This window comes from Hemicordylus capensis, chromosome 3 (assembly GCF_027244095.1).
Source record: "Hemicordylus capensis ecotype Gifberg chromosome 3, rHemCap1.1.pri, whole genome shotgun sequence".
NCBI classification, from domain to species: domain Eukaryota; kingdom Metazoa; phylum Chordata; class Lepidosauria; order Squamata; family Cordylidae; genus Hemicordylus; species Hemicordylus capensis.
In genome coordinates, this window is record NC_069659.1 from 228,833,550 (window position 1) to 228,900,294 (window position 66,745).

The 66,745-nt window shown below is 44.2% G+C and overlaps 1 long non-coding RNA gene across 1 annotated transcript; it reads left to right on the top strand.

Moving 5' to 3' along the window:
* Positions 1-33,585: 33,585 nt before the first annotated feature.
* LOC128351033 (uncharacterized) lies at positions 33,586-53,459 on the top strand. The gene is made up of 2 exons (XR_008319562.1): positions 33,586-33,635; positions 52,984-53,459. It is a non-coding gene; the product is annotated as an uncharacterized LOC128351033 (long non-coding RNA).
* Positions 53,460-66,745: the final 13,286 nt, after the last annotated feature.

Consider the following 66,745-nt stretch of genomic DNA (forward strand, 5'->3'; position numbering starts at 1 on the left):
CAGCTGGGGGCAAACCTAGGCCAGGAGGCCAAAAAGGCATACCACACCATAACTGAGACAACTGACCCGCCCAAGGAGGATAGGACTCAGACTCACCTGCTGGACCCACATCTGAATCCAAGGTGTTATGTTGGGAAGACCTCTCCATAGGAGTGGTTTCGACAATCGCAACTTCTTCACCTGGCCCCTTCTCCAACGCATCAGGCCTGGCCTCAACAGACAGCAAGAGCTGCAGCTGACTGTTAGCCTGGCTACTAGATTTAGAACTAGGGGTGTGCACGGAACCATCCAGCCCGGTTCGATTCGAGGCCAGACCGGCCTCAGACTGAACTGGGCCAGTTCGGTCCTGCCCCCCATCGAACTCCGCCAGGTCCGGTCCCGGACCGATCTGTGAACTTAAGAAAAAAAAAATTAAAAAGTTAATGAAATACTGTTTTAAAATATTTTAAAATTTTTAAATTGTTGCAATATTTTAAACTTTTTCTTTTTGTTTTAACTAATGTTTTACTTTTTCTGTTTTTATTTTGTTGTAAACTGCCCAGAGATGTAAGTTTGGGGCAGTATAAAAATATGTTAAATAAATAAAATAAATAAATAAAAGCAAAAGAGAAAACACCCACCCCAGGCGGACAGTTCAGCAGTCTGAACCACCTGCATCATCTTCTCCTAAAGATGAGAGCCAGATGATTATGGCTCATATCCTGTCCCCTTTAGATGCATTGGAAGCACAGAAAAAAGACAAAGGTGGTGAGACTTCGGGTGCTAGACCTACATGAGGTTCTAAATAGGGATGTGCGGAGCAGTCCGGCGGTTCAGGGATTCGTGGTTGAACTCAACCACCACCATCCCCAGTTCCTTCGGACTGGAACCGGACCGCCAGGTCCAGTCCGGCAGGTCTGCGAACTTTTTTTTAAAAAAAATTTAAAGTTAATGAAGTACCTTTAGCCCCTTTGGGGGGCTTGCTGAGGCCACGGAGGGAGGGGTCCACGCGGGTTCCCTCTCCCCCCACCTGCCTTCCTCATTACCACCACAGCCGGGTAAATAAAGCCTTTTTGGCCCTTTCGGGCCTCCATAAGAGCGAACGGCTGCCATTTTGGCGGTCACCGTGCATGCACAAAGGCTGCCAAAATGGCAGCTGTGCACTCTTACAGAGGCCCAAAAGGGCTGAAAAGGCTTTACTTACCTGCCCACGGTGGTGATGAGGAACGCCGGCAGGGGGAGAGGGGAGAGGGAACCCGTGCAGACACACACACCCCCGTGGCCAGAACAGGCAGATCAAAATTTTCTCTCTAGTTTCAACCCCGCGCAATAAGTACCTCCATCATATCTGGATTCAGTTTCAGTTTGTTATCTCTCATCCAGCCCATTACTGACTCCAGGCAGGCAATTAGGGAGGTTATGCCTTCTCCTGATGATGCTGACATGGAGAAATAGATTTTGGTGTCATTAGCATACTGAGAGCACCCTGCACCAAATCTCCTGATGATCTCTCCCAGCGGTTTCATTTAGATGTTAAGCAACATTGGAGACAATATGAAACCCTGAGGGACACCATACAAAAATTCAGATTTTGAAGAAAAGCAGTCTCCAAGGGACACCATCTGGAACCTGCCTGAGAGGTAGGAGCAGAACCACTGCAAAGCAGTGCCTCCCATTCCCAACCCCCTTCGACACTCCAGAAGGATACTATGGTTGATAGTATCGAAAGCCGCTGAGAGGTCCAAAAGGAACAACAATTCCCAGTTGGAGATCATCTGATAATTCCCAGTTGGAGATCATCCATCAGGCCAACCAAGGCAGTCTCTACCTCATAGCCAGCCTGAAAGCCAGTTTGAAATGGGTTAAAATAATCAGTTTCCTCCAAGACTGTCTGGAGCTGGGAAACCACCACCCTCTCAATTACCTTGCCCAGCCACAGAAGGTTGGAGACAGGCCTGTAATTGCTCAGCTCTGAGGGTTGCAAGGTAGACTTCTTGAGAAGCGGTCTAATAATTGCCTCCTTAACACCAGGAGGCATCCTGCCTTCCCTCAGAGATGTATTTATAATCTCTACCAGGCCCTCTACAACAACCGCCCCCCCCCCGCCAGATAGTATTAACCATGTCGAGCAAGGGTCAAGAGAATAGGTGGTAGGCCGCACAGTTCCAATCAGCTTGTCCACATCCTCAGGAGTCACAAACTGGAACTGATCCAACCTAATCACACAAGAGGAGTTGCTGGACACCTCCAAATCAGACACTGCAGTAATTGTGGAGATGAAGTCTAAGTTGGCCAGAATACGAGAACTTTCCCCCACAAAGAATTTGTTAAACACATCACAGCGGGTAATCGGTGGTTCCAGATTCTGATTCAAGGGAGGAGGGGCACATACTAGCCCTTCCACAACCCTGAACAATTCTGCGGGATGTGAACTTGCGGATGCAATAAGGGCAGAAAAGAATTGCTTCTTTGCCACACATATTGCCTAAGGATAGGTCTTCAAATGAGCTCTATGTTGGAATCTGTCGGATTCAAGCTGAGTCTTTATCCACTTTTGCTCCAGTTGTCTACATTGCCGCTTCAGCCCCCATAGTTCTTCCATATACCAAAGGGGCAGTTTTGAAGTGGGTCAGAAAGGATGCTTAGAAGCAATCATGTAATAATTAATTAATAATATTAAATAATAATAATAATAATAATGATGATGATGATGATGATGTCTACTGCCCCGATGAGTTTGCTGTTACAATTCTCTTTTGCCTTTCCCCGTCCCTTCTTTGGGGCCATAATTAACTATTTATTCAGTTATGAATACTCACAAATGCATGTATGTATATACACCTGAACAACCGACTTTTATCTATTTGTTGTTCTGTTATTACCTTATTTTATCAATATTTCTATTACTAAATTAACCCAAAATATTTTTGTTATTCAAGTCTATATATATAATATAAATTGGCCTTTTATGCTTTAACAAAGAAAAGGCTATTTTATTTTAAACCACCACTTCTATTAATTACCAGGGAATTAATTCATTCCTATCTACTTAACTCAATCCAGATCAATTATTTTACTTACATTAATTCATTTTACTTACTTCAATTTATCAATTCATTTACTCCTTCCTATTTATCGATTATATTCTCCCTCCAAGTTATTTATTCATTCATTCATTCATTCAATCAATTTAGCATATTTTATACTACCCAAAACATTTGTCTCTTTATCGATCCATTCACTCCCTCCAATTCATCACTCCATTCACTCCCCATCAACTCTTATGTCTAGAAATTACTACTAAGCAAAAAAGCAAAAAAGTTAAATGAAACAAAAAGCCCAGATGAGACCGTCCCAATCTCTCAAACGCTGCCCAAGCCCGGTCAGATGACAGAAATGCTGGTTATTGGAATTATGGAAATGGCATCTTCCAGCAGGCAAGCGGTAAATGCTTGCATGACTTGCCCTCAGATGCTCAGACTTCCCAGCAGTAAAGCTCACCTCTGTTACTCTTCTTCTCCACAGTGACCGTTCGCTTGCCTCCACGCAGAGCAACAAAGAGGAAAGTGATGGAGCAGGCTGCTTATGCAGGCACTCCTCAATTCTGATTGGTCCATTGGACCTAAACCAGACCGGGCCAGTTCAGTGTGGGACCCCCTCGAAATCCTTCCCTGGTTCAGTTTGGTCCAGGGGTGTTTGCAAATAAATAAATAAATAAATACACACACACAAACACACATTTCAACCCCTGCAAGGGGGAGGTCTCTGAGGCAGTGATGGGGGGGGGTCCATGGAGGTCCCCTTCTCCCCTCTGGCCTCCCTTCCTTCCAAAACTGGCCCATTCAGCCATTCTTTGGCCTGTTCGGGCCTTCCTACCTGGACATTTTGGAGGCCTGTACATGGCCTGTGAAGAGTGGATGAACAGGCCAATTTTGGAAGGAAGGGTGGCCAGCAGGGAAGGGGTAACTTTTGTTGACCCCCCCACACACACACACACACCACCTTGGAGAACCTTTCCCGAGGGTTTTTTTTTTTTAAATTTAAAAACAAAACAAAACAAAAACAAATGCTCGTGAATCCCCCAAATATATGTGGGGCTTGGTTGGTCCGGGGTTGGACCAAACAGGAGATTGTTCGGTTCAGCCCCGAACTGTTGAACCTGTTTGCACATCTCTAGCTCCAGTTGACCATAAGTAATACTTTTTGACATGGTAACATGTCACAGAGTTATTATAGTACCTTGTTTTCATTTGGTGAATATTTAGTGTAAATGTACCCTCTAATAGTGAGAAATGATATTTAAAATGTGGGTAGTAACCATGATATGTTGATTGCCACCTCTCAGCCTGCGAGGCTGCATTTCAACAAAATATTCATCATCTAAAACTGGTGTAGTAAACAAGTCTCTGTAGGGGAAGAATGGCAGTTCAGCCCCCAAACAGCAAAGCAAAACCAGTTTGGTGAGAAAGCAGCAAAGCAAGAAGCCTTGAGATGGTTCCTTGGTATTGAAGAACTACAAGGATTTATTTAAAGAAAAAGTTACAAACAAATGTGAAAAAGCCTACAGCTTAATTTCAGCTGTAGCTCATGGCTGAAGAGAGAGCCTAAAACAAACAGCCATCTCTGGAGAGACAAAATGGTGACTAACAGTGGAAGAGCAAAGAGGGGAGGAGTCCAGCACTTTTATCCATGACCCTAAACCCCACCACAGGGGTCACTATGAGACACTGAGGCTGAGAGCTGATGCTACCAGAGTCCTAGCTCCAACAATCTCATGGTGATTTGATCATATTAAAAAAGAAGAAGAAAACTACCCTTGAGGGAGCAGATTGAAAACCATGCAAAGATTTTCATAAATGTGTGCATAACTATATATTGGTTTTGAAACAAGCAAGTTGTTTACTCCAATTACTGTTTGAGAGAGGCTTTTGGAGAATTTTACAATGTTCAAGTTAAATATGCTCTACAAGTGCAGAGATGAACTTGATTTATTTGAGAAAATCTGGTCACGCTCTCTTGAAATCTCTGGATTGAACAACTTCCTGAACCTGACACTGTCAAGGCAGGGGGTGACAATGAAATAGACAGGGGTGATGGAGTAGGTGGATGAGATGGTTGGTTTGTAGAAACCTATGGTATGAAAATGGCAAAGTATACATACATAAAATGCTAGAAATCCTCATGGAGCCTAGTCAGATTTTATAATTATTTCCTTCTTTCCTTGAATCAGTTTCCTTCCCCAGCTGCTTTTAAGTGAAATGAAAAGCAGTGGCAGGTCTGATTATGCATTTCTTTCATCTCTTATAGTTTGGTCCTTCATTTCCTATGGCTGATACACATGTACGATAAGAGCAAAAATAGCCCAGTAAAGACAAAACGGATGCATTATCATCTGCAACCATCATTTAAAAACTAAACCCTTCCCTCCTGCCTCCCACCATCACTCTCTACTGCTTTGCTACTTTTGCTGGCATTTGACTAAGAATATGTCATACAAAATGAGGAAGAGGTGGGGAAAGAGGACAGGTGTAGGGAAGTTCCTAATCTAGCATCCTAATAGGATAGCTGAAGTTGCTGAAAGATAATAACAGCCCTGCTGGATCAGGCCCAAGGCCTATCTAATCCAGCATCCTGTTTTACACAGTGGCCCACCAGATGCCTCTGAGAAGCCCAGATGCCTCAGAGGTATGCCCTCTCTCTTGCTATTGCTCCCCTGCAACTAGTATTCAGAGGTATCCTGCCTCTGAGGCTGGAAGTGGCCTATAGCCACCAGACTAGCAGCCACTGATAGACCTGTCCTCCATGAATATGTCTAAGCTCCCTTTAAAGCCATCCAAGCTGGTGACCATCACCACAGCCTGTGGCAGAGAATCCTAAAAATTAATTATGTGCTTGTGAAAAAGTAGTTTCTTTTGTTGGTCAGTTTGGATTCAAAAACTAACCTAGAAGCAATTTCAATGCATTTCAAGCTGGAAGTAATAGAACAGGAAAAATTTCAGGGCTAGGTGAGAAATTACTTTAATATTTTGAGGGCAGTGACTTACTTCTATTTGGTGGAGATAACCACAGTCTCCCCCCCCCCTTACAGTGTATGATGTGCCTGTGTAGCTGGCAGCAGAAGTGGTGTTGGAAGTGCTAGGCCTCTTCCGGGTGGCTGGCTCCATCTGTCAGTGGCTAGCTGAAAGGCTGGCTCCATCTGGCAGTGGAGCTTTTTGTTCCCCAAGTATCTCTGAAACGATGTTGCATCATTCCAAGGGGACTTATGTATAACAAACAGTTACTGGAGAGAGCTACTTCCAGGAAGGGATCTAGTGCTTCCAGTGTTGCTTCTCCTTCCACCTGCCCAAGCACGGCATGAACTGGAAAAGAAGTATACATGGGTGCAGCATAACATAGTTTCCAAAAAAACGGGCGGCGGGTAGGGGTGTGCACGGAACCGCACAGCTGCAGTCCGGCACTGTGGAGGGGGTTCCTTTAAGGGCGGGGATGGTTTACTTACCCCTCCTGCCGCTTTGCCCCCTCCAGCGCCCGTAGTTACTGTAGAAATTGGGGCGGCAAGATACCTCCCCGCCGCCCCTTCTGCCTCTCCTCATTGCAAAAGGCTACGACAAGCCTTCTGCACACGCACATGCGGCGCGCAAGCTTCACGTCTACCTGCCGGGACGAGGCCGGGTAGACTGGGCCTCCGGCGATCGGAGGCCCGGTCTACCTGTCGCGTCGGGGAGATGTGAAGCTCGCGTGCCGCGTCCACGTGCGCAGAAGGCTGTCGCAGCCTTTTGCAATGAGGAGGAGGCAGAAGGGGCGGCGGGGAGGTATCCTGCCGCCCCAATTTCTATAGTAACTACGGGCGCTGGAGGGGGCAAAGCGGCGGGAGGGGTAAGTAAACCCTCCCCGCCCTTAAAGGAACCCCCTCCACCCGGACTGGACCGGCCAGGTCCAAACTGGTCCGGACAGTCCGGAGGCCTTTACAATGGCCTCCGGACCGGTCCGGACCCATCACTAGCGGGGGGCGGGGGGGGGGGAGACACCTGCCAGCATCAGTAATCAGCAGTAAGCTGCAGCTCACAAAACAATAATTTTGCATGCCCATCTTCTGAAAATCCCAGAAGGGTATCCCATTTTTACCACCTCACCATGGGGCCCATTTGAATTGGCTTGATCACAATAGAAGGCCATTTCAGACAATTTAAACTATTTAAACCACGCAGTTGTAGCCCAGTTTGGATGAAACCATGCGATTTTACAGGGCCAGGTACATCACACTGTGAGGCCAGGACCATGGTGGTGTGGTCTTGCTTCTCCACATGTGATGGGCGCTGCTGCATAATTCATCTGAACCAACCTATAGTGTAATTTCAAGGGGGCTTTGGAGGGGAAAAGGTAGCCCCCACACTTTTGAAAGTGGCCCCTGTTTCTCCAATGAAATATCGGTGGCAAAAATGAGAGGAATATTTTGACTCCACCCTACTTCGATTGACCTCCCCCCCCCTCCTTTGTTTTCTTTCTTAAACAAAAAAATTATCATACTCAGGAAGTCTGCATATCTCCATTTGTACATTTGGGGTGGGGGAGTAGCTTTGGAAGGATTAGTCTTTTAGTATCCAGAAAAGCTCTTCTCGGCCAATTTGAAAGGTGGGCTAATGCCTAAACACATAGAAAAATAAGAAGAAGAAAAATTCAGGAAAAAGAAGGAACATTTGGTTGTGGAAGTTAGATTTCTAAAATGCCCATGTAAATGAAGCTGAAATTCCTCATATGCCTTCAGATTATTTTTAAAGTTATTTTTCCTCTCTCCCTTCTTCTTCTTCATGCTGCTGGGTAGTCCCTTTTAAGGTTTTTCTCATTAGATTCTTTGGTTCAAGTTAAGTCAAGGTACTCTGGTGTAGCCCTCTATCCTCAATGGCATTGCTGTTGGTTCTTAAGTTTTACTGAGTATAAATGAGGTGTTAGATAGAGGTGTGCGGGGACTGTTTTCTGCGGTTTGGTCTGAATTCAGACCAAACCGCATGTCTGCGAACAGCTAGGCTGGTTGGTTTGACGACTCCAAGTGGTTCATGATAGAACTGCTTGAACTGGCCCAGTTCACAGTCTAACCAGTTCTGCACACCCCTAGTTTTACATTCCAGCTTAACTGATGTATAAAATTTCCAAACCATGTGAGCAACAAAGCCCAAAACACTGAGATAAAGATCTATATACTTCAAACTGGGTTGCAAGAGAATGGCACAGAAAAGATTCTGGATAGTTTTTAAAACATTCAGGAATAGTAATGACAAATGCTTGCGCATGGAGAGGGAGGGCCAAGATCTTTGTTAAGTAAACATGATGGGTGCTTATTTTATATACTGAGGATAGAAAAATTCAGAATACTGAGGAGGTGTTCTGAATGCAGAAGTGCTTCCCCTTGGATTCGTAGACAGTGTTCTTTTGTCTGCATATAAATCATTTTGTGATATCTTGTGTGAGAAGTTTACATTTTATATATTTTCTTATGTAATAACTAAACACTCTCAGCTCAGGATGGTCAAGTCTACCTTATTTTAAGCACTTTGCTGGGACTGTGGCAGATTATACACCTTAACACTTTTCAGTTTTATCTACTATCTTTTGGAGCCTGTGCACCCAGTGCTCAGAATGCTATTGTGTCATATCAAATGGAAAGGATATTGGTTGACATTATGAGGAAAATAACTCAAAGTAGTCCCATTGAAGTCAAAAGGACAAGATTGCCTAACTTGTCTTTTTAATTGTAATGGAACTATTGTGGGTAATTTCCCTCACCATGTCAGCCAGTGTTTAGCAGATGCTTTTATCAATGAGTATTAGTGGCTAGTGGCTGCTAGGTACTAGGCAAACCCTACCAGTTTGGTTGGGCGCTGGAGAAAGAGTTTTGGCAGCTTGACTGGTACAAGAAAGCAGAAGTCTGAGTTTTGCAGATGGCTGGCAAGAAGCATATGTTTTTGTGAGGTGGAGTTGTTAATGTGTGCTGTTTGCTTTTGGCTATGATTGCCAGGTGCAGATGATGAAAAAAGTTGATATCTATCTCAAAAAAGGGGGGAAATAAAGGATGCTTTTTACCAAAAAAAAGTCCCCAAGAAGTCTCCACTTTGCACAGAATTTGCATATGTTTATTGATATTCTATATGCATATTTTGATTAAAATTGGATAATTTTATCTAAATTTAGATAATTTTAGCTGAAGATCAGGTGAGCTTATGTCTGTTCAGTCTGCGGTCTAGGTGCAGAGTTCTCGAGACCCCTGCTTCCTAACTGTGAATTCCTCCCCTGGTTGGGTTTACAACATGCAGTCTACCTCCTCATGGGGTCATCCATCCTGCTCTCCCCAGCCAAGCCAGCAACTTCACCTCTTGGCTTGAGGCAGGGCAGCCAGCTAGCTACCAAGCCAGCTTCTTTCTATGCTAGTGCAGTGGTGCATGTACAGTCTCCCACTCGCTTGCTATTCTTGTGACTACAAACATTTTTATACAGCTTTTCAACAGAGGTTTCGCAGTGGTTTTAAAAGAAAAATAAATAATAAGATGCTCTCCTGTCCCGAAAGGGCTCACCGTCTAAAAAGAAATGCAGGGTAACACCAGTATCAGCCACTGAAGGGAATCTGTGTTGGGATTGGATAGGTCCAGTTCCTCTCCCCATGACAAACAGAGGAGATCCACAACAATTAGACATAACTGCTAACTGAGTAGAGTTAGTTGGCTAATTGCTAGCATCTCACTGCCGTCACCACATGAAGGAAGCAATCTATCCTATCTATCCGTGCTCCTGGGTCATGAGGCTCTGCAACCTGCCGCTGAAGCAGAACCTCCCCTCTGGCTTCCCCATTGGATGGATGGTCAGTAGGAAGGGGAAGGAGGCCGAGGAAGAGAAGCTGCTCATGAGAGCAAGGTGTTCTCAGCAAACAAAATCTCCCTGCTGCTCCCCAGCACTTTGAACGCCACAACACATGCAAGAAAAAGTTGTCTGGTCCCCAAAATAGTCTCTATTCCTCTTAATTAAAAAAAATGTCATTTGGTCCCCCAAACAGTGGCATGTCCTCTATAAAAGCCCCTAGTTGGCAACCCGACTTGTGGGGAAACGAATGCTGCTTTAAAAACTAGCACTGAGGGCTGATGCATTTCTGCTTGGTCAACCTGTAAATAAAATAGTACCACAACAACCCCTCACCAGAAAACCATGGCTGTAGTAGTTGCTCCTGAATGTTGCTAGCACTTAGGGGAAGAGTAAGAATGCTAATTGGGATTTTTTTGAGTCAGGTGTTGATTCCTGGGACAATTTCATAAACAGGTTATTGTCAAAGTATATTTTGAGAAAGGTGCAAGCTGAATAACTGCATGCCATTTTCTCAGGCCTCAACTTCCCATCTGCAATATGGGGATAATAACAGTTATTTACGTAATGGAGTTGTTGTAAGATTTACAACAAGATAAGTCATGTGCCATTCAAATGCAAAGTATTATTTATGAAAAGATAACTTCTAGGGCAGCCCAGCATGGGTTAGGTCGCTCGTGTGCAGCACCAGGATTGCGGCTGATCCCAGTACTACCCGCCCACCTAATGCTACTTTAAACCCCAGCCTTTAGCCAGGGTTAAGGGCCCAAGCATGCCCTTAACCCTGGTGCCAGGGTCATATGGGTACTTGGACTGTGTGCAGCTTGAGCACACACAGAGTAAGGCGCTATTGGTGCCTGTCTACAGGGATTCCCCCAATGTACCATGCTTGTTGTGCATTGCATTGTGGGATATCTGTAGGCTGGGATGCATTGTCCCGGCCTCCAGAGGTCCGCACTGCTCCAAGCAGTGTGGATTGTGTGGGAGCACATTCCACACAGCCCACCAGCATCAGAGGATCATCTGGGGAGAAGGTAGGTTCACTGCAGCCTTTTCCTCATCCCACCCATCCCACTCCATCCCAGCAGTTGTGTGCATAGATTAATATTTTTGTAATGAGTTGAGGCATGGAAATCCATGCAGGAATTTGCCCTGACGCTGTACACCATCACTTTAAGATGCAAACCCAGAAGGAGAAAATTTCCTTGTTATTTCACCAATCTAAGTTTGCCTGCCCTAAGCCTTTCCAGTGAGTTGTAAGTAATAAATAGTTGTGATATTAGAAGAAGTGCAGCATGTGCTGTGTCTAATACCCACCAAGGGGGGGAAGCACTCTCTGAATGGATTTCAATCTATTTTTTGTAGTTGTTAGGTAGGTAGCAGATGGAGCCCAATTTTTTAAAGTTCAGGGATATATAAAAAAAAATAGGTGTTTCAATAAAAATAATTTGCTCTATCAACCACTGTGATTTTATAAGACTCGTTAAGTCCACCCACAATTGTCATTTTCCTTCCAAGCTAGAAAGATGCAACTATTTATGGATTTCCTTCTAAAGAAGTCTATTAACTCTCATATTATTTGATTGCCCCCACTTTTGCATCTTCCCTACCATATCCTACTGTTGGGCCTTCCTGCTGGCTGTGGGCAGGCCCCAGTACTCACCCAGATGCGGGGCCAAGAAGACGGAGGCAATACAGTCCCCGGGTACAGGCAAAGTCAGCTGGGGCCCTATGCAGTTGCCAGGGAGAGCCAGGACACCCAGGATCCCACGGACCCGTGGATGGGCCAGCATGGCCCAACAGGTTGCTTGCCTCCTGGTGGCAAAGAGGAGAAGGCAGGGCCTCAACAGCTGGCAAGACAGGCAACAGCTGAAAGAGGGAGGATTCAGGCAGCTACATTGGAGAGGGCAGAGTCAGGAGAGGGTGGTGGGATTGCCCTGATTGCAGGGCTTTATTTAAGGCTTGGATGGCCAGGGATGAGGAGGACTGGAGAGATGGGAGTGAATTGGACCTAGGGTCTCCTGGTGAGGAGCAGTCTTAACCCACTCCCTGACAGCTGGTAGAGGAATAGGGTGACAATTAACCCCCCTCCCCCACGCACTTCTGAGACCACTTCCACAGCCTAAGAACAGGATCAGAGGAAGGGAGATGGTTGGATACTAGGATCCCAAGCCAGTGTGTGACACCTACTCCTTGTTTCAAAGCAAGCTGCCTATGTGTTAGGTTTCAGAGTCTCTATAACAGTTCTCATTTGAACATTAGCAATATGAGACTTAAAAATTTGCACAGACATAATATTATTTAGTTAAGAAGCAATTTAGAAAACACTTAGCAAATGAAAAGAAAGCCCAACTGCTGAGCCTCCTTTAAAATTAAACAATAGCTTTCTAGTGCATGCTTCATATATGCAAAACTTGCACCCACAAATTAGACTAGTTGAAAATAAGCTGATAAGCATGCAAACAAAGCAGCTATCCAGAACCTCAGAATAAACCACCAATTTTCTGTAGGTTTCTATTGACCAGAAATGATTGCAATGTTGCAATGACTATTTGGAGTCTCTTTCTCCAATTGGGTTGAGTCATAGATCTTTGGTAGAGTACATGCACTAATGTGCAAGACTGTAGGTTCTGTCCCCAGTAACTTTAGTTAAGGATCTCAGGTAGGAGGACTAGAAATAACACCTTCCTTAGACCCCAAAGAACGTCTGATGGTCAGACTAGAGAGTATTGACCTCTATGGACCAATAAATACACTAATTAAAACACTAATAAAATACCTTCATATACAGAAGGAAATCACAGTGCTCTTTGTTGGTTAGACTCTTCCAGACTGCAATAAACTGTGGGTTTTCCTGTAAGTAGTCAGTGTGATCTGACTCTCTCACAGGCTTTCGCTCTCCTTCTTCAATGTTCTTATTCTCTGGCCACATATCAAGCAGGAAGCTTGCACGATTTTGGCAGCGCCACCTGCTGGCCAGCTCTTGCACTCATTGATTAACCCACAGTTGCCACAAAAGTAGTATGAAAAAGAATGGGTTAATATGTTTCTCATGAGAGGATTTCAATACCTTTGATTAGATTATTTAAGGGATGATTGGAACTGTTACTACCTGAGCTTATTCTGCCCGACTCCCAGAAGCCTCCCTGTTTACAGTTGCATCTCCAGGCTTGGAAATTGCACTTTTGATATGCTCAGGAGCTGCACCACAATTTGAGCTCCCAATTTATGTTATACATGGGGCCAAGCTGCTTAGTTGGCAGTGGACTGGTTGCCCCTAGATTTGGACTGCAAGTAACACAAATTGCAAAGGGGATTAGCTTCACAACCCCTCTCTCTATATGAGGGGCTCGTCTAAGCAGACTCCAGAACTAGCTATTGTGAGTTATCGGGCATCCGAGGTCATTTTGGACTTAGGATGAACTCTAAAACTCCCCTTATCCTCTTGCAAGAAAGATAACACCTGTTGCTAATAAAGCAATTAGGCTAGAAAGGGAAAACAGATAAGACAAGTGCAGCAGCAGCCTCCATCACAAAAAGAGATGAGTCAGTGATGTAACTCTGGAAATGTGCCTATCGAAACTTTTGATAGAATTATTGGGAAGCCCTTCCCAGCACAGGATATTCTTTAATGCATCTGCAGACTCTGATTTTCATCTCAATCAGCCTTGCATATAAGAGGCTATTCACACACCGTCCTACCCAGGAAGGACAATCAGACCCAATGCATTCCATGCCGGCCCATCCAGGCTCTTCTACTCAACAAAGTATAACAAAAGAAATATGCCTCCAAGGCACGTTTTGGGATATAGGTATCCCTAACTCTATGACCCCGTGTCTATCACTGGAGACTCCAACTGCAGAACACCACAACAAGTGTGTTCCCTCGTGCCTCTCATTTTGGATTCCACTGTAACAAGGACTTCAGCAAGACCATCTCCATGCTCCCTCAGTATGCTAAACTTGGGATCCTGTTGAGCATTCCCTGTGCTCTCTTGCTACCTCAAAAGGGCCTGAAATCACTACCTAGATTGGCCCGTGTGGCCTTCCAGCCAGTGTCCCTAGGAGGAGTGGGGAGCTGGGTCCACCAAGACACCTACCTTGTAAGCATCCATCCTTTCACTGACCTCTGCAACCCTCCTGCCTTCCACCTTTCTGTCCCTGAAGGATGTGAGTCTCCTACTGCTTGAAGCCCCATTGCCTAGAGACAGGTACAGTATAGTGGTTGTCCAGCTCTCAGGACCCCAATCTATCCCTTCGATTCAAACTTAACCCTTTCCCCTCTCTTAGCATCTCTCTCTTGCCCGCTTGGGAATTTACATATAATCTGAAACTTTAAGCTAAATGTTCCTTACAATAGTCTATTTTTAAACATATTTGCATTTCTCTTACGATGGGACTGACTAGCAAATTAGTTTTATTCCTTTTATTATTTTTCTTCCAATAAACTCTTTTTTGTTAATTAAAATCTATCTCTGAAACTGGTTTTCTTGAGTTCAGATGCTTGCACAAATTAAAACTGCTTGGAACTGTCTCCCCTTTTGAGCTAAATTCCCCACATTCGCCCAAACTGGAGGTGATGCCCAAACACCCTCGAGGCAGTTCCATCAACAGAACCAGTAGTGTAGGGAGGGCACAGACAGCCCATGTTTGTGCCATCTGCCCCCCAACGGGGCAGAGACCAGGGGTGCCATCACCTGATGCCCGTTGCAGTGAATGTGGTGGCCCCAACAGCAGCTAGGCATGGGTTCTTGGAACCCATGCACACAATTGCATCTCCGCCCCAATTGGGACATTGGTTTTCCTTGCCCACATTTGGAATTCTATGGGCTTTAACCTGGGTGGAGAGGTTTTGAATGGTGAAAGCATTCTGGCTTGGAGCAGCATCCTATTTAGAAATACCTAAATGAGGTAGTATTTCCTATACATTATCTATATATATATTTCTCCTGGGTGTGCCCAGGAGAAATGCGTCCCGGCAGCCCAGCTGATTGGCTGGGCTGCGGGGGCGCCTGATTGGTCCTGGCGCACCCAGGAGAACGGCGGCGGCCATGGCCGGGGAGCCAGGTGGGCCCGGCCGCGGAGTCGAGGCGGCGGGCCTGGCAGGGCCCGGCCGTGGAGGCGAGGCGGCGGGCCTGGCCGGGCCCGGCGGCACTCCTCGACCCGGCCGCGGCGACGGGCCCGGCGGCGGCAGCAGCACTCTCCGGCCCGGCCGCGGCAGCACCCTCGGGCCCAGCCGCGGCGGCGGCGGCACCCTCTGGCCCGGCCGCGGCGGCACTCTCGGGCCCGGCGGCGGCGGCGGCACTCTCGGGCCTGGAGGCGGCACTCTCGGGCCTGGCCGTGGAGGTAAGGCGGCGGGCCCGGCCGCAGCGCAGGCGGCGGTGGGCCCGGCCGCACTAGAGGCACAGATGCGCTGTGCCCGGGCCCACTAGTTATGTATATTGTGTGGATTTTCTGAGTGGTTGGATCACCCACACATTCATACGTCCTTCTGTGCTTACATGCCAGAAACCTTTTTAATTCTTTCTGAGCCAATAGAAAGGAGCAGAGGCAAAGTGTAGGGATGTGCACGAACTGCCAGGCGGCCGGTTCGGTGGCGGGGGAGGGATTACCTTTAAGGAGCAGGGTGTGTGCTCTTACCCCTGCTGCAGGGGCGTAACTATAATAGGGCAAGGGGAGACAGTTGTCTGTGGGCCCACTGCCTTGGGGAAGCCCCCAGAGGAAAGTCACATGACTGACTCCTCCAGCCACGCACCCACCCAGGCTTCCTTCCGTTGTATTCATCCTCCGAAACTGATGTGAGCGTTAAGACCTGGAGCTACCAGAACAGCAAGTCTTTCTCTAGTACCATTAAATGACTTGCATCGTCCACAATTTACAAAACCTTTTAAAAAATAATTTAGGATGATGTTCTATTGTGGCACATAGGTAGGCGTGTGTGTGTGTGTGTGTGTGTGTGTGTGTGTGTGTGTAAATAAATAAATAAATAAATGATTTTACTATGCTTTTTGTTACCACTCTTCAGCCTTCTTTAAGATTTCTTTACTTCATGAGCTGAGCTTCAGTGCAGGGGGGGGGGGCATTTTAAAATCTTGTCTCTCGGCCCACTCCAACCTTGCTACACCTCTGCCCTGCTGGCGCTGACTGCACAATTGCTGTCGCGGGGCAGCAGTATACCCTCTTGCCTCCCCGGACAGTGTGAGACTGGAAGTGGCCGGTGCACATACACAAATCTCGCATGCGCACTGGCCACTTCCGGTCTGCCGCTGACCAGGGTGGCAAGAGGATATGCTGCCACCCTGCACCAGCGATTGTTCAGACAGCACCGACAGGAAAATGTGGCGGGGGGGTGGGTAAGAGCACTCTCCCTGATCCTTAAAGGTAACAACCCCCTGTTGAACTGGCCAGACCAGTCCAGAGGTCTGGAAGAGGTACCTCCAGTGACTGTTGCAGGTGTCTGTCTTATTTCTTTTTAGATTGTGAGCCCCTTGAAGACAGGGTTCCATCTTATTCGTTTGTTATTTCTCTGTGTAAACTGCCCTGAGCCATTTTTTGGAAGGGTGGTATAGAAATCGAATGAATGAATGATTGAAACCAGTTCATGCACATCCCTAGCTGAGTGTTCATGTTTCCACCAGTTCAGAATATACTTTTAAACACGTGCTTAGTATATCTGTGATTGTTTATACCCACTTGGAAAACTGATTCTGATGAACAGACCAATGTGGACAGAGTGCATTCTTCCAATTATGTGTTTAGAATCCTACTGTACAGATGCAGGCCTATGGCTCCTCTCTCTCTGTGGTTCCCAGGCTTCCTCCTGTGTTGTATTTTCTGCTTCAAACACAGCACCTTCCCATAGATACAAGTACATAAAATGATAGAGTCATGCAAAGCAATCAGCTGTTGAGATGCAATTCTTTTCCAAGGCAAAATTGAGAGCTTTGGTTCCTTTGTCTTCTATGGAGATATGCTGACTTGCCTGCTAGCATGAAGTACACAGATTAAATTGGCAATTTTGGAGATCTCAGGGTGCATCCCAGGTGTGTGTGTGTGTGTGTGTGTGTGTGTGTGTGTGTGTGTGTGTGTGTGAAAGGGTTTGCAGTTTGCAAGCATTCTTCCAAATACCAATTTCTTATCTCTGAGACTCTAGTGTTTCCCATCTCTATGAGGTTTCACTGTCCATGCTTTTCATGCTTTTCAATTGGAGCATTGTACTGCATTTTCTGGGAAAGTAATGCATTTTTGTGGGGTTTGGGATTTATTTAGGAAGATAGGAAGCTGCCATATACTGAGTCAGTCCATAGGTCCATCTAGCTCAGTATTGTCTAAACAGACTGCCAGTGGCTTCTCCAAGCTTGCAGGCAGGAATCTCTCTCAGCCCTATTTTGGAGATGCCAGGAGGGAATTTGGAATCTAGATGCTCTTCCCAGTGTAGCTCCATCCCCTGAGGGGAATATCTTACTGTGTAAGATATTACACTGTAAGATATTGTAAGTACACTGTAAGATATTACAGATATGTACACTGTAAGATATTACAGAATATCTCCATCCCCTGAGGGGAATATCTTACAGTGCTCACACATCAAGGCTCACATTGATATGCAACCAGGGCGGACCCTGCTTAGCTAAGGGGACAAGTCATGCTTGCTACCACCTCTCCTCACCAGAGAGCTGGGCAAAAACTAGAAAGATGTTTCTGTCTTTTGTATGTTGGTCTGGGAGTTTCATATCAGTGAGTGAGTGATGTCCGAGCAGCTTCAGATAGATAGATTCGATAGATAATAGTGAGCAATATAGTGAGCCCCAAACTGGTGGAAACTCTTTTATAGGAAACGATCCTCACAGGTGTGTTAAAATGGGGGTCGCTCCTAACACATGCATGCAGCCCTTTTTATATCTGAAGTGAGTTACAGCATATGATGGAAAACAGAATTTGTTATTTGTTTATTATAATTGAGGCTTTCAGGAGTTCAGTGATCAGACTGATGGGCACACATATAACATAGATGCGGTTAAGTCACTTTCAAAGTTCATATTGTATTGAACTAATAAAACAGTCTGTTAAATAATTGCTACTTCTATTTCAAGGGTTTTAATAGCTAAGTAATGAAAGGCCAGAGGAGTTTAGATGCAGAAGTGCATTTAAGAGGCCTAACTTTAGCTGCTAATTACTAGAGCTGGATGAATGTCTTCAGATACAATAGAAGCCAACCTTCACCTGCACTCCAGCTGAACTCATTTTGGTAGCTTGACAAAAGTGTAGGTCTTTTTTTTTCCCCCCCCCACTGGCACATTTTATGTGGCCCTGCAGTTCTTTGAACTTGAAACAAATGGCACTTAAATGGGGAAGAAACACATTAAGTTTGCACAGTTAAATACTTGAAAGTCAGTAAATGTGAAAGATAAGGACAACCCTGGTTGGCTTTCTTGCACACATAATGGGGTCTTTAATTAGGTGGTTTTGCCCTATATCTTCAATAATGTAATTTCATACAGCATAATTTTTCTAAAACCTTTACTGCTATCCTGCCCTCCAACTATGCTCTTATAAAAATAACCTGTGCTCATATAAGTACCTATAATTTAGGACCTTACAAGTGTAGAAGGCAAAAGCAAGTGAATGGGAATATTATCTTTAAAAAAAACAACAACAACCCAACAACCACCACTGGGCTCAGGCCTCTGGTGTACCTTGGTATTTTGAAACTAACATGAATAAACTTAAGAAATACATGTTTCTGACTAAAACAGATACCTCTTTGTCGAAGTAATTCATTTTCAAAACCTGTTTGTGTTATATTTCTAGAAAGTGATTTATACATTATTCCATTTTGTCCAAAGGGTTAGGGTGAGCCACAGTGAGGCTCTCCACACGAGCAGTGTGGAGAGCCAGATGGGGTTTGTGGGGAGAGCGGGCTTGGCTCGCTCTCCCCACACACGAGCACTCCACCCTCCCTGGGTGCCCGGATTGGCTGCCCACATAATAACCAGCTCTGTCACGGAGCCGCTTGGGGTGGCGGGGATTGGGGGCCGCCTGGCCCCCAGAAGTCCCAGGATGTCCTGCGCAAATGCATGGGTCATTCTGGGGAGATCCCCATGCCGGGAGGTGTTTTGGAGCCTTCTGGTCAGGGGTATCCTCATGAATTGCTGCAGCATGGAGCCGTGCCATGGTGACTCATGATCAGGGAAATGGGTTTAGTGGAGCGCTTGCTCCGCTAACCTCGTTTAACGGGGGGTATTTAGTGAGGTTTTCTGCCAGGAGCCACGCAGCTCCCATTGTAGCACACAACCACTGGAAAGCCAGCTAGGCTTAGCCCACTTGCCAGCGGTCATGAGAATGAGAATAGCTGTGATGCATTTTTATCCCCTTGCATGATTTCATATATTTTAACAATTTGCCACACTTTGTTCCTCCATTACAGAAGACAAAAGGAGCTGAAGTTAAAGAACACTGTCTGAAACTTTCCCCATCTGCACTCAGTCCCATCAGAATGCCCATATGCTGTCTAAAGCTCTCATCATTCCTCTGGCAGCACTCATTGTATCAGAAATGAGCAGAAATCTAGTGGGAGTGATTCTAAATCATCAGCGACTTGGCATTTGGATTGCATTTTTTTTTCAGTTCACTGATCTTTTTTGTTATATATATATATATATATATATATATATATATATATATATAGGCAGAAGGTAGGTGTGTGTGTGTGTGTGTGTGTGTGTGTGTGTGTGTGTGTGTGTGTGTAGGCAGCAATATATTAAGAAACTGTTTCTCCAAATGTAATTTTCAGGAGGTCTATTTTTTGAACTGTAAAAGTTATTGTAATACAAAAGACATTGGCCACATTTGGCCATAACATGAAACCGGAGTTAAATGGGGCAGAGGTTTGGACTCCTGCTAAATGGGCAAAGAGGTACCCTCAAAAAGTGGTTATTCTCTTTATTTAGCAGGGGAAGAGCAACTGGTCCTATCCATCCCCAGCACAGTATCCCTCCAGTGGCTGCTGCTGGGGTCTATCTTTTGTTTCTTTTTAGACTGGGAGCCCATTGGGCAAATGGATCCATCTTATATATTTATTATTCCTCTATGTAAACCACTTTGGATATATATATATATATATGCTGGGCAGGGTTTCAATGGGCATTTCAAACCAGGGATTCTTGAATGGCTAAGGTCTATTTTTCCCACAGTGATGTCAGGGAAGGGGACCCCAGCCCTTTCCCTTTGGGGATACCTGTGCAGTCCCTAGGCTTACTCACGAGAAGGGCCAGGCAGCAGGAACAGCATTGCCAACACTGAGAGGGGAGATTCGTCCTCTGTGATAATGATGGATGCTAATCCTGAGCAGATCACTCACTCATGAGAGTGTAAGGCCTTGGGGACACCCCGGCACAACTCATGAGAAGAACCATCTGTGCGGGCAGGGGACCCAAATCATTATTAATGTGCATTGACATCCTCTTCTCCCACAGAGTGCTCTCTCGTGAGAATGTCAGGCCATGGGAGCTGGATGGCAGATACCACCCAGCCAGGTTGCTCTATATAGGAAAGCCAGAGATGGGTACCCTGACAACTGTTCTCCGTGTCTTAGCAACTGCCACAAAAATGCCATTAAAGTGTGCCCTCTGCCAGCTCATTTGTTCATTTGGACATGTCCACCGTTGCTTTTGCCCCCAAAACAGTGACCCCTCTCTCCCAGAGTCGCTGGAAATCAGGGCTCCCCTCTTCCATGATTTACCACATATAGGGCAATGCTGATCCAAACCCAGGAATTATGAATGAGAGCAAAGGTCCATCCCCGCACCTGGTGTTGGGCCTGTCCACACACACAGAGAGGCTCTGACACACTGGGCATCAAAATCTCCTTTGGGTCTGTGCAAGGCATCCCAGGGGAGGAGGGGGTTGCACTGCAAAAGTTATATTGTTAACCAGAGAGAGTGAGGGCCCCACGCAAGTGGGGGGCCCTTTGTTGGATTAGCTCAACTCTTGAGTGTGCAGTCCAATGGAAGACTGCGGGAGTTTCACTCTAAGGTCATTCCCAGTAGACTGGCCCTCTCATGAGAGTGCAAGTCTGCTGGCAGCAAGCTGCCAGGGGAGAAGGAGTGTGGTTTGGTCTGCATGGACTGCTTTCCTGGGGTGAGCTCTCGCAAGAACATCCTTGGTTACAGTGGGCCAGACCCCAGGATCCTTTGCCCTCCCTCATATACACATCCCCCTTCTAGGAAGTCATCATGCTCCCTTCCCTTTCCTGATTAACAGGAAAATAGTGCCCCCCCCAAAAAAAATTATGCTTGTGCTGAACTATTTTGTTTCGGGACTTTTAGGAGGGTGGCGGTGCTATCACTGTCAGATGAAGTGCTGACATGCCATGGCATTTAAATGCCTTTTCCATGCCGAGGGTGGGCAGACCATTCTGAAAAGGCATAATCATGCTCGGCATGCCCCTTTTAAGATCGTGGCCAATACCAGCCACTCTAGTGACATGCTGATACCTTGCCCACAGTCTGGCGATGTGAGCCCTACGGAGCTTACTGGGATGAGGCCTCAGCAGACCAGGAAGAGGGAGGGGCTCCTCTGTCCTGGTACTGGAGTTTGCCAGACCACGTTTGGACGAATGTCTGCGATGTGATTCATAGTTTGAAAAAACACCCGTGGGTGCTCCGACCTCCAGTTTCTAATTACATGTGAATGCAACCACCATGTCAAAAATCCCTGCTCTGCCTCCTGCCACCCCAGTGCTCATGTGGACACGAGAGTAGCAGAGGCACAGAGAGCAGCAGGATCGTCTGCAGTGAGGCAGGTGGGAGCCTGTCTCTTCACCAGCCCTTCGCAGCAATAACTTTAATGGTCATGTGCACGACCTTGATGTGATCCCTGGCCTATGATTCAAAATAGCAAAGAAACATCTTCTGGAAGGTCGGGAGCAGCTACTCTTGGGTTTACTTGGTTGCATGTTGCATTCTTTGTGCCCTTGATTATATTACAGTAAAATCTAGTGCATGAAGACAATCCTTGTCATACAAGTTTTGTACTATAGGTTGTAACGAACATAGGAAAATTCACAGTGCATAACTTCATTGTGGTTAACAGAGATACACAAAAAGAAAGAAAGAAAGACAAAATGAAAGACTGCCAAAGACTGTACAAAACACCTAGTCAGACAAAGCCCTGCATTGGAGCTCCTATGGCTTGCAGGGATTGGGTAGAGACCTGGTTGACTAGGAAGGTAAAAGAAGTATGGACAGAGCTCTTGGTCTGCTCCCCTTCAACCATTCCTGGGCAGCAGGACTCCACTGATTGGGGGAAAGGGGAGAAGATGGACATTCATCTTTCAGCATGCTGCAGAGGAAGCATCTGTTGCCCAACACCAACACCCAGTCAACCTCTCCTTTGGACCATGGCTTACTGGGCGAAGAGAGACAGCGGCAGTAGACACGTCTGGGAGTGAGGCATGGAACATTTACAATGGTACTGCTCTGAGAGGGGCACTCACCACTATTCACCATCATCTAGGAAGCCAGGATCTAGCAGAGGTGCTTACCAGGTGGTGGTGGACAGTAGCAGCAGGTGCTTCTGGGCTCAGCCAGTCAAGTGGGTCCTTCAATGGACATGGACCCTTGGCTTGTACCTGACCTGGCCTGTTTCTGGTAGGGTAATGCTTGCTACCATTTGGAAAGCTGAAAATAAAATACCACAGGGTTAGGAAAGGGGCAGATAGTAACAGCAGGAAGTGTAATTTGACTGAATACAAGGAAGATCAAGAACTCAAAGAAAAATGTTAAAAGAAGTAATACAGTTTGTGAGGCAGTACTGTTTGCAAAACCTAATCAAATATAAGTGTGCATGGGGCTTGCAGAATCAATGCAAGCCAAAAGCATTACAGAGAGAGGACAAAAAGGAAGAATACATGGTTTACATTCCTGTCATGAATGCTAGAATGGAAGCAGAAAAAGCATTGTAATAGAAGAAGACCTCTGTAAACAGAACAGAACACTTTTGTCATGAATTCTGGCAATTCCACCACAGCATTTATGTTTTCAGGCAGCTGAGGAATTTCTTATTGTTTCAAAATTAAATTATGGAAATCCCATTTATCACTAGATAATAGGCTGTTTCTGTCCATTCTGCCTTTTTGCTACTCTAATAGTAAAATAGTAAAAGAGAAAGTTGTTACCAAATTGGCCTCCAAAATGGTGCTGCGCTGGGGGAAATGCCCGAACAGGCCAAAGAACAGCTGAACAGGCTGGTTTTGAAAGGAAGAGAGGTTGGTGGGGGGAGGGGGAACCTCCCCGGACCCCCCCCCCCGCCTTGGAGAGTAAGTTTAATATTTTTTAAAAAAATTGCGTGTGCGAACCGCCGTTCAGTCCAGTGTCAAGCTGAACCGGAGGTTGTTCAGCTCAACCCTGAGCCTTCAAACTGAACTGGTTCAACTTCAAACTGGTTCAGTTCCATGGGAGATTCCAGGGTACACATTATGTATTAAGATTATGCCCCTGTGGATCTGGTAACGTTGAAACAACTGCTCATATTTTCCTGTATTGTGATTATTACAGGGACATAAGATGCCAATTAATTGCCTCACTTTTGATCAATTTTCCGGGTTGTGGGGATGATTTTTATGTAAACTATTTGCTTACTAACCTTAACCCGGATGTCATCCATATTGTGACTAAATATTGCTATATAGTATGCCAAATGCGTATTAATGTAGTCTGATTTTATAAGATTATCTTATTCTTTCTATTGGTTTTATTATTTGTTGCATCCCTGGTCTATGACCGAAATAAAGTTTTACTTACTTACTTACTTACTTACTGGCTCAGTTTCGAACCCATTTGTACATCCCTAACGGCCTATGAACAAATTTTCAGGGCACTGCTCTAGGGTTGGCACTGAAACTTGACAAAAGTGAAAACTGAAGTTAATTTCAGTGCTCCCCTCCTAGGGTAAACATCTGACACCTCTCTAGCACAGACCAGGGATGTTTTGGTCCTCACCTCAATGGAATTTAGCTGAAGAAAATTGGGCTATACAATACCCATATTTACCTGAACAGAAGACGACAGTCCCCTTAAAAACAGAGGTTATATACAGCTTATACCTCTATTTACCCAAATGGAACAGGACTCTGAATTTATTATGATCTCCCAATTTTTAACATCAAAGAACTTTGAAAAAACCTAGTCTTGGATTCAGTAAATACACTATTTCAGAACCTTTAGTCATTATCAGATTATCTGAATTGTCCTAAATTGTGGCATGGTTCAGATTCTTAAATCATTTTATTTTTCCCTACAGGCTTCTTGGGCATGGAATGTTTTGCTGCAACTGTGTTAATTCATTAAGCATATTTGTGTATAAAGATTCTGTCTGTGAGGAAATGAGATATCTTTCCAGCCTTGCAGGCTATGGTTCTGTTCTTTGAACTATACATTAGAAACAATGCTATACATCTCTCTCAACAGCCCATTTTTTAAACATTTAATGTGTGTGACTTATTACTTTAATAATAATCTGCTTTCATAATTCATGGGTATGAAAACTTCCTCTAACTGCTCTTGCTGTTTAGAACTACCTTGTCAGGTGGATATAGGATATTTGAACAAGATGTGCCGTTTCACATTTGCATGGTCAAGCGCATAGCAGGAAAAGAATGGTTCATTCAGTTCCTCGTGTATAATGAAATTTAAGTTATTTCATTATAATATAATATAAATTTATAATAGAATAGAATATAATTTTAAATTATATTAAGTTATTAAGGTAATTTAAGTTATTCTCGCTTATAGGTAAAGGGACTAGTTTAAAAATAATAATCTCCCATCAGAAGCAAAACATTAGTCAAAAATACCCAGCTAGGCAATTTGATTAATGTGCTGGGTTGAATGAACCTGAGCCTACATTTATGGTCTTCAGTGGTGCTTTTCCTGGGGTGCAGTGGCTAAATTCAGAGCAGCTCTTCAGGGCAGATTTGCATTCTGCTGCCCTAAGTAGGAAGCATGTGGGTTTGAGGGCCGAACAGCACATTATGTTCAGAATCTCATTGGCTGTGATGTGCTTAATTTTTAAGAATGTAAGAACAGCCCTGCTGGATCAGGCCCCAGGCCTATATAGTCCAGCATCCTATTTCACAAAGTGGCCCACCAGAAGCCTCTGAGAAGCCCCCAGGCAAGCGGTAAAGGAATGCCCTCTCCCCTGCAACTGGTATTTTAGAGGCCTCTTGCCTGTGAAGCTGGAGGTGGCCTATAGCCACCAGTCTAGTAATCTTTGATAGATCTGTCCTCCATGAATTTGTCTAAGCCCCTTTTAAAGCCATCCAAACTAGTGGCCATCACCACATCCCATGGCAGATAATTCCATAGATTAATTATGTGCTGTGTGAAAAAGTACTTTTTGCTGGTCCCAAATTTCCTGAGTTTCAGTTTTATGGGATGACCCCTGGTTTTAATGTTGTGAGAGAGGGAGAAGAATTTCCCTCTGCCCACTTTCTCTACTCCATGCATAATTTTATATACCTCTGTCTCCACGTAGTTGCCTCTTTTCCAAACTAGAAAGACCCAATTGCTGAAGCCTTGCCACACAAGGAAGGTGCTCCAGGCCCCTGGTCATCTTGGTTGCCCTCTTCTGCACCTTTTCCAGTTCTACAAGGTTCTTCTTGAGATATAGTGACCAGAATTGTATGCACTACTCCAAATGTGGCTACACCACAGATTTGTATAAAGGAATTATAATATCCACATTTTTATTTTCAACCCCCTTCCTAATGATCCCTATCACTGAATTTGCCTTCTTCACAGCTGCCACACACTGAGTTGACACTTTCAATGAGCTGTCCACCACGACCCCAAGATCCCTCTCCTGGTCAATCACTGACAGCTCAGACATCATCAAAGTATATGTGAAGTTGGGGGTGGGGTTGCCCCAATATGCATCACCTTGCACTTGCTAACATTGAACTGCATTTGCCATTTTGTCGCACACTCACCCAGTTTGGAGAGATCCTTTTAGAGCTCCTCGCAATCTCTTTTGGATTTCACTAAACGAATTAGTTTGGTATCATCTGCAAATTTGGCCACCTCGCTGCTTACCCCAACTTCTAGATCATTTATGAACAAGTTAAAGAGCACTGGTCCCAGGGCAGATCCCTGGGGGACCCCACTTCCTACTTCCTTCCATTTAGAGAACTGTCCATTTATACCTAACCTCTGTTTCCTGTCCTTCAACTAGTTACCAATTCACACATGAACCTGACTCCTTAGCCCATGGCTGCTAAGTTTACTTAAGAGTCTTTCTAGTCCAGCATCCTGTAATCTACTATTAAAATACAATAAAACCATAAAACAACAAAAACAGCAGCTCAGACACAGCACAGTGAAAAGCAGGTAGCTCAGCACCACTCCCATTGCTGCGTGTGTCTAGAACATCAGTTCAGTGCTTTGGAATAGTGCCGCAACATAAGATTGCACAAGCACAGTTAGGCAATGAGATGTCCATTATTTCCACTGGTTGTTGCGCTGAGCAATTGTGCTTACCCAGTTTTAAGCTGAAGTGGAACTGGGCTGTTCTGCAAGCACGCAGGTGGTAATTTAGAAACATGCAGCAGTAGGGGTGATGCGGAACTGCCTGCAATTTGCTGCATGTATGTAAGTCAACATATACTGTTATATATACATATAATGATCAGTGAGACCCGTTTTGGGGCAGGGAGTGGGAAGAGCGGGCTAAGCCCGCTCTCCCCACTCATGAGCGGGCGGGGACCCCTGGGCGGCCGGATCGGCCACCCACACAATGGTCGGCTCCGTGACGGAGCCGGCAGGGGTGGGGGGAGCGGGGGCCGTGTGGCCCCCATAAGCCCCAGTGTGCTCTGCGCGAGTGCGCAGGGCATACTGGGGAGACCCCTGGAGCCGGGAGGCAGCTTTTCACCTCCTGGCCGGGGGTCTACTTGTGAGTAAGCACGGCGCGAAGGTGCAGCACGGCTACTCATGGTCCTAAAAAGCAGGTTTGCTGGAGTGCTCGCTCCGCAAACCTGCTTTTTAGCAGGGGTTCTCGAGCGGGTTACCCGCTCAAGAACCACCAGGCTCGGCTGCGAGCCCGGTGGTTCTTACGGTCAACAAAAATTGAGCTAGCCTCTGCTAGCCCGATTTTTGTTGATTGTGAGAATCGCCCCTATGACTGATTACATAACCCTAAACAGGGTTGCGGAACACCCAGCCAGGGTAGGAGAGTCATGCATGTTACTGATCAGTGGTTGTGTGCTTGTAAAGATAAAGGTTTGGGTCGGGAGAGTGATAATCTGGCAGCTAGGAGCTGGGTTGGACGGGCACAGCCCACCCACATTCTGACCCCAGAATTTTATCAAGGGTGGACAAAAAGCTGTCCTACCCAGCTCCCACCCAATTACTCCTCCTACTTTGCAACTAAATGGCTGACAATTAGGAGCACACATGGCTCTCCTCCACTGCATAGGTGCTCTTCTAAGCCTCTTTAGGGTCATGTGTGTGGTGTTTTTGGTTAATCCAAGACTTGATTGAGGCTGGTTTTTGAATGGGCCTTATATTCCAGTCCTGGAGTAATAGCCAGCAGCAAGAGCACTCGAAAAGAAGTCTGCGGTTGCTTCTCTGTACATAATGAGGCGCTTCACACAATTAGCGTGAGAGTGGGCTTTGTGGGGAGAGCGGGCTTTGCCCTTGGTGGCTGGATTGGCCACCCACACAACTACCAGCTCCATCACGGAGCCGATGGAAGTTGTGGGGATCGGGGGCCACTTGGCCCCCAGAAGTCCCAGGATGCCCCGCGTGAGCATGCTGGGCATTCTGGGGGGGACCCCCAAGCCCGGGAGGCTGCTTGTAGCCTCCCGGTTGGAGGTCTATGCATTTGTCACTGCACACCTTAGCAGCACATGAGCAGAAAAACAAGGTTAACGGAGCACTCGCTCCGTTAACCTCATATAAGGGGAGGGGGAATTAGGCGGGCTAGCCACCTTGGAACCACCAGGCTCACCTTAGGCTCCCTTAGCTCGCTTTCTGGTGATCATCAGAACAGCTGCAATATCTATTTCATTAAACTATTAATATTCCTGATTCCACTCCACTGCCATGTCCTTGCATACCACAACTCTTTCCCTTGGATTCTACAATGTGAACAGGCTTAATATGTTACAGTGCACATGTTTGTGTTTCCAAATCTAGTTCTTCTCCCATCAAGGCTGATTGCTCCTCTCTCCTCCTATCGAGAACGAGAAGGGGGAGATAGCCATCACTCCCTGACACAATCCCTTCATAATTTTACAAACAAATTAGTAAAACACTAGTTACAATCCTCAGCCTATTCTTACTCCTTTGGCTTTTTCTTAAGAAGGTACAAATTAGGTGATGTGGAATTTCCAAAGCATCAGCTTTTTGCACTGGAAACAGAAAAGTTTAGAAAGTTCTTTCTGCCATTTTCTTGTTTGGCTTACTATTTATCCCATCAGTCTAATCCCACATATGCACAATTTAGAAAGGAAGCTGCAGAATGAGCAACTTAAAAATAATACTGGCAATTAGCTGTTAATTACAGCATAAATTTCACCTACTGCATGTTCTAACTCCATTGCATTTTAAAATACATTCATTTGTTTGAATAAGTAATAAAAATACTGTTTATCTTGCAGTTTGAAGTCTTGTTGTTTGCTCTTTTGCTATTTCTCACCACCCTCTGCTTTTTTGCTCTTTTTTTGCCACATAAATGCTGTAAGAGCAAAAAGAAATGTATGCAGTATGTAATCATTCTGGTTCAAGACTATAATCTTTTAAATTGCTTTAGTATGTTATATATAAAGAGGAATATTATTAGACAGGAGTAATTTTGTCTAAATGAAATTCTGAATGATAGGGCTTTTGCAGTTATTTAGATTTTGGTAGAAAGTACTAGCAATGAGGATCTTACATTAGTACAGCACAATATATGATTCTTAGCCAACTATGCTTGTCATTGTGCTTAAAAAGGTAAGCAAGGCTAAAACAATTGCAGCAGCCCTGCAACAAAAATTTGGACAAATTGTAAAATAGATGAGCTATGATTAAAATAAACATTGTACTTTCATTTGGAAGAACTGCATGCACAGCTGGAGCTTTGCTTTCTGGTTTTGCTCTCGCTATTTACTCAGCTGAAGAGACAAGCTACTTTTAAAAGCTGAACAGTGGTTGGTTCTCAGGCACTGGAGTTTTATAAATGTTTCATTTTGACAGCAGAAACTATGTGGTAGGTAGTAAATGTACACATTGCATTTCAATATCATTCCCTTTGATCGATGTTCAATTTAAAATCAGCTAATAATATATGAAAAATGTGGAAATGACCTCTATTTTGTTTTCCACTTTGGTTTGTTTCATGAGATATGTGGGAACAAAAGATTTATTTTACAAGAAACTGACACCAAAAGTTACGAAAGCAGGACAGCTTCCCAGCCTTTGGAAGGTATAAAAACCAGTGTCACAAACATAAAACAGTTTGAGTCAGAAATGAACCTCTGCATTTGAAAATGCTAGAATAAAAACTGTGGAAAAAAATGCACTTAAATGTGAATTGACTTCAAAAGCTTAAAGTTTTGGAGTCTTTGCCCAATAGTTGACTTTAAGCCTTGCTTGCAATGATAAAAGAAATCTGAAGGAGAAGTTTAATTGAAAACTTCATCTCCTTAAATATAAACCATAATCTGACTTCCCCTCCCCAGTTTTCCTAAAGAACACAATACATTTGAGGCTTATCTTCTATTGTTCTTTGTGCCATGCGATAGTTAAAGGTCTTTCTGAATGCTTATTTCTTTTTTAAAGTATCCTCTTTTGAATCTCTAAGTTTTCTTTGTACTGGCATTTCTCTAAAACATCACCATGGCTGCCACAGTATTGAGGGTTTTTATCATTTATTACTAATATCCATAATTATGAGGAGCAAGGTGGGTTTGGAGAGAGCGCTTTTATATAGCAGGAACCCTTGGATGAATACAATGAGAAATGCACATTGTGCTCTCTGAGTCCCTTTCACTAGAGACCAAGATGCCCAGTGTCAGGGGTTGGGGGTGGGCGGGCATGTTTTTTTCCTACTTTCTCAAATGTAGCACTTTACTTTTTATTGGGAAGTGAATGGCTGCCATTGTACTGGAGAATATAGAGGGGTATTGTCAATAACACCATAGAGGTGACCCTAGAGAGCCACTGGGCGGTGGGGGGAGGCAGCCTTGTCAACTGCAGCCCTGAATCACTGTACAAATTAGACATAATGACATCAACAGCCCTGCTGGATCAGGCCCAAGGCCCATCTCATCCAGCATCCTGTTTCACACAGTGGCCCACCACGTGCTGATGGGAAGCCCACAGGCAAGAGCCCTCTCTCTTGCTGTTGCTCCCCTGCAAGCCACCATCACCTTCCCTTCCCTTTACTTCTCTTTGGGCACTGCATGATCTTAACATGGCACAAATATGGCACTAAAGGGAAGGAGAGCTGCTGGTAGCAGTTGAACTGGCGCCGAGAATGGTGTTGTTTACAGAGAAATTTCTCCAAGGTGGAAATTCTCTCCAAATTTTAGGGTCCTTCCAAAGGAGAAAGTTTGGGAGATTTTCTCAAATGGCTTCTTCACACTGTGCCTTGCCTCTACAGATGGGGCTTTGTCAGCACAGTCTCCAATAAGACTGAGTCATTCATTCCCTCTGAAACAATAATTCAGAATTTACTTCCAGTATATTCTTACTGCAACAAAGTTCTATAAGTTAAATATGAAACTCTTCTCCCCACCCTCCGCCTCTAGAATGGGAATGTGTCTTAATTTTCTTTTCCATAGATCAACAGCCCCTGCTTATAAATTGTCATTTATTACAGACTGACTGCTTCTTCATCTGTAATAAATGAATGTCTTCATACATCATTTAACTAACAGACTTTCCCTGTGTTTATTGCATACTTTAGAAGCTGTTCTGTAGCAGACTATTCGAAGAAAATCAAGCACTGTCTTGCATTTCTCTATGGAACAAAGCACGTTCTCACTAGTGGGTTATACACACACACACACACATCCCCTCAGGGTTTACTCTTCCCCAAGCCTTTAAATTTTTTTGTGACTAATAGTTCATCATAATCCATATAACAGCCAGGGGACATTCACTGTGAGAGCACAAAAGATGAAATGCTCTCTTGGATGGCACTTAGTAATGGGATATTTGGGGGAAATGAATAAAAACCAGACTAATGGTCCTAAGTAGTGATGGCACCGACATTCATAATTATGAATTTGACCTGCTCATAATGTCTGGCTGGTGATATCTGAATCAAGCACTATTCCCCTCTCTCCCTCCTGGAAAGTTCTTCTCTGGCTCAGGAAGGTTAATGAGCTTTCAACAGAGCAGGTGTTCAAAACCAGCTGCTTTGTAGGTTCATGCATAAGAGCTGTTTGTTGTTAACTCCTTGTTCTCAGTGAAACTGCCATTGATTGTTGTGAAACTCATGTGGACTGTTTGAAATTGATTTGTGAGCTATAAAACAATCCCATGAGGTGTGGTGTGAAGAAACAAACCAGTCATATTTGTGCACACTTCTCTGTTTGAAAACCTAAAATAATATATCTAATTTGCGAAAATTTATCTTGTGTGATCACAATACAATAATAAACTTTTATGCCCAGGCTGGTTTAAAACCTGTAACGCTGAGGGGCTGTTTCACTTGAACTATAATCTGCAACCAGACTCAGTCATGATTAGGAGCAGTGTGTGCACTTGCTTGCTGGACATTCTCTGAGCATCCCTATCAGGAGTAGCGATTGACAATTTAACCAAGGAACCAGTACTGCTGGGATGATTCTCAGATGTAACTTTTTCTTTTGGCAACCGTGTTATGTGATTGCCCCTGTTCGCATCCTATTCCGCCCCAGGGGTTGGACCTCCCACAAAGCTCCCACCCATTGGGTGCTGTGCTAGTGAGTTGGCGTTGCTTAATGCTTTTCTTCCTTCCATTGCTTTTCATAAAAATGTGTTACATTCCCTGTAATCTTGATTTAAATTCCTGTCTCAACCTTTACTTTACAGTCTTAACCTGAAAGGTTATATCCTTAACCAATATATTTATATTTTTCACTTATTTCTTTAATTAAAGTAACAGGAATATGTAATCACCTTGTGATTGTTTTTAATGAAAGGCGGTATATAAATTTAACAATTGATAAAAAATAAAAATAAAAAATGTAAAAAATAATTTTGTACGAGTACATATATACTATGCACATAATACAGAGAAAATCTAGATGCATGCATTATAAGTAAAATGTAAAGAGGAATACAATTTGTACAATTTAGAGTACTAATAAAATAGTTATAAAAGTTATTAAAACAGTTAATAATACAGCCATCCCTCCCCAATCATGAGTTTCCCAATCACAGTTTCGAGTATCCGCGACTGGGAAATGGTGGCAGGTCTCGCCAACCACAACCTGAGTATCCTCAGTTTGGTGAGATTTTGTTGCAATCTGAGGGGAGGTTTCATGATTTTGGGGGGTCAGGTCATTTTGGGAGGTCAGGGGGTCATTTGGGGCGGTTGGGGTCATTTTCAGGGGTCTCCTTCACTCCTCCTTACTGACACCTGATTCTTTTCTATTTTTCACTGTATTTTGGGGTCCCCTGTTTGCCATTGATTTAAATGGCTCTCCAACCATGAATTTGCCAACCATGAGGTTTTCCCAGAACTGAACCTTTGCAGTTGGCAAGGGATGACTGTAACTGGGACATTTTCCAATCAGAGGGCAGAAGCATGATTTCTAATGTCAGAAGCATGTCATAAAACAGGTATTTTCACAACTGTAAACAACTTAAGCATAGTCCCTAAACTGAAAAAAAAAACCCCACCTGTTTTATTGGAGCCAGGCAGACACAATCCAGGGCAAGTTAGGGGTGTTTAAGTCCTATAGATTTATCATCCTTAAACAGCAATATCTCTAGGATTGACACTGCAGTGCAACAAAGCTTGAGAACATGCTCCTGCATATGCCCATCTTAACTGAGAAATTAATGGGAATGTGCCCACACACCCCTCCTGGTGCCCTGTTCTAATGGGAGAGAGAAACTGACTAGTGTGTCCTCAAGCTGATGTTGCTTGCTTGGAGGAAAGAAACAGGCCATTGTGACCTCATGCTGATGCTGTCTGCCCAAAGATAGACTGACTGACTCATGTGCTCTGCTGATGATGCCCACTTGAAGGAGAGAGAAACTGGCCTGTGTGCCCTCCCACTCCTGCTGTTGCCCTGAAGAAGAGAAACACACTGGTCTCCATGCCTATGTATGGACGGCCACTTTCATAAGATGATCTTTGTATCCAGACCAGGCAAGGGTTTCTTAACTTCCTTTCTCAATCTCCTGTCCTCTCAAATGCAAGTTTCGCTTCCATTAAGTAGTCAGAAAGGCAGGCACCACTGTCCACCAATGCTTTGTAGGACATGTAACATACAAAGTTGCCTCCTCCAAAGTCAGAGCATTGGTCCTTCTAGCTCAGTATTGTTGCTAGTGACTGGAAGTGGCTCTACAAGGTTTGAGGCAGGAGTCTTTTGCCGCCCTGCCTGGAGATGCCAGAAAATGAAGCTGGGACCTTCTGCATGCAAAGCAGATGCTCTGCTTTTAAGCTATGACCTCATCCCTGCCTAAAGTCCTTCAACGCTTGCCAGCTGCCAGGGATTTGCATCTCTCTGTGCTATATTTTCACCTACTGCCTGACTGTCATTTCAGTAATGAACAGAGGCCAGTGAAGACTTGTCAGCCACTGTTGGAGATGAGAGAGCATGAGAGGGAAAGGTTTGTATTTTATTTTATGAGGAACAATGGAAAACCAAGTTTAAAACTTAATTTTAAAAAGCCTAAACCTACAAATAAAAAAAATGAAAACTAGAATAAAACTAAAATATCATAATTGCATAACCCTAGGAGAGATGTGCTCATTCAGTTGCACTCCATGTCTACACCTGCTCTACTACTCCCTCCTTGCCTGTGCATGTGACAGCAAAATGGTGGCATTCACATGTCCCTGTTGGTCTTTGTGCCATGCAGCAATCAATCACAAAGTGGCAGCATCCACTTGTGCCTCCGATTAACTCATGCACTAGAGCAACCAAACAGCTTGCAAGAGGCAGTGCCAAAATTCACATGGTGAGGAGCCATCACCATCTTGTATTTATTTGCTATATTGAACCCTGTTGCTCATTTTCTGAAATCACAAAGTGGCTTACAAAAGAAATTATATGAAGAACGAGTTAAAAAAGAACAGCATACTTATATAGCAAAATACAAGGTACTGAACTAAAATGACATAGCAGTAAAAGGAATGATGGGGAAACACTTGTAGAATGAGTTTGGTTTAGCATTAAAATGGACTATGTAGAAGGGGGAAAAATGTGTTTAGCTTCCATTTGAAAATGGAGGAGAGGCCAGCCTAGTCTCCCTAGTGAAGGCACCTCCAGTGAAAAGGCCCCATCTCTGATTACTTTCAACCAGACTTCATTTTTGTGGCAGCCTAAAGAGCAGGGCAATTGTTAACAAGCAATTGTTAACAAGCAATTGTTAACCGCCCAGAGACAATAGTTTGGGGCGGTGTACAAATTTGATACATACATACATACCAAAGCCAGGTAGGCTAATACAAGAACAAGCAGTTGGGATTCCTGGAAGCTGGGCATCCTTCCCTTGGCTTCCCTGCTGCCACACCGCTTGCCACTTGTCTCTGAGCGCCGGGTGATGAGCAGGGCTTCTGCTGTGATTGTGTGGACTGCTAACTGAGCAAAGCGTTATCAGTTATCCCCTGCTAACTGAACAAAGAGACACCTTTTTAAAGTGATGATTCTCTTTATATAGCGGGGGGAGAGCAACTGACCCTGTCCATCCCAAGCACAACATCCCTCCATTGACTGTTGCTGGTGTCTATCTTATGTTTCTTTTGTAGGTTGTGAGCCCTTTGGGGCAGGGAGCCATTTTATTCATTCATTCAGTCATTCATAGCTGTGTAAACCGCTTTGGGGACTTTTGTGGAAAAGCGATATATAAATATTTGGCGTTTGCCCATTCGACTGCAACCCCATCTAAGACTAGATAAATGCCTCCATCCAGAATAGTATGATTTCCTGAGGAAAACAAGTGTAAATATAATGGTTTGGGAAGAATGTTGTCTGGGTTCTCAGGAACAAATGAGTGAGTGAAAGGTGACAATATGATATAGAAAATTAATATCCATGGATGGATGGATACTAGAGAAAATGTCTAGTGTGGAAGCACTCTATGAACCTAGTCCATTCTATTAAACAAACAATGGCTTTTTTGGCACTGGTAGTGGTTCAGCCTCTATTTGTTTCAATGGAGCAAGATCCTGGGCAGTGTGTGGGTGACATTGTGTGCTCTTGACCCTTGCCCTCCATGGCTAATAAAAGCTGCCAGGGAGAGTACAGGCAGATGGTTGGAGGTGATTATTAATGCTTCGTTAAAGGAGGGCAGGATGCCATCGTGCCTCAAGGAGGCAATTGTAAGACCATTATTTTTAAAAGCCCTCCCTTGATCCCTCCAACCCAGACAACTATAGACCTGTCTCTAACCTGCCCTTTTTGGTTAAGGTGATAGAGCGTGTGGTGGCATCCCAGCTGTAGAGGGCCTTGTATGATACAGATTATTTGGACCCTTCTTAATCTGGCTTCTGCCCTGGATATGGGACTGAAACTGCCTTGGTCGCTCTAGTGGATAACATATGCTGGGAACTAGACAGGGGAGTGTGTCCCTGTTGGTTCTGCTGGACCTCTCAGAGGCATTCAATACCATCAACCATGGTATCCTTCTGGGCCGCCTCTTGAGTATGGGAATTGGAGGTACTGCATTGGAGTGGCTCTGGTCCTTTCTTGGGGGGAAGGTCCAGAAGGTGGTGCTGGGGGACTATTGCTCAGCTCCGTGGCCATTGGCCTATGGGGTCGCACAGGGTTTGGTTTTGCCCCCATGTTGTTTAACATCTACATGAAACCACCGGGAGAGGTCATCCGGGGATCTGGACTGAGTTGTCAGCAATATGCAGATGACACTCAGCTCTATCCTTGTCAGCTGATCCTAGAGAGGCAGTGGATGTCCTGAATTGGGGGCTGTAGGGCATGATAGGTTGGATGTGGGCTAATAAACTGAAATTGATTCCGGACAAGATGGAGGTACTGTTGGTCAGTAGGAGAGCCAATCGGGATAAGGAGATTTTACTGGTTCTGGATGGGGTTGCACTCTCCTTGAAGGAGCAAGTACGCAGCTTGAGGGTATTACTGGACCCGGCTCTGCTTTTGGAAGCTCAGGTGGAGGCGGTGGCCAGTGGTGCCTTTGCATGGCTTCGGCTAGTGCGCCAGCTGAATCCCTTTCTCGAGAAGGCAGATCTGGCCACAGTTACCCATGCCTTAGTCATGTCACGGCTGGATTACTGTAACGTGCTCTACATGGGGCTGCCCTTAAAGAATATCCAGAAACCGCAGCTAGTGCAAAATGTGGCAGCTAGGGTTTTATCCAGAACTGCCTGGTGGGATCACATCACACCCATTTTGAAAGAGCTGCACTGGCTACCAGTTTGTTTCCGGTCCAATTCAAGGTGCTGGTTTTGACCTTTAAACTCTTAATGGTTTGGGCCTGGGATACCTGAGGGACCACCTGCTCCTAAGGGTTACTGCCCACTTGACGAGGTCATCTGAGGGGGCTTTGCTCCGGGTGCCAACAATGAAGGAGGCTCAGTTGTCGTGCACATGGGACAGGGCCTTCTTTGTTGCTGCCCCCAGACTCTGGAATGCTCTCCTGGTGGCTATTCGCTCCTCAGTCTCCATTAGGGGTGGGCATGGAACCAGGCCAGTTCGGTCCAGCCCCCCCTCGAACCCACCCCCGGTCTGGTCCCAGACCAGTCTGCAATTTTTTTTTTAAGCCAATTAAGTACCTGTAGCCCCTTCGGGCTCGCAGAAGGCATTTGTGCATGCGTGGCGGCCACCAAAATGGCAGCTGCCCAATCTTATGGAGGCCCAAAAAGGCATTACGTACCCAGCCGCGGTGGTGATGACGAAGGCCGGCAGGGGGAGAGGAAACCGGCGCGGAAACACACACCTCCCCCCCGCGGCTTCAGCAAGCCCCCCCCCAAAGGTGCTATAGGTACTTAATTGACTTAGAAAAAAAAATTAAAGTTCACGGACCTGCCAGACCAGACCCAGTGGTCCGGTTCCGGTCTGACGGAACCGGGGTGGTGGTGGTGGTTTGGTTCGACCACGAACCCCTGGACCGCCAGACTGAACCGTCAGACCACTGGACCGGTCCACACATCCCTAGTCTCTATTTCAGTTTTTAGAAAGCGTGTTAAACTTTGGCTTTTTACCCAGGCTTTTATATGATTGTCTCTGCTGCTGCTTCTTTGTATTTTGTACAGTTTTTATGCTTGTATTTTAAATCTTTTTAAGCAGATTTGTTTTATATTTTAGCTTAATATTTTAATTGTGTCCTTTTTTATAGTCTTGTTTTTAATTTTTGTGTAAGCTGCCTTGGGATTGTTTTAATGAAAGGTGGTATATAAATTTAACAATAAACAATGAATAAAACCTGTGGTGAATTGAGAGCAGCAGGACAAAAGGCCTGCTGTGCTGGTTGTCTCTAAAAATCAAATTAAAAATGGGACAGTTGACTTTCATACTCATGTGCCTGAGTTCCTGCTTAATGTCTTGAGGAATGTGAGGTATGCACGTGTGCAAATGAAACAGAGACGTCATTCACACAATCAAAAACTGTGTTCTATCTGAGTTTGGGAGCTGTGTGTGGTTCCAGTTTTTGGTTGTGTGGAAACAAGGTAAGAGGAAAACCTAGGTAGAAGTGATTGTGTGGGAGCAAGGTAGGAGGAAAAGCTACTTAGGTTTTCCACCTACCTTGCTTCCACACAACTGAAAACTAGGAGCACACACAGCTCCCAAACCCAGGTAGAACACAGGTTTTGATTGTGTGAATGATCTCAAAGATTCTTAAGGTTGTTTACAAAAGGGAAAACCATATCAAGCTCATCAAATAAAAAAAGGCACCACTGTCCCTCCGATTTCAGCCAATTTCTCATTTCCAGTGTTTAAAAAAAAAATATCCCTGGCAACTATGCTCTCTGTAATGATTATGTAACATTTACATTTCATTCTCTACTCCTTTGAAGAAGAGAAAAATCAGCTACATAGTTCCAGGCATACTGGAAATTAAGGCAATCATCTCAAGTAAACTTTGTGGGCTTAAAGTAGCAGGCAAGAATCGTGGGGTTCATTGCATTTAAACAAAATGGTCCTGTTGAGATACTGCTTTAAATGCATATTAGTCTTAATATAGTCTATCAAGCTAATGTGCCATACCTCTGAGAGCTGACATATTGTGGAACCTGGCTTGTATTTCATGCACTGGTGAATGGGATATGAAATAAGCTTGTGTGTTTATTTTTAAGTTGCCTAGCTACAGGATAATCAGCTGTGAATTTATTCCATCACTAACAATTAACCACCATCTAGAGAGATACTTACAGAATTTGTCATTAACTTTCATGTGGATAACACATGCATGCCTTTAAGAGTGTTAAACTAAGGCAGGAAATAGTAACGTTTCCAGGGTTTCATTAAGCAAAATTGGTAATATATATTTCTTTAATGCAATCATGGGGACATTAGCTAAAGTCATTTATGAAATAATTCTCAGTATTAAAGAAGTGCTAAAGAATTAAGCAGGTAGCAAGCATAGGTTCTCAGCTGCCATTATTGCGTGCACAGTGCTTCATATTAGTGACTGTCTCTTACTCACTAATCTTCCAGAAATCAAGAGGAAATTCTTTAAAATATAAGCACAAAGAGGAGAGATGGTCTTGTGGTAGCAAGCATGACTTGACCCCTTAGCGAAGCAGGGTCTGCCCTGGCTGCATATGAAAGAGAGACTAGAAGTGTGAGCATTGGAAGATATTCCCCTCAGGGGATGGAGCCGCTCTGGGAAGAGCAGAAAGTTTCAAGTTCCCTCCCTGGCTTCTCCAAGACAGGGCTGAGAGAGATTCCTGCCTGAAACCTTGGAGAAGCCACTGCCAGTCGTGAAGACAATACTGAGCTAGATAGACCAATGGTCTGACTCAGTATATGGAAGCTTCCTATGTTCCTAAATAGTTTAACGTGACAAGGACCACAGCTGAATCTTTTCTCCAGAGCCAGCATCATACTGAAAGTTGTAGTGATGTGGATAAGAGGAAGTTCCCTAGGGATGCAAACTGACTAGGAAACAGGTTGCCTTGCTGTGGTAGTGGTGTTTGCTTTTGGAGCAGCTCTCAATGCAGCAAAAGGCAAGGCTGTTGCTGTGCAAACATGTGTGCATGCACACACAGACACACATCCCTCCACCACTCCATTCTATTAATTGAATAGGAAGTTCAATTAGTTTTTGTACTGGGCTGGACTCCCAGAACTGGCAAAAATGGCTGGCCTCCATCTTGAGACTCACCAAGAACTAATTGGCTCCACCCAATGGTTCTACTCATCAATCATTACAGGTTTTGGCCTTTAGAACCCTTAATGGTTTGGGCCTGGATACCTGAAGGACTGTCTGCTCCTAAGGGTTTCTGCCTGCTTGACAAGGTCTTCGTAGGGGGGTTCTGCTCCATGTACTAACAATGAGGGAGGCTCAGCTGTCGCAGGCAGGGCCTTCTCAGTTATTGCCCCCAGGCTTTGGAATGCTCTCCCAGTCAGCATCTGTTCCTCATTCTCAATTACAGCTTTTCGAAAGCGAGTTCATAGGAGTGTTGTTTTCTTCTTGCTGATGCTTCTGTGCTGAGTTTCATGGTTTTATTGTGTAAGTTTTAAAAACATTTTTAATGGATTTGTATTTTTTCTTATATTCCAATTTAATATTTGTATTAAAGTACTAACTGTTTAATTGGTATTAAACCATTAACTGTTTAATAGTTCTGTATTTTTAAAAAATTATTGTAAACCACCTTGAGTTTATTTTAATGAAAGACGGTAAATAAATCTAAAAATATATTTTTTTAAATAAATCCACACACACATACGATTTTTTTTTTTTTTTGGTCGCAAAAGTCAACAACCATGTCTCCCCCTCTCTCCCTGCTGTAGGATATAAGTTACTCTATTGAGGGGGACACTCTGGACCAGGACATATTCATCTTTCGGTTAATCCTGTTTGTCTAGTAGGGATTGTGTGTGTGTGTTTCTCTCCACCATATAATAATCTGTCGCACAAGCCTGAGCATGTCACAAGGCTGGTACAGTCTGCCCCAGCCAGGTACTCGTGTGCCATCATGATTTGTGTGTTGCCCCCACCTCCAGTGCACATTTATTGGTGAGATCAGTCTCAGGAATGAGTCATTAGATTTTCCGGGAACTTATTCAAAACAATTGCTATTGTTTTGTTCCAGTTCACACTCCTCTCGTCTGTGATTCTGATTCTGCCAGGATGCATCTCTGTGAGGACTGAGAGCCCTTGACCCTACTTGAATTGCGCCTTAATTTTATTCTTAACTTCATTACAAGTAATTGCCTTCATTCTGATAAGCTCTCTTAGGTTATAGTTGCATGCATGCACTTAATGATGAGAACACCACCACTATTGTGAAGTGGAAAAGGGATGACTATAAAAAATACACTGCAATGCTAGGTATGAAATGAGAGCAGAATTATTAATAAGTAGGATTTCAACTTTTAATTAGTTCATCAATGAAAATTGAAAAAAGTAGCCTTGATTAATCTGGCAGCAAATTATTTTTAATTGAAATATTTCTAATACAATATAACTGCTTACTAAAAGTGCAGATGTTGGGTGTAATTCCAAAAAAGGCAGTCGCCCTTCTCTTGTCGCCCTTTTGTGTTGTTACACAACATCATCATTTGTGTCATCACACAAATGGCTTCCAGACATGTGCAGTGGCTGGAACTAGGCCATGCTGGAGCTCTGGGCGGAGTCCAAAGAGGAGGAGCAACTGCACCACCACCACACCGCCACTGCCCTCCTCAGACTATAGGTGCCCTTTAGCCCACCCCATTGGGATTTTTTTTTAAAGGCAGGCAGGGGTTTTTTTAGGTAGGGAGTCCTCACCAGATTCCCCTTTACAGGTATGCCCCCAAACCAGTTCCAAAACAGTTCATTAGAACTGGGGCTGGTTCGACTTGAACTCTGACTGGCACCCCTCTTTTGGAGTACGATTTGGTTTTACTCCAAACCAGTAGAACCGGGCCATTTCTATTAGAACGAGATCTGAATAGAACTGGTTCTGCACCCCACTACCTGTCTCTGTGTGCAACCAGGCTGGAAGCAGCCCGTGCTTGCAAACAATCAGGAAACCCGGGTTAACGGAGTACTCGCTTTCTTAACCTTGGCTAACAGCCAGGCAAAAAAGCTGGGCTAGGCAACACTGCTCCACCAGGATTAGGTCCAATCCCGGCGGTTCTTATGGGCAGCCTAACCCAGACTGGGCTCCCCTATCCTGGGTTAGGCTGCACATGAGAACAGCCTCAATGTTTCTGTGATGGAGCCTGCTGTGACATGCACAAGTACTACCTAAACAAAAGAAGTAAAAGAAAAAGGAAAGCCCCCCCCCCGAATTGTTCTTTACTCACAAGCAATATGTACATTAATTTATTAAAACCCATACATTTAATTTGCTTTCTCTATACTGGTGACAGCCGTAGAAATGAGTTTGCAGATTAGGTGAGCAGAGGAGGGGATCTTCTTGACTGACAAACTGCCTGCAAAAACCAGTTAATCATAAGGGCTTGAGTTTGTTATAGGGTCCAGAATTGGGACTATCTGCAGACACACATCCCCCTTGGCACCCCTACAGAGGGGCCTAGCCTGTCTTGACCTGAGTTTGAATTAGCCCAGGAGGCAGGGGCGTAGCTATAATTGAGCTAAAGGGTTCAAAGAAAACGGGGCCCCAGCTCCTGAGGGCCCTCCAGCTCCACCCCTCCCTATTTTCTTCATTATCTCCCTCACTCTGGGGGGCCGCCACAGAGAATGATGAACAGGGGCCCCCTCTCCCCTAGCTACGCCCCTGCCAGGAAGAGGCTAGTGTTTAGCACTGAGCCAAGGGTAGCCCAGGCAGTCAGGTAAGGGAGGAAGTGTGGCCACTGCATCCTGCCCTTATGGAAGTTTGCATGAAGCTCCCTGGCACCCAAACCCAGAGTTCTCTCATGGTCATTTTCAGTATTCTTGAGACTCCACAAATCAGGTCACCATGGCTTGTCTCCCATTCCCGCACATCCCTGCATTCCTCTACATTCTTCAAATAGGTATTAAAACCTATCAGTTCTTCTTATAGGTTTCTCCTCCAGATCTGCTTAAGCCCAAGGGCTAACAGAACAACTTCCCTAAAACAGTCCTACAGTAATCAAGATAAGCGCATCTTCCTGTCTAGCACTTTTGAATCCATTGTCCCATTTTTTCCAGCCAGACATTTCTACAGGTAATCATCAATCTAAAGGAGACCCTAGAAGGTTCTCTCCTTATAAGAATAGCTAGACAAGCCCTACAAAGCGCACAGCTCCTGGGATTTGTCCCAAGGCTGTGTTGACCCTCTCCTCCTTCTATCGCACCCCAGCTTCATCACAGAGAACGCAGCCTTCACGTCAGACAGGTTGTATAGGGAGCTTTCCTTATACAACTTAAAAGGCACTCCTGTGGGGAGCCCGAGTCCAGGGCAAAGCCCAAGGAAAGCTTGACAGTCTCTAGCTGAATTCACCAGCCAGGGGCATTCATCAGTTGTCCCCCACTAAACTTGCTTATGGAGACTCCTTGGCTCCTGCCCATCTCTGGCACTGGACTCAAGCAGCAACTTCAAAACCCCAATCACCCCCTCACCCTTGGTGGCCTCCAACAGCACAGGGAGCCACCTCCTTCCCCACTCACACTGCTTGGTTCCCAACATTCCCTCATCATTTGCATAAAAACCCTAGGTAAAGAAGTCATTTCTGGGTTAGCCAAATTCCTTGTCAATGTTATTCCTATCCCTTTCTTCCGCTTTCTCCTACTCTCTTTACCCAAACATGTTCAGGCTTCTTTCTCTGTCTTTCCCACTCACATGCCAGTCATTTTGACCGGCCTAACCTTGCTTGCTTTCTTGACCCAAACTCAGTTGGGTCTCTTTCCTTCTCTTTCCCAATCCCCTTGCCAGTTCTTTTGATAGGCCCTGCTTGCCATCCTAGCCACCTAATGGTGCAGTGGGGAAATGACTTGACTTAGCAAGCCAGTGGTTGCTGGTTCAAATCCCCACTGGTCTGTTTCCCAGACTATTGGAAACACCTGTATTGGGCAGCTGCAATATAGGAAGATGCTGAAAGGCATCATCCCATATTGCGCAGGAGGAGGCAATGGTAAACCCCTCCTGTATTCTACCAAAGACAACGATAGGGCTCTCTGGTCACCAGGAGTCGACACTGACTCGACGGCACACTTTACTTTTGCTTGTGTCCTTACCTGAACTCACTCAGGTCTCTTTCCTTCTCTCTGCTACTTGCTTGCCAGTTCTGTTGACCGGTTCTACATTCAGGTTCCTTTCTCGAGAGAGGAGACCCTTCCTCCTTCTGGAGCTCTTAAACTGTCTCATAGACTTGGAAAAGAATACTCGCCAGTGCATTGATTATAATTGAAGAGAATATTTTGAAGAATTATTCTATCCATTCTATTAAATGCATTGATGAATACTCTTTTCCAAGTCTAGCTTATCTCTCTCTCAGGACCCCAGCTTGCTAAGATCTGTCCCTCCCTCTCTCCTGCTCTCCATACCTATCCTACCACCCCTTCTCATCTCCCTCAGTAGTAAACATTCATTCAGCAACCATAGAGCAGAGGTAAAGTCTTCCACCCTGATACATGTACACCTTGAGTGTTCTGTGTGATATGGGAATACCCAGCATACCCCTGTATCAAACCATAGTCAAGCCTCTACTTGGTATTCATTCATTCATTTGGACTTATAAACCTGTGGTTGTGACTTTCTGGAAAATATCCTTGTTATAATCTTGCCTACAAGATTGCAAGGGGCCCAACAGCATATCAGGGGACACAATAGTGGGGAGACAGTGCTTGTAGTTTACTAGGATCCAGTTCTTAATGCTTCTTTTATACATGTGATTGACTAAGGAACCATAAAGAGTGTGGACTTTGCTGATAAATGGTCTAATAATGACAAGTGCAGTTACTGGTGAAAAATGAATGAAGACAAATGAGTGGTAATTTATTCTTTTACATTCCGCCTGTAATTTCTTTCTTTCTTTCTTACTTCAAATGCTACAATGGACAGAGATTTGTGTTATCTAGGGAAATGAGACAGGTTTTCACTGTTGTATTGGTTTCTTTGCATTTCTATACTATGAGTTCAGCTGCGCTTTTTAAGGCACATACTTGTAATCATGTCTGATCTTTGGAGCTCAGTAAATATGTTTGTGTAACCGATAACACTGGTGATTGGCATCTTATGGATGCAGGTATCTTCTGCAACAAAGAATAATAAATAATAAATGCAGAGCCCAGACTTCCACATGAAGCTTGCTAGAACTCTTGGTAGAAGAGTTGCAAGATTAGATCCAGATACTATTTAGGACAGAGAACTATGGACATTTGTTGCCATGTTTTACATTAAAAGTTGCCTTATATCAAGCCAGACCACTGGTCCAAATAGCTCACTACTGTCTACACTGACCGGCAGAAGCCCTCCAGGGCTTCAGACAGGAATCTTTCCTAGGCTTGCGTGGAGATGTCAAGGACTGACCCTTGGATTTTCTGCATGCAAATCAGATGCTCTACTACTGAGTTACAGCACCAACCCCACACCGGTTCCAAAAAAGCCTTCTGAAAGTCACTGAGACTCTCCACACAAGCAGTGTGGAGAGCCTGCAGGGCTTGTGCAGGGAGAGCAGGCTTAGCCCACTCTCCTCGCACACGATCAAACTCCCAACCCTGGGTGGCCGGATCGGCTGCCCACACAACTACTGGCTCCATCACAGAGCCAGTAGGGGCTATGGGGATCGGGGCTACCTGGCTTCGCTCATTTAAGGGGAGGGCTGCTTTGGTGGGCTAGCTGCCAGAGAGCCATTGGGCTCGCCTGCGAGCCTGGTGGTTCTCACAATGGGGGAAAACCAGGCTGGGCTACTTCAGCCAGGTTTCCACGCATTGTGAGAAAAGCCTCACTCACTCTCATGATCGAGTGAACAAGTATCTACTTTCCAGGCACAAACTTCATGTTAAGTGTTTTGTGGCTTTTCCTTCCTTCATGTATTTTTCAAATCAAAATCAGTCTGAATAAGTTGTGGAGGAAGGGTGGGGAACAGAATCTGCTTAATCCTTTCACCTCTGGTTAATAATCACACACACACACCCCCGACTGCTGAGGGTAAAAAAGCAGTTTGGGGAGAGTAATTCTGAGCTGGGGGCGGGGAAGAGACAGGAAAGGAAGAAGCAATGTGTCTCTGCTTACCTGTCCTTCACTCAGTTCACTGTTTATGGAGTCAATTTTTAGCTTCAAAAGAAGACCAAGGTAAAAATAGAAAAGTCTGCGTAATGTATAGTTTGAATCTAAGAAAAGCACAGGGAAGTACTTACTTCTAAGAAAAGTATGGGCTTATTAGTTGTATTTGTTATCTACTGTAATGAAAAGGTTGAGGACTGGTTATTGGAATTCTTAATTTGAAATATTATTTTGATGCATTTCAGTGGAGACAACCTATATACTCATTGCAAGATAAAATTTCTTGCTGTGGATTTCTGTGGCAATCCTAGCTGGTTAATAGGTCTCACTGGAAGCTCTTCCAGTTTTACCTGCAGCTTTTCATAACACCCATGCAGCGAATAATCCGTTTTAAAAGACAATATTGATGAGAGGGAAATTGTGGTTGAAAAAAATGGCTCCACTGGTTTCTCCACCTATACCATTTTTAGAGCACCCCCTTTTTATTAAATCACAAACATCTGAACATTTTATAGAGTGGAAGGACAACAGTATGTGCCAGCTTAGAGATATATATGTGAACTCTCAGTGCCTTCTGTGAGATATTTTTGGGGGGATGCTATCTGATAGGCCTGTACTGTTATTCAGCTTTGAATATTTGATGATGAATACTGTGCACATTGCCCCAGACCACTCACAGAGTTGACCATTCCCATTACTCACCTTCATGCAGAGTGCTGCTATGCACAGTAATAGAGAAGGCTCCTAAAGGGCACTGAAACCGTAGGAAGCCCCAGCCACTTCCTGCATGCACTGACTGCTGGGAAGTGGAGTCCTTCCCAGCCCTTTCCCACAGAGCTCTGAATATCAAAAAGGATTGAGTAAGATTAAAGTATGCAGCTGTAACGAATGCCCTGTTTAGCTGTCAGAGAAAACAGAAGGACAAATCGACATCTGCCTGCATGGGAGAACTTGCCATTTTATTTTATTATTTATTTTTTACATTTATATCCCGCTCTTCTTCCGAGAAGCTCAGAGCAGTGTACATGGTTATGTTTGTCCTCACAACAACCCTGTAGGTTAGGCTGAGAGATACATGATTGGCCCGGGTCACCCAGTGAGTTTCATGGTTGAATGGGGATTTGAACTCAGGTCTTCCCAGTCCTAGCCCAACACTCTAACCACTCTGCTATGCTGGCTCTAATGGCATCCTATGGCCAAAGCATCATGGTATACTTAGGGACTTCTATGGAACACAGTAACTAACTCTTTCTAAGTGATGTTGGTCAGGCATTCCCAACCAATACATACATCCCTACGTAGCTGTTTATTCCTCAAATGTTTTTCTTAATTGTGTGTCCTATGCTATCCTTAAATCTCTCTGCGGACCATATAAACATGTAAACATTTACATTTTTAACAATATAAATCCAAATCAGTTATATTTCCCCAAATGCTTCCACTCGCCCCCTCCCCCAGCAAAAAGCTAGTGCACTGTGGCAGGGATTCAGATTAGACCTGGTCTCAGTTATGATTTATACTTGTGCTGATAGGAAGGGGGTACAACTGTTGGTCTGGGGCCGAGCTAAGAAACATAAGACGGACACCAGCAACAGTCACTGGAGGTACTGTGCTGGGGGTGGATAGGGCCAGTTACTCTCCCCCTGCTAAATAAAGAGAATCACCATGTTAAAAGGTGCCTCTTTGCTAAGTTAGCAGGGATAACTTTATCACTGTAGCCCTTACACAAACAGCGTTTGTGACAGAATTATTCTAGTGGGGAGGGTGAGCAAGACGTCAGCAGTATTTGCTCCAATAGCAACAAATGGTTGTTGGCTTTTTTTGCAAATTCCAGTTAATTTGCCAGTTCCAGCAGAATCATTGCTGTGGTTTTGGTGGGTGAGATGAATAAGGAGTTTAATCTCTGGTATGCAAAAACACTTGAAATGTCTATATACACACGGAGAGAGATAGTGTAGATATAGATATATTCCCTGCAGAGAAATATAGGGAATATGGCATCTGAAATCATGGTTCATTTCTTGGAGTTCTTGAACTAACAGAAGCATCCTCTTTGCTTCAGGCAATGTCAGATTTTTCTCCTAATTTACTCATTTTAAACTGACATTGCTTTAAGTCTTCATTGTGTTCATGAGGAAGGAAGAGGTGATCTTTTTAGGTTAAACAGCTTGGATTATAGGGGACTGCTTATTAGCTAATCCATTCTGTACTACCCTGAGAACTTATTTCATGCTATAGCTTCTTCAGCACTGCCAGTTCTTTTCACACAGTCTCCCAGCTTTGTACAATGATTGCACGGAGAGGGACAGGATTCCCCTCCATGTATTGGATGTGCCTCTGTCTACAGAGCCAATGCATTAATGAGCTGTGTGGATATATGCTCTCTCTGAACAACTGGGGACCCTGAATACAGCTTGTATATGTACATTTGGGCTCTTTGCCTACATGAACAATCCATGTGTAGAGGTTGTGGGAGCAGCCAGGGACAGCAGGTATGACCCCATTCCCTTCTATGCATTCATTGTAATGGTTGATAGAGCATGTAAAAAGAGCTGTTGTCTAGTCTTGCAGATAATGGAAAGTGATGGTTAATCACCCTTTGCCTGAGCTTACCGTTCCCCCTTGCTCCTCCTCTTTGTGCCACACTGCTGTGTTTTCCTTCACCATTTCCTAGCTGGTCAATGAAAGGGTTGACAGAAGCCGCCCTGTCCTCATCCTTCATGGCTCACAGAGGCTGAATGTGTGTCTTTTTCTGTCTCATACCTTAAAGGTGAAGAAAAAGAACCCATATACACAGACAAACCCAATGGGAAGTAGTAGTGGAATCTGCAGGAAGTGTCTTTGGCAGAGGGAGGAGAAATGAGTATGCTTGATCATGATCTGGGTTCTCTTCTCATTGTTGTCACTTTTCACATCTAACTTAATACAACTTTTCTGTGGCTTGAATCTTTGAACCGCAAAAATGTCCTTTTGGAAGTGTATTTTTTGTATTTTTTAGAACTGCACATTTTATATCTGGTTGCACATTTTAAAAGCCCAGATGATTTAAAAGCCCATTAAAAATATGCACCCACATACACTTCTTGTGTACCTTCTGTATTAAATGAAACTTTGTGATTACCAGTGGATGGCCATGATGCTCTGAAACTGGATTTATACTCTTCCAAGCATGCAGCTATTAAGCAAAAGGCTAGCATAAGCATGACTTCCTCACTAAAAAGGTTTTCAGTGTTCATTACTGACCTTTGTCACATTAGCAGTTAGTTTCTGGCATAGCATCTTCGGTCCGCCCGAACAGGTTACTGGAACTGGTAGGATTCCAAGAAGACTTGGAGGGATTCTGTGTTGGCTCTGCTGGTGATCCTGTTGATGCCCTGGTTGGGAATTGGAACAATTTGCTCACCACGGCAGTAGACACGATTGCTCCTAAGCGTCCCCTCCAACCTGCTCTAAAATTGGCCCCTTGGTATACGGAAGATCTATGGGGGCTGAAGTGGCAAGGAAGGCAACTGGAGCGTGAGTGGAGAAAGAGTTGACTCGAATCTGACAGATTACAACATGGAGCACATTTAAAGATCTATGCTCAGGCGATACGTGTGCCAAAGAAGCGGTTCTTTTCTGCCTATATTGCCTCTGTGAGTTCACGTATGGCGGAGTTGTTCAGGGTTGTGAGGGGACTAGTATCTGCCCCCTCTCCCTTGAACCAGAATTTGGAAGCATCAGTTACCTGCTGTGATGTGTTTAATGAATTTTTCGCAGAAAAAATCTCTCGGATTCGGGCCAACTTAGATGGAGATGCCACAATTAATTTGATGTCTGAACTAGAGGTGTCCAACAACTCCTCTTATATGATTCACCTGGATCAATTTCAGTTTGTTACTCCTGATGATGTGGACAAGCTGCTTGGAGCAGTGAGGCCTACCACTTGTTCTCTTGACCCTTGTCCAACATGGCTTGTTCTATCTAGCAGGGAGGCTGTTATAGGCGGCCTGGTAGAAATCATAAATGCTTCTCTGAGAGAAGGAGGATGGCTCCTTGTCTTAAGGAGGCAATCATTAGACCTCTTCTAAAGAAGCCTGTGTTAGACCCCTCAGAGTTGAGCAATTATAGGCCAGTTTCCAATCTCCCATGGCTGGGCAAGGTAATTGAGAGGGTGGTGGCCTCTCAGTTCCAGGCGGTCTTGGAGGAAACTGGTTATCTAGACCCATTTCAAACTGGTTTTCGGGTGGGCTATGGGGTGGAGACTGCCTTGGTCGGCCTGATGGATGATCTCCAATTGGGACTTGACAGAGGAAGTGTGACTCTGTTGGTCCTCTTGGATCTCTCAGCAGCTTCAGATACTATCGACCATAGTAACCTTCTGGAATGTCTGAGGATGTTGCGGGTGGGAGGCACTGTTTTACAGTGGTTCCGCTCCTACCTCTCGGACAGGTTCCAGATGGTGTCGATTGGAGATTGTTGCTCTTCAATATCTGAGCTTAAGTATGGTGTCCCTCAAGGCTCCGTACTCTCTCCAATGCTTTTTAACATCTAAATGAAACTGCTGGGAGAGATCATCAGGGGATTTGGAGCTGGGTGTTACCAGTATGCTGATGACACCCAGATCTACTTCTCCATGTCAACTTCTTCAGGAGTTGGCATATCCTCCCTAAATGCCTCCCTGGAAGCAGTAATGGGCTGGATGAGGGAGAATAAACTGAAGCTGAATCCAGATAAGACAGAGGTACTTATTATGCGGGGGTCAGAACTCTAGAGATGATTTTGATCTACCTGTTCTAGATGGGGTCACACTTCCCCAAAAGGAACAGGTTGACAGTCTGGGAATACTTCTGGATCAACGTCTCTCCTTGATTTCTCAGGTTGAGGCGGTGGCCAGGGGTGCTTTCTATCAGCTCCGGCTGATACGCCAGCTGCGCCCGTTTCTTGAGATCAGTTACCTCAAAACAGTGGTACATTTGTTGGTAACCTCCAGACTTGACTTCTGTAATGCGCTCTACATGGGGCTACCTTTGTACATAGGCTGGAAACTTCAGTTGGTTCAGAATGCAGCAGCCAGGTTGGTCTCTGGGTCATCTCGGAGAGACCACGTTACTCCTCTGTTGATGAAGCTACACTGGCTGCCAATAGATTTCTGGGCAAAATACAAAGTGCTAATTATAACTTATAAAGCCCTAAATGGCTTAAGCCCTGGGTATATACTGTAACAGAGCGGACCTCTGAAAAGTATAAGCATGCATATGTATTCAGTACTTGGTTTGGGCCCCTTTTGCAGCAATTACTGCCTCAATGCGGCGTGGCATGGACGCTATCAGCCTGTGGCACTGATGAGGTATTATGGAAGACCAGGATGCTTCATTAGCGGCCTTCAGCTCTTCTGCATTGTTTGGTCTCATGTCTCTCATCCTTCTCTTGGCAATGCCCCATAGATTCTCTATGGGGTCAGGTCAGGCGAGTTTGCTGGCCAATCAAGCACAGTACACTGTATACTTTTCAGAGGTCCGATATTGTTCTATTCTACAATCCTTGTCTTCTTGGTTCCATGTAATATTCTAATTTTCTGGAATTGTGGATTTGGGGTTTTCATGAGCTGTACGCCATGATCATCACAATTATAACAAATATTAAGGCTTGACATCTCACTTTGCATGTAATGCGTCTGTCTCATATATCAGTTTCACCTTTTAATTTGCATTACTGAAATTAATGGACTTTTGCACGATATTCTAATTTTCCGAGTTTCACCTGTAGACCTCTCCTCCATGAAGTTATCCAAACCCCTCTTAAAGCCATCCAGGTTGTTGGCTGTCACCACATCTTGTGGCAGAGAATTCCACAAGTTGATTATGCATTGTGTGAAAAAGTACTTTATTTTGCTGGTCCTAAATTTCCTGGCAATCAATTTCATGGGATGATCTCTGGTTTTAGTGTTATGTGTGTGAGAGAAGAATTTTTCTTTCTCCACTTTCTCCACACCATGCATGATTATATAGACCTCTATCATGTCTCCCCACAGTGGTCTTTTTTCTAAAAAAAAAAAAAGCCCCAGGTGTTATAGTCTTGCGTCATAAGAAAGGTGCTCTAGGCCCCTGATCACCTTGGTTGCCCTCTTCTGCACCTTTTCCCGTTCTACAATGTCCTTTTTTAGAATTGTACGCAGTACTCCAAGTGTTGTTGCACCATCGTTTTGTATAAGGGCATTATAATATTAGGTGTTTTATTTTCAATCCCCTTTCTAATGATCCCTAGCATGGAATTGACCTTTTTCACAGCTGCCACACATTAAGTCGACATTTTCAGCGAGCTGTCCACCATGACCCCAAGATCCCTCTCCTAGTCAGTCACCAACAGCTCAGATCCCATCAGCATATACTTGAAGTTGGGGTTTTTCATCCCAATGTGCATCACTTTACACTTGCCAACATTTAACCACATTTGCCAATTTGTTGCCCACTCACCCAGTTTGGGGAGATCAAAGTCTATATTGCTATTGCCTGAGAGGGGACAAACATACTAAAAATAGAAAGCTGAAGTTAAGAAAGGTTCTATAAAACAAAACAAAATTAAAGTAATTAATTTTCAGACTTTTAATGGATAGCATGAGGGCATCTTTCTGGAGTAAAGTGTATTGCTGAAAATATCTCATTAAGTGGGATAAACTGCAGCATTATGTGACCATGGTTTAATAATGTGATTTTTTCCCCTTACTTTTTATTAGGATTTTTTTTTTTTAGTCATGTGCCATTAAAGAAAATTAAGTCAGTCTCTCCAGGAACACTCAATCTAAAATCCCAAAATAACAATGGATATACAGTACCTCCAGGACTGAAAGAAAGACATAATGTTCGTTGGCTTATTGGTATTATTTAAAGGAAGGTTCTGGCAAATAACTATATGAACCTTTTAGGCCCATTAAGGGGGGGAAACTAGATGTATTTGTGGTTAATGATCTGTTGGCTTGAATGTATACATCACTGCAGAGTTTGCATCCTGATTGAGAGCAAAAGAATCCATCCATCCACAGCTGATCAAGGAAACTTGCTGAAAAATTAATGTGTGATTTTGTCAGAAATATATGTCTCATTTATTTTCACTCCCGAAGATAAGTTCAAAGTGGGGGGTGCGGGGGATAAAGGCCGACCCTTAAAGATAGCAATGATGAGAAAAAGTTTTTGTGGCCTTTTTCTGCAAACATAGTTCACATTTTAAAAGCATATACTCATGTGACAGAAATGTGGGCATGCATCCCTCCCTTCCTCCCCTCCCCTCTGCCATGAAAAACCATGTGTTATGCTGCATATGTTTAAAAATAAAGTGTTAGGTTACAGTACATGGAGAACAAATTCACACCATGTTGGAGGGCAGATTGCTTTTATCAGGCATATGTGCATATGGACATATGCCCACACATTGTTGCTCTTATCATCATCATCATCATCATCATCATCATCATCATCATCATCATTTTATTAGTAGTAGTATTAGTGCTGCTTTTCATAGCACAATAAGCAGTTCACAAGAACATCAAAACAAAATGGTAACAATGATAAAACAACATTGCATATGGTATAATGTTACATGTATGGGTGAGGAGAGAGGGCCATCTGCTCCACCTTGCAAAGAGTATCGACACCCTACTATATGTATGATGTAATGCTAACAGGACCTCTAACTCCATGTTGCCAGTGCTGCACTGATTAGGACCATGGCACATCCCCCTGCACAGCTGACCTGCCCAGAAATAATCCTGGTTAGATAAGAAGAGGCAAGGAGATGCCCATGGCTCAGATGCTCAGCCACAGCTGAAATACAGGAGAGAGATACAGCCTGCACAGGTTGTCATCTTGTACCTCTCAAGGAGACTGGACCACAGAGGGCAATCTGCCATAGACAACTTAACAACCTTACTGGGCATCATAGTTATCTGAAGGAGGAAGGATCTCACTATGATGCATACAGGCACCAACAACCCCTATCCAGTCAATTTAAAATGTTTTAAATTTTTGAATTGCTATAATCTCTGAATGTGTTAGATGTTTCAATTGCTGTTTTAATGGTTGGTTTTATTTTGTTTTTATTGTGTTTATTTTTGTGAACTGCCTAGACTTTGGAGTCAGGCAGTATATAAAGAAATAAAATAAATAAATGCTATGTTCCTATGAGATGCTTGTCTTGTTGGTGAGTATTTAAAGTGTCTGGGGCAATTGCCAGATGAGAACTATGACCACTGAGGCTAGAAGAAAGGGGAAGGATGACATACTAACAGGCACAGAATTTCAGGGAATGAAAACAATTGTGCCAGTTAATAGTACAAAATGCTGCACCAGCAAAAGGAAATAGATGGCAGTTGTATGCCATTTAATGTAAAGTGATTTCTGATATGTTTAAGGCTTCTTGGGCATTTGGGCCTTTGTATGTCCACTGCTGATATTTTGAGATCTGGTGGGTGTTTGAGCAGTATATTATTAGAGGCAGAAATATATTTTGTGTCTGTCCAACAAAACCTCCATTCCCTGAATCTCCATAATCTAAAATGCCTAGACCATATTTCACCTTTGAATTCAGAGGTGAATGGGTATACAGGAGAAAAGTTGCATGCTTTCTTCACTTGCCTCTGTTCTTCAACAGAGCTATGCTGAAACTAGACTTTGAAAAGAATATTCTCCATCTCAAATTTATTCAGTTATTCTTTGCCTAGAGTGGGTGGAAATGTTTTGGAGAATCATTTTCCAAATTCTCACTTGGAACTTTTTCTTTTACACAGGAATAATTCGAATTTACATATTTTTCCATAGGTGGCTCTAAGGCATTTAACAAAGAATCCAGAGTGCCATTATACTTTAAAATCATACTTTGAGGGGAGGGGATCAACAGAAACCCTTTTTTAAAGCTACATAAATAGCAGATAGATAGTTATTTTGTTCATGAACTTGGTTAGATTCAATTAGTCATTTGTGGAGTGATTATCTTGTCCTTTTATAGAAAGCAAGTCATTGTCTCCCCCACCCCCATTGATTATTTCTCTGTGGTTACTGGCTGCTACTGAAAAGCCAATATTTGGGTGGGGGTGGGGTCCAGTTAGCAGATCTTTGCTTTACACAAATTATTACAGTACTTTGTTACAGGAATTTAAAGAACTGTTAACAGCCACTTGCTCTTTTATAGACAGGAAGCCACAGTCTCAGTTCTTTATTTTAGCAATTATTTCTCAATGGTGGCTCTTTCTTTATTGATTGTTTTATTGATGAGGATGCTGAGGTGCAGGAAGGGCACAATTTCCGGAAAATATAGCATGAGAGTTATTTGGTGCATAATTGAAGATTTTGAAGTCCAGCCCCCCCCCCCAAATCTCAGAATTTACCGCCTCATATTCTTCCCCCTGAGAATATTCGGATAACGTTTGGGGCACACTCATTCCAAGTCTAGCTGAAACTAGAGAAGCTGGTGTTGCTTGTGCTGCCTGAAGTATGAGAACAGCATTGGAGGGAGGGACTTTCACTAAGAAGACCGTCTATCAATATTCCCTGCAATTACAGGGCAGTCATTCATAAGTTTGTTTATTTATTATTATTTATTTGTTTGTTTGATTTCTATACCAACCTTCCAAAAAGTTGTTGTTGCTTTAACTTGGAGATAGAAGATGAGACATATGAGCAAAACTTAAGGACTGTGGCACACCTAACCAGCGCCTTTATAGTGGTTGCTTTAAATTGCACCATGTGAAGACCACCTCTGCACAGTGAGCCATTTGTCTGCAGCAGAAATTTAACTGCACCGAGACATGAGAAGCTCAAATTTCGATGTGTTTGCAGTGGGACGGTAACACTAGGCTTCCCTGTATAGCTGGTTGCTTCAGGTGAACCACTTTCCAAAGGGCACCAGCCTCAGTTTGGTGTAACTGACAGCAGCTCCCAACAGAGGAGCTCTTTACGAGTAACTGTGCTGTGTACCACAATGCATAGTTACCTCATAGTTCTAATTTTCACAAAAAGCCTTTCTTTGACCAACAAGAAAAACAAAACAAAACCCCCAACATTATCTTCATGCAGAAGTGCTCTCTGCACACCTTAGTTTGAATACAGGCCGCTGAATGTAAGAAATAGGGACAGATGATCCTAAAGCACAACCATCTTTGCTGAGGCTGGTTCCTGGGCATATTACATGCTTTGCACAGTTTAGCTGCCATAAAGCAGGCTCCTGCAGAGCAGAGATCTCTAAATGACTCAAGAAAACAAGCTAAGCCACTCACCAGAGAGAAAAGAGTAATGTGAAAAATGGGATTTGTGGAGATCACCTGTAGTGACTTAGATCTATGTGATTGCAAGATGCGACTTAATTCCATAAAACATAACTTTGCATATTATTATGGAATGGGGAGGGCAGGGAAGAAGCAAGAGCAACTCTGAGCTCGTTTTCAGCAACTCAAACAGCACATATTAAACGTATGTATTTTGTTCATTCGTTCACATACTGCCTTTCCATCTGACAGGCACCCAAGAGAGCTTGTACAATAAGAAAATCCTGTAAGCGGTCGGCACCGCCTCCAGACACCAAATGATACTGCAGTGATAGAAGCATGAACAGAATATGAATATGACAAATATTTATATGCTGCTTTTCAACAAAAGTTCTCAAAGCAGTTTACATAGATAGATAGATAGACAGATAGAATGGCTCCCTGTCCCCAAAGGGCTCACAATCTAAAAAGAAACACAAGATAGACACCAGCAACAGCCACTGGAGGGATGATGCTGTGTTGGGGATGGAGAGGCCCAGTTGCTCTCCCCCTGCTAAATAAAGAAAATCACGACTTTAATAAGGTGCCTCCATGCTCAGTTAGCAGAGATGTTGGATTTTTCTGGATGTGTTCTGAATGGCATGGAAAATGTTATACGGCAAAGAGCCCTTTCTCACGATCAGTGAGAAGGGCTTGGTGGAGGCAGGCAGGCAATGCTGCTCAGAATTACCTTACCTGCAGACGATCTCGGCTTGCTCACTGGGCGGGTGGATCACCCACCCAGATGATCGCCAGCCGTCCCTGGCAGTGCAGAGGGTCGGAGGACAGCATGTATCCTCCCAGCCTTCAGAACTCCCACAATGCACTGTTTGAGTGTGTGGTGCATTTTGGCAATCCCAGCAGTGACAGGCGGACACCCATCACTGCTGCACCACTGGCTAAAAGCAGCCGGTACTGCACACAAGCCGGGAAATGGAGTTAAAGGAGCGAGCGCTCCCTTAACCTCATTTCAGACGGTGGCTGCGCAGGCAGGTTTGCTGCCACGGTGGTGCTGGCAACTATTCAGCTGCCACAGCTTCACATGCACGGGCAAAAGTAGGCTTGGCTGCCTTAGCCCACTCTTGGCTGCGCATGTGAACAGCCTTGAAATGTGACACTTCACACAAATGACTTTCCTGATAACTGTTTTGCCTCCTTAAATTAATGAAGAGTTAAATGCTTGTCTTACTCTGCATATGCGTGACTTGTTGAAATCAATGATTGTTTTTGAGAATCACCAGACACAACCATGAAAAGCAAGTACAACAGATTGCGTACAACATATTTTTGTAATACAAATATTAGATAAAATAGCACATCATGTGCAGAGTGATTCAGATCTTTCAAAGCAGTCAGTGTCGAGTTGTTAACGTTTAAAGTAGTTGGAATACATTTCTTTTATAGCAATAAATCTAGGAAAATCTTTTGATGCATTGGGAAATCTTTTGATGTCTCTGTGCTGATTCTGAAATGAATAAAGTTCAGTGCATGTCAAGTAACTTAATCCCAAGGGACCAATTTAGATACAGCAATGCAAAGAGAGGTTTGTGCCATGGCAGTTAACTTAGTCTCCTGTTACTGGTCAGCTGGGGAGAGAGCATGGCAGTTCTACCTACTCGCCTTTTAAACCCATGGAATACCCCAAACATGAAGATAAGTCTTATCAGAAAGCTAAATAGAACCTCTGTGTTTGCAGGCAATGTCCCAGAGGCATCTAGCTTGCCACACTTGAAAGCAAAATGCTGGATGAGATGGACTATGTGTATGAGGACTTCAGTGCAAAGCCTCAAACTTACTACATAGAATTGAATGATGACCATGTAACCGTATCATTAGATTAATGTCGACATTATGTTCATAAGGTCCATATAGAAAGGAAAAAAGTAAATAGCCAAAAAAAGATACTTCAGCAAAGGGACTTTAAAGGTAAAGTGTTCCATCGAGTCGGTGTTGACTCCTGGTGACCACAGAGGCCTGTGGTTGTCTTTGGTAGAATACAGGAGGGGTTTACTTTCGCCTACATTTATACATTCCTAGTACAGGGTGGTACAATTTTCTTTTTTTTTAAGCCCTCTTCCCTGTGATTAGGTGCCATTTTATGTTGATAATTTATGAATACACAGAATGTGTGAGTCATTATCACTTTTTGTACCAGCCTCACAGCCCCATCATGGTTGCTTGCAGTGCTGCGGGAAGTATCCATGCAGTCTGGGTAACCCACATGGTCTGTGCATACAGATGTCATGTTATGAATCCTACACACAACCTAGCCATTAGCAAGAGGGTTTCAGACTTCAGCTGTCCCACATTGTATTAATCCAGCCTTTATCTCTGGATTAAGGGAGAAAATATGGTAAAAATGTATGGGAGAGGGCTCAAGTAATCAGTGTGTTCCTGCACTACAATTTTTGTTCCAAGTTGTATTAAAACTCCATATAATTATAACCAGGTTGCTAGGCCAACAAATGCTGACATTGCTCACGGAAGATTTGCCAAGCTTCCTAATGGAAAACTTGCTAGAAGTCATAAATATGTCTGAATACTCAACATAAACTTTGTAGCAAAAACACATACACACACAACATTTTTTATGCATGTTGAAGGAAGCAATAGACAGCGGCCACATGCAAAAACAAATAAACAGACCTGAAAAAAATGGTGGCATTTGGCTTCACAAATATTCTAGGAAAATGTGCTTTGCAGACTTGCAGTGGCACAGCTATGAAGTAGAAGAACCAGGCTGGTCTGCATTATCAACACTGAATCCATACTGAATAGAACACAAAATCTTACGAGCACAACCACTGTGTTCTTTTCAGAGAGTGACTTTTAAAACAGCTGAGAGAGTAGCTACTCTGTCACAAGCTTTACAAAGAGCAGTAGATGGAAACTAAACTGAACACCTGCATGATTTTCTTAAAAGAAGTAGGAAAAAACTGCAGTAGAATTCTACGGAACAAGGTGTCTGCCAGAGACACTGATGGACTAATGATGGGTTTATGAGAAGAGCCAAGGCTTCTCTGTCACAAAGGAAAGTGCCTGATGTATTTCAATGCACAGCTAGTCTGCAAATATAAATGCCCACTCAACATGTTCTCAAGCATTTCCAACTTCTTCCAGATCCTCAGATGGTATAAATCAACAAAGCACTAATGAAATTAAAGTGTCCAGGTATTAACTATAGAAAGACATGGATTTACAGCAGACAAGTTGCGTGATACCACTACTGTACTGAAATACCAGTTCCTTTTCAGTATCATTTCAGCAGTTGCCAGGGGCATTATTAGAGGTTGGCCCATGGAGCTTAGGCCCCCAATAAATGGCTCAGAGCCCAGAATCTCATCAGCCACCTTCTTTTTGATTGGGGGGGGGGTCACACCTGCTGCTCTGCTCAGCAGCAACAATAGTTTCTGGTCTCTGTCTCCTCCCTTAAAGATGCTGTGCTGGGGACAAAACCAGATGCTTTAGCCCCCAGTACAGCATTTGTCTCCTCCACTTCCCTTTTGAGGAGGAATCAAGGTGTAATTGATTGTAATCAAGGTGTCAGGCTGCCTGTAGCCCCAGCAGACCCAGAGCCAGGAGGCTAGAGCATCCAGCTCTGGGGAAATCCCCCAATGAACCATGCTCCTCACACAGTGCATTGTGGGATTTTTGGAGGCCAGGCTGCATTTCCCCAGCCTCCAGATGTCAAAGGGGGATGTGGGCCCAGATCTTTTGAGTCCCTAGCAACACCCCTGGCAGTTGTCTCAGGCAGCAGGGTGGCAAGTCGCCTCCTCCAATAACCATTGGAGCAGCTGTTTGGAACCAATCTGACCCCTGCAAACTTTGCAAGTAGGGTGTGGGATGTATAGGGGAGGAATGGAAGTTCAGTCCCCAAATAGCAAAGCAAAACCAGTTTGGTGAGAAAGCAGCCAAGCAAGAGGTCTTGAGACAGTTCTTTAGTATTGAAGAAATAATAATAATAATAATAATAATAATAATAATAATAATAATAAATTTCTATACCGCCCTTCCAAAAATGGCTCAGGGTGGTTTACACAGAGAAACAACAAACAAATAAGAAGGAACCCTGTCCCCAAAGGGCTCACATTCTAAAAAGAAATGTAAGATAAACACCAACAACAGTCACTGGAGGGATACTGTGCTGGGGATGCATAGGACTACAAGGATTTATTTAAAGTAAAGGTTACAAACAAATGTGAAAAAGCCTACAGCTTAATTTCAGCTGTAGCTCATGGCTGAAGAGAGAGACCAAAACAAACAGCAATCTCTGGAGAGACAAAATGGAGACTAACACTGGAAGAACAAAGAGGGGAGGAGTCCAGCACTTTTATCCATGACCCTAAACCACCCACCCCCAGTGGTCACTATGAGACATTGCAGCTGAGAGGTGATCCTGCCAGATTCCTAGCTCCAACAGGGAGAAGAAAGAAAGCTGCACTCCTCACCTCACACTCCCTGAAAAGCTTGTGAGAAGCACAAGGAGAGAAGAGACTGCTGGCAACCTTCCCTCCTCCTCTCACTCTGCACCACCTTCAAAGCTTGCAAGAATTGGTTTTGAAAGGGGGCTGCCCCCTCCACCAGAGGCATGGGACAAGGCAGAATGTTGTCCCTTGCCTCCGGTGCTGTATTAACTTGCCCCCACCCCTGTGAAGGACTTTTGATTTCTGTGAGGAGACGACACAAATGTGTGAGTATGAGACTAGGGGATTCCAACAACTGCTCACACATATGCAGGAAAAATGCTAGAAGTCAGCAGCTAGAAGAAAGAGTGGCTACCATTTCAGGGGGAAACTATTGCTAGAGAGGGAAGCTTCCAAAATTCTCTTCATCCAAATTTCTGCCCAGAATTTGGGATTCTGAATTACTTGTTTCCTAAGTGGAACAGGTGCCTTAGGAATCTTCTAGGCTTTTTTTATTTTTGAATTGTACAGAGTGCTGTTCCTGTGCGTTTTGCTGCAGCTTTCAGTTCTTGTGTGTATCTCCCTGCACACACACTCCCAATGCAGGAGTGATTCTAGAGCAACTTGTTTGAGAAAGCAAGAGAAGGGCAAAGAATATTATTGGGGAAGCAAGGATTTTGCTATAGGGCTCTTTAACATGATCCGAAGGGGTGATTTGGGACTGGGAAGTGTTCTTCCCAGAGGAGCACACATGAGCAAAGCTTCTGGTCAGCTCTTCAAGCTCCGCTCCCAGACAAGCAGTGCAACCATGTTCTCTATTGCTGCAGCTTGGAGCTGAGCAGGGGAGGGCTCCAAGCACTGGGGAAGCCTCCACATTGTGCTCTGCACTGCCAGCAGAAGGGGAAACCCCCACGGTCATCATCAACCACCCTCTGATAGGGATGTGCGAACTGGTTTGAATTCGAACCAGATTGAATTCAAACCAGGGTGGTTCGAAGGTTCAAATTAGAACCGAACCAGCCATCAGGTTCGAGCTGCAGGTTAGAATTTGAACCGAACTGGGGTGGTTCGAATCGAACATGTTCGAACTGGTTCTATCTGGTTCAGACATCCAAAAATTGGTAGGATGGTAGCTGGCACCCAGGGGTACCTGCCACCAAAACCCCAAAGCAATCAGACACTCATACAATTTTTTATGAATTTTTGAAATTTATTTTTATTTTTTCTCATAGGGTATAATGGGACTCGAACCAGCCCATTATTCCTTGTGGAGCACCCATGGGTGCCAACAACCATGCAAACCCTGAAGCAATTGGACACCGCTATGATTTTTTAAGAATATTTGAAATATTTTTAATTATTTTTCTTATAGTGTATAATGGGACCAGAACCAGCCCATATCCACTATTATGGAGCACCTAGGGGCACAAAAGTGGGGTGGGTGGTAGACAACCAGGGGTGCCTACTATCCACAAAGTTCCAAGGCAATCGTACACTCCTCTGATTATTGGTGAATTTAAAAAGTATTTTGGAATTCCTCATAGAGAATAATTAGGATTGCAGCAAATGTATAGCTTCACGTCGGGGAGAAAATGGTGTCCTAGAGTGGAGTGTGAGGTTGTTGGCACCCTCGCTCTGGGTCACCCCAGCACCCCCCAAGTGCAGTTATGGGGCTGCTGAAACCTCCATTCTTCCCTATGGAGAAAAACCTTAAAGCCACTTGTGGGGTGCTGGGGTGGCCCAGAGTGAGTGGTGGTCTAGTGCGAAGAGGGTGCCAACCACCCCCATGGGTTGCTAACCCATGGGGTACTGGGTTTTGTTGTTTCTGAAGTGTTCTGAGTGTAGATTCTTTGGTAGCATATAAGATTTTCAATGAAAAACCGTGAATCCACTCTCATCTGTTAACCTTAAAGACACATAAACTTCAAAAATCACTTAAAAATCAGCCCTTTGCCCAATTCCTTTCAAATAATTCTGATAGCTACCTGGGCCCCCTTGGGCACTACCACCCACCACACTCTGCTCTTGGACACCCCTTTGCCCCTGACGTGAAGCTATACATTTGCTGACACCTCCATGCATCTTTATGGAGAAAAACCTTAAAGACGCATAAACTTCAAAAATCACTTAAAAATCAGCCCTTTGCCCCATTCCTTTCAAATAATTCTGATAGCTTCCTTGCCCACCTTGGGAACTACCACCCACCACACTACACTCTAGGACACCATTTTCTCCCCGACGTGAAGCTATACATTTGCTGCAATCCTAATTATTCTCTATGAGGAATTCCAAAATACTTTTTAAATTCACCAATAATCAGAGGAGTGTACGATTGCCTTGGAACTTTGTGGATAGTAGGCACCCCTGGTTGTCTACCACCCACCCCACTTTTGTGCCCCTAGGTGCTCCATAATAGTGGATATGGGCTGGTTCTGGTCCCATTATATACTATGAGAAAAATAATTAAAAATATTTCAAATATTCTTAAAAAATCATAGGGGTGTCCAATTGCTTCAGGGTTTGCATGGTTGTCGGCACCCACGGGTGCTCCACAATAAGGAATAATGGGCTGGTTCAAGTCCCATTATACCCTATGAGAAAAAATAAAAATAAATTTCAAAAATTCATTAAAAATTGTATGAGTGTCCGATTGCTTTGGAGTTTTGGTGGCAGGTACCCCTGGGTGCCAGCTACCATCCTACCAATTTTTGGATGTCCAACCAGTTCAAAATGGTTCGAATTCAAACCGAACCAGGGGCAAGTTCGAGCAATACCAAAACCGAAACACCCCCTCCTGGTTCGAACCTGGTTCGAATTCGAACCTAACCGGGCAAACTGGTTTTATGCACATCCGTACCCTCTGATTGGCCAGCTGGGTCAGCCCTATTCAAGCCATTTTGATCCAAGGGGCATAGAGTGCTGTGCAGAGTGGCACATTCAGAGATGACAGCTGCTGTAGCCACAGTGCTGTATCATAGTGGGCACTGCCAGGAGCTGCTTAAACGGGAAAATCTGACACACAATCAGCAAGTCATGGTAGGGGGGCTCCTCTTTTTAACAAGCCTGGGTGAAGAACAGGGTGTAGGATCTGGGTCTCCCTGCTTTCAGCAAGCTGGACTTGTGAGATTCCTGTGGGTTCTCACAATTGGGAATCCCTGGGTATACTGCCTCTAAGCTCTGCTTTCATAATTGTGAGAAGCAGCCCATTATAGAGGTAAAGTAATGAGTGTTAGTTTATTTAACTTATTAAGTTAATAATGGGTCAGAGTCCTCTTAGAAAATACTAAACCCTTTCTCATGCCCAAGCCCAGTCTTGGCTGCTTGTGAGAACAGCCTCACTATCTTTTTGTATTAGACTAATCCTTCCAGTCTGATTTCCAGCTAGCTTTCTCTTCCTGTCTAAGACCAGGTGGCAGGAAAGAGCCACATGTCAAGAGAGGTCAGTAGCAGGGTTGCTGAAATTTGCAACCAGAGATGACCTTGCTCCCCCTGCACACATGGTTTCACCAGCCCAGCATGTGACCAGGAAGGCAGCTGGTTGACCTGGCTTCTGAGAGGCTGGAGAAGCACCACGCACCTGGAGTAGTACATTGAGGGATGCCAGAGGAATTCCTCTTCCTGCTCCCTGCTCTGCCAATCAGCACAGCAGTGCTCGTGTGCCACAGTGAGTAGCACAGCTGTCTACACAACTTTGATCATGTGCAGGGAGGCAAGCAGGAACCTACCTCCCTGCTCGCCTTCCCCACCACCAGAATTCTTGGTTGTGTGCACAGCCTCTAACTCTATTATGCTAACCTTTAGCTGTATCTATGTTTGAGTCCCTTGTTAGGGAGGTGTTTCTTGGGGCAATCTTTCAATTGCAGCCCCAGTTGTTGCAAAAATGCAAGTTATCTTCAGCAGGCTGCCAAGAAGGCTAGTCAATAGGGATATGCACAAATAGATTTTTTTGATTCAATTTGTACCTGAATTGAATCACCTCTGATTTGTTTTGGGGACAAATCTGCCCCCCGCAGCCCGAATCACCCCAGATTTTATTTGTACCAGAATTTTCCAAATCCAAACTGATTCAGGGCAAAAGTGGGGGGGGGGGGGTTCTGGGAGCAAAAGAGTGGGGTGGGTGATAGTGCCCAATGGGTGGAAGCTACTACCCAAATTTCAAAGAATTTGGGCAAAAGGGTGGTGTTTTTTTTTTTTAAAATTGAAATTCAAAATTTCTTTAAAGTTTTTTCTTTTGAAGTTTATTGCTTTCAGCATTTGAGGTGTTCTGAGAATTGATTCGCTGGTAGGAAATGAGAGTGGATTCTCTCATTTCTTACCAGAGAGAATCTACTCTCAGAAGAACACCTCAGACATTGAAAACAACAAAACCCACTGTCCCAAGGGCTTGTTGTTTTGGGGGTGGTTGGAACCCTATATGCACCACACCACAACCTGCTCTGGTCCACCCTGATGCCCTCCAAGTGGAGTTATGGGGCTGCTGAAATTTCCCATTATTCCCTATGGGGGGAAGCTTAAAGCTACATGAACTTCAGAAAAAAATTAAAAATCACCCCTTCCACCAATTTATTTGAAATCTGGGTGGTAGCAGGCACCCAGTGGGGCACTACTACATGACCCACTCTTCTGCCCCCCAAACCCCTTTTTGCCCCAAATCTGCCCCAAAGACATGCCCACCAAAAAAAAATTAAAAAACACCCCTTTGCCCAATTTATTTGAAATCTGGGTGGTAGCTTCCTTGCACCCATTGGGCTCTCCCACTCACCACTACCTGCTCTGGGCTACCCTGGTGCCTGCCTGGGGAGTTGTAACTAAGGCCTATGAAATCCCCATTATTCCCTACAGGGAAAAGCTTAAAGACATGTGAACTTCAAGAATCTTTTAAAAATCACCCCTTTGCCCAATTTATTTGAAATTTGGGTAGTAGCTTCCACCTATTGGGCACTACCACCCACCCCACATTGGCCACAAAATGGAGGTTTGAATCTCCAAAAATTTGGGGTCCGAATCTGAGGTGATTTGTTTCATACCCGAATCTGGGCAATTGAGCACAGGGGTGATTTGTTCTTTCTACAAATCACCCGAATCAGCCAGATTCAGGTACAAATCATTTTGTGTCCCAATCGATTCGCACATCCCTGCTAATTAAAGTATAGGCAAAACAGCTGGACCCCTCAACCTGTTTTAGTCCCAATTCTGATTACACCTGTCCCAACCAATGGATCCTGGGTTCTTGTTCATCCAGTTCAGTCACCTCCTCTTGTTCCATTACTTTCAGAAAAAGATGCCCCTATTCTTTCACTCATTCATATGCCCAGATTAGAGCTTTTGAATGGAGGATGATGCATAGTCATGCCAGTTGGACATGTGAGGTGCAATAAATATTCAGGAACTGCAAAAGCCATGTCAGTGTGTGATCCACGTTTCTCCATTCCCTTCAGCAGAAGTTAATCATGTGGAGCATGGATAAGGAAGCATAGAATGTCATCATGTTGCAACATATGTGCAAGAGATACATGCTTACTTAACATCTATTGTGGTTAATATTGCAGCTCTTAGTACAAAGTTAGTACAACTTAGTACAACTGAACAATTGAGAAGTCAGTGAACTATGAAAGCAGAATACATACAAAGAAGTGGATGGATTTCACTATAGCTGATGGATTTATTGCAGAAATATATTGCTTAGGGCTGGGAAAATTGAATGGGCAATGAAATTTATCCTGTGGGTTTCATCCATGATTTATCTGGAGTAATTTCACTCATTCTTTTGGGGTGATGCCATGTTAATATTTGTGTAACTACGGAGTATTCTCATGCCATTTGTTTTTAAAATTTTATAAACAAGGTTTCATCTTCACATCTTGCTTCACCAAAACTCCTTTGCTTGCTTGCATACTTTTGTGTATATTTAGATGATGGTTAAGCAAATTCTGGAGAATTAATTACTGTCATAATCATGTAGCATTTGTTAAATTATTCTTGTTTCCATAATTGATAGTGGACAGCTCAGCAGTTGTACCACACAATTTACTTGGCCTCTCTTACCCCACCTGTCTTAAGAAACTTTAACTGCCAGATGACACAGGGGTTTTAGTCCTCACTCCCACTGCACCCTACATGATGTTTTAATCTCTTAATTTGCTATCAATTGACTGGCTCCCGGTGGCAATGTAACTAGAGTCTTTCTTGGTCTACAGACCTACTCCATGGTGCAAGAATGCACCACAGATGCATTTATTTCCATGACCCTAAAGCCACCCTTGGTCCCCTAGACCAGGGTTTCTAAACCTTGGGCCCCCAGATGTTGTTGGACTACAACTCTATAATCTCCAAGCAAAAGCCATTGCAGCTGAGGATTCTGGGAGCTGTAGTCCAACAACCTCTGGGGGCCCAAGGTTAAGAAACCCTGCCCTAGAGAATAGATAAAGAAGATGTAGAGTCAATTAGGCGTTGTGCTAGGCCTGATGCTCAGCCTGTTGGAACATTCAGTCATGCATAGGCCTTGGCAGCTGCCCAACCTTGTTAGATGCTCTTGCTAATAGGTACAGATACCTTCCCTCTGAATATCTGTTCAAGAAAGTTGAACCAGTTACTGGTGCCTAACAATGAATAGTACTCTCCTCTTGTGTTATATCTTCCACTGTTCAGTGATTTCTCCTCTGGCTTTGTTTTTGTACTGTTTTAAGGATATGGGGTATTGATGGATTACCAGTATTTCCCAAGTGTTTCCATTTCATTAATGGATAAATAGCCTGTAAGATGAAGTCAA